The sequence below is a fragment of the Tiliqua scincoides genome, chromosome 2 (genome assembly GCF_035046505.1).
Source record: "Tiliqua scincoides isolate rTilSci1 chromosome 2, rTilSci1.hap2, whole genome shotgun sequence".
Classification (NCBI taxonomy): domain Eukaryota; kingdom Metazoa; phylum Chordata; class Lepidosauria; order Squamata; family Scincidae; genus Tiliqua; species Tiliqua scincoides.
In genome coordinates, this window is record NC_089822.1 from 97681673 (window position 1) to 97738811 (window position 57139).

General features: G+C 44.3%; 3 protein-coding genes across 3 annotated transcripts; 1 reads left to right on the plus strand and 2 right to left on the minus strand.

Moving 5' to 3' along the window:
* Window positions 1-5178: 5178 nt before the first annotated feature.
* On the minus strand, window positions 5179-30544 carry DCAF10 (DDB1 and CUL4 associated factor 10). Its single transcript, XM_066616806.1, has 7 exons — window positions 30049-30544; window positions 20254-20367; window positions 18555-18752; window positions 16998-17200; window positions 10198-10305; window positions 9261-9406; window positions 5179-8460 (listed from the first exon to the last, which is right to left on the minus strand). Exons 1-7 carry the CDS (start codon window positions 30375-30377, stop codon window positions 8092-8094), a joined length of 1467 nt encoding a protein of 488 aa, XP_066472903.1. The 5' UTR covers window positions 30378-30544; the 3' UTR covers window positions 5179-8091.
* Window positions 30545-36340: 5796 nt separating this feature from the next.
* Window positions 36341-43319, minus strand: LOC136641675 (uncharacterized). Its single transcript, XM_066617661.1, has 5 exons — window positions 43176-43319; window positions 39492-39668; window positions 38425-38524; window positions 37679-37809; window positions 36341-36936 (listed from the first exon to the last, which is right to left on the minus strand). The coding sequence occupies exons 1-5, from the start codon at window positions 43299-43301 to the stop codon at window positions 36655-36657; spliced, it is 816 nt and encodes a 271-aa protein (XP_066473758.1). The 5' UTR covers window positions 43302-43319; the 3' UTR covers window positions 36341-36654.
* A 2225-nt stretch (window positions 43320-45544) lies between these two features.
* On the plus strand, window positions 45545-55833 carry TRMT10B (tRNA methyltransferase 10B). The gene is made up of 9 exons (XM_066616925.1): window positions 45545-45633; window positions 46665-46888; window positions 47061-47169; window positions 48554-48678; window positions 50344-50496; window positions 51475-51553; window positions 53185-53252; window positions 54125-54248; window positions 55393-55833. Exons 2-9 carry the CDS (start codon window positions 46697-46699, stop codon window positions 55497-55499), a joined length of 957 nt encoding a protein of 318 aa, XP_066473022.1. The 5' UTR covers window positions 45545-45633; window positions 46665-46696; the 3' UTR covers window positions 55500-55833.
* Window positions 55834-57139: the final 1306 nt, after the last annotated feature.

A 57139-nucleotide genomic window follows, 5' to 3' on the forward strand; every position in this document is an offset into this window, starting at 1 on the left:
GTGTGGAAAACTTATTTAACACTATGGCAGGGGTCTGTAAGCTATGCCCTAGGGGCCACATCCACCCCATCACAAGATTTTATCCAAGCCTCATCAACTTGTTTTTTTCATCAGCATTTGCTAATGTTTGACATTTTTATGCATATCATTTCTGAATTTAAGCATGGCATTGTTTCTTTGTAATTGTCACATTTTTCTTTCGTTCTGACTCATATCATGTGAATTACAAAGATCCAAGTAAAACTTATTTAGTTAAATTTCATTCATTTGTTTATAAAACTGATTTTTTTGGCCCATGAAAGTAAAAAATATATGATGTGCTCCTTATACCAAAAAGTTTTGGGGACCCCTGCACTATGACATTCCTTCTACAGGTTACAAATGCACAGCAATTTTAGATGAATTAAGACTAGAGGCTGTATATGCAAGGTGATTTTTATGCAACTACTCTTAGTATGGGGAAGAGAAGCCACATTTTGGAGTTTGTATTTACCCACTCAAAATTCAGTATTTCAAGGTCTGCATACCATCTAGGGCTATAAAACAAAGCAATGACCCCCATTCAAAGAAACTTAATTAGTCACTAGCACTGAAACAAATTTGCTCCTTAAAATTTACAAAGGAGAATTTTGATATTGAATACTCAAGTGTTCAGAGACAGTAACAATAGGCAATATGCAGTTTTGTCACAGTGATTTTCTACACTGGATTGTCTGCTTTGGAACTTCTCTGTATTTGCTGCAGAACCCTTGTGTAACATACTCATTACACACAGGATGTTCACTGTTGAACTTCACTGTTGCAAGCAGAAAGAACACTCTAGGAACACCAACATTCCAAGCAGTTGAGTATTGCAATCATGGGCTAAGTATGCTTTTAGGGAAACTTGTCCACTGTTGCTGACTTCTTCACCAAGAGAAACATTTCACAAATCTCCAATATATGCAAATTTTCATTTTAGTTCTACTCATTCTTAAGCTCCCTTGAAGTCAATGCAGCAAATTAGTCAAAACTAATTTAAATCCCACTAATATTAAGAGAACTAGAACTCAACTCTCTCAGTTCAGGTCAGAATGTGTTATATGTAGAACTTTTCATTTTACTCTTGTAAATTCTTTTTCCCTAATTAAGGCTTCTGCTAACAGACATGACATCCCATGGGCTGTTTGAGAAGCATGCCATCAGTTCTACAATGTGCTTACTAAACAAACAACAGCTACTGCAGTGGTTTCAGTCAAATCTTCTAAAATGGTTGCTTTTTACAAAAATATCATATATCAGTTTCTGCTGCTCAGCCATGCTTCTTGAAAAACTTGTGCTATACTAGAGAAGTAAATCTTAGAAAACATGCATATAAAGCATATATGTGCGTCCTTCACAGACCAAACTAAAGAGTGCAGCTGAAGCTTTAGCTGTGTGGTCTAATAGGAGCTATAGGAAGAATGTCCATACAAGCCTGGAAAAGAGTTTATAATAATTAGCTTAGATTACAGCCTCGCACTGAACATATTTACTTGGAAAAGCTAGCACTGATTTCAAGTAATTGTGCTACAGATTAGGCTATGAATCTCAGGGCTGTGTCTTATAACCAGGCAAATAAGTCAAGATATTTGGATATACATGTTTCTTCATCAAGGAATGGAAAGTTTGCGCTGAAGATTTTACACAACATCAATGTGTTGAAAGAATAAGTTAATTTTAAATGTTCATATTGAACATTTGTTCAATGAATATCTGTACAGGATAACTAGTGACATGACTCCAAAGTAATACTTAACAAAAAGAATGTCATGAGGTAGAATTTAAAAAAAATCAGTATATACTAAACAGGCAATATTCCATTTAAGATGATATAATTTCCAACAACTTCTGCTAGCAAAGACAAGCTTACCATGTGCATTTTTATTGAAGACTTGAAGCTTCTGAAAAGAATTACCTCTACATAATTCTGACAGGCTCCTCCTCTGGACTGTATGCTGCTATTCTGTAGGAATAGGAAAAGTGCCAAATGCAGTCACGGATGCACAGTTTTTCTTAAGGATGACCACATTTCTAGTGCCAAACTAGATATATACACAAGTGTGCTTCCAAAATGAAATACCCCTTCTAAAAATAGCTGCAAAGAGGGCAACCTTATTCAAAATAGGGTATGTGCATGATGGGAAATCTTGAAGCAATCATTTCCTTAAATCACTTTAGGAACACAACAGTTGCTTCAGAGGGGAGATTTTGTGAATGAACATGGGATGCAGAAGGACAACTTTCCCCTCTACATGTGTCCCAGTTCTAAAAACAGCCACTTCTGCTTGGAAGCATATCTGTTCTACATGTATTCGTACACATGCCTAATTTGGCCCAGGTCCTACAATTGTGGAGGTGTGTCTGAAAGTGAGTGGACAGTGGTTGTTGAATATTGGAACCCAGAGAGAAAAATGGTCAGGATTTCAGCTGTGGGAATGGAGGCTCCGTAATTATATGAACATCTGAAACGGCCTTATATCAAGTTTGACTATTTGTCCATCTTGCACAGTATTGACTAGCAGTAGTTCTCCATGGGCTCAGGCAAGGTTCTTTTCCAGCTGCCATGCAGTCTTTTTACTGGAGATGCCGGACACTAAATCTGAACCTTCTGCAAGCAAGGCCTATGATCTATCCCCCCCCCATCCCTATCCCCCATCCACTCAGAATTATATAAATTATGAAACAATTCTTACAGATTACTCTTTTCTCAGTGCAGAATTAGAATTGCCTGCGTAAGGAATTTTATCTATTTTCAGTTCAGAGTGCATATAGCTCTGTCTATACCTACAAATCAACTATTTAAAAATATTTCAGAGTAAAGATACCTATTTCAGAGGAGTGATACCAGGAAAATCATTTTTCCCATTCAAGAAGCTTCCTTCGTATCAAAATTGACAAAACAAGAACTTTGAGTAGCTGGAGGCTTGCAACATTATCTGTTGATGCATAGCCTGAACAAGATGTTGAGAATCTCATTTTTTTTCCAAAGCACACTTAGCATTACAACTATGTATTAAATTCCACCTGCCATTCTTTGGTGAGAAAGCACTACGTATTCATGATTGTAAGCTGCATTTAGAGCCCTATAGGAAACACATTCTTCAATGCCAGAACTCAAGTGTAAAAAAAGGGACCACATTTTGAGAGACACGGAGTCTCAGTTGGGTAGCTTGGTTTTCAAGTTTGGCATCCAGCAGCATGTTTTGCTCTGCGTCCAAAGAAAAGCCAGTATGCTAAGATTGCCATCAGCAGGAAGGCACACCATGTATGAAAAGCATCGCTCTCTTGTTCAATATAACTTTAGAGAAGCTCAATTTATGATGCATATAACTAAAGTGATAAATGTTGGCAGAGAAAGGAATATGCAGAAATTTCTGATATATACTTAAAACTGCAAAAAAGGTATTTCAGATATATTGTTTCTCTGATACAGTATTTGTGTTCAATTATTCTCCCTTCCCTTTGAACAGAATCCAGAGGGTTAGTAGATCGCTGAATATTCAGTTCTCTTCCCTGAGAATAAATATTTTAGGGCAGTGGTTCCCAAACTTTTCAGCACCAGGACCCACTTTTTAAAATTACAGTACACTCTATTGGGACCCACGTACCTCTACTAGTCTTTTAAAAAGTTCCATTTTTACCAGCTTCTCAAGCCTCTGTTTTCATCCTTTATACTGGGGGGAGGGGGGGAGAATCACCTTCTGGAGCTTTAGTTGAGCTCCACATTCATCAGAATGGGATCAGTCTAGTGGCCTTGAATTCCTCTTCACCTGGCCTTCAATAAGAGCCAAAGCACATTTTCCTACTTGCAAGTAAACATGTATGTGTGGCTCAATTTCGCTATCTATAGGGCTCAACGCATTTTCCTTGTCGGTTTTAACAACCCACCAAAAATTGGGTCCTGACTAACAGATGGGTCCTGACCCACAGTTTGGAAACCACTGTCTTAGGATGTTCTCCACTTTATTTACAAAGGTGTATTTCTCATAGCACAGACTTACAAATTCATGTGTAGGAAAAGCTCTAGGTTACACCTTACTAGTAACTTAAGCATGGTACCATTGTCTTTTCACAGAAGTGCCATTTAGAATAAATCTAACTTAAACCAAAGACCTGCACTGCTGTTCAGTACCTTTTCTTACTATCAGATTTCATTACTATTCAACACCAATGCTGAACAGAAACAGCTTTTACACAGGAAGCGCTGTCACTCAAGCTATACAACGCAAGATTAAGTTTCATCTTGGAATACATGTATGTCTGGCAGTGCTATGAAACTGTTTCACTGGGGAAATATATATCTGATAAAGGAACAACTAGAAGAATTTCAGGTGGAAATGTGATACGAACAGAGAAAACTTCAAGCCCAACATTATGGAACATTTGCTTAACATGACAAGAAAAACGTGTATACAGAAGCTAAGTCATATTTGTACCATTTCAAGGGACATCATTCTCCAGCCTGCAGTTTAGAAACCTTTATACAGCTGCAGGAAGCCAGTCAAACCTCAGGTTTTTAGAATTATAGCAACCTGACTCAGGTTCCATTTCTATTTGGACCTTGAAGCAGAAATATATGATAGCATGTATAGAAACTGATTTGCAGCCTTGACGGATGGGAAGGGTCTCACAATGGGCTGCTGTAGAAGGAACAGATGATGTAGCAATAGTAACTAAAAGCACAGTCCTGTGCTAAGGAGACTCCAAAAGAAGCCACTTAGCTTAAAGATGACAGTACATACATACATGTAAGTGACCAGTTGTTATATATGTTGCCACTGAGAAGTGCTAAGAGTGCCACAGGCAGGTGAAAAGATGTGCCTTCTCCTCTCCTCTGGACACTCGGAACACCCCCACTTTCCCAAAATTGACTTGGTGTAGGTATCTCAAAGAGCCCACATCAGCACTGATCTGCTTATGGAGGGGGAGAGAAAAGGGACCATTTAGTGCAAGACCTGTCATCCTCCCATTTTACCTGAGAGCAGATAAGGCAAGGGTATGGACTTCCTCTCTGAAATATGTTGAGAGTTGCAAGCATAGCAGTCAGAGCTAAAAGCATAGCAAGCACCTACTACTCGTATATTCATGGTTTTCTGGACTGTGGTCACTTCATATGATTAAAATGCCTTTGGAGAAACAGATAGTCCCAGACACAGATGCAAACATCCTACATATTTTAATGAAATTAAAAATACAAAACCAATCCTCTAAAACTAAGAGGAAGGATCAGGCTAGAATGGATCACTGATGGTAAAAATGAGCACATTTTCTCAGATGTAAACTGTGGGTTTGATTTCACTTTAATTGGGAAGACAAGGAAACCAGAGTTTGTGGGCATGCAAGGCTAGTTATATATCCACCAACAGGAATACAGGGGAGAGACTTAAAAAATAAACCAAACTGCATCGTACCTCTACAATACATGTGCTTTGCTTTCCAGCACACAAAAATGCACTCTCATAAGTAAATCTATCCTTGGGGGCCTATTTTTAAGCCAACAAACGTTTGTAACTATGTGACTCAAAAACTTTCCAATCAAATGGATGTCAGGATTCTAGCCTCTAAGCTGACAATAATTCTGCTGGTTGTTGTTTTGAGCTGCTTTCCAGAAACACAGTGCTTGGGACCAGTTCATATTTATACCACTTCCCATACAAGCACCTCAAGAGCATGCAAGGACTGCCAGTCAGGTACCAATCACCTGGAAGTTTCCAAGGATAAGCACCTCCATATGGGTGCTACACAGCCATTGCTTTGAGGGTCAGTCAAATTATTTTGCCAAAACTATATTTGCAAACATGTTTTATTAATCAAATTCTGTACACATTAATATTTCTCAATATAGTCTCTATACAAAGCTACATCTTTTCTCCATTGCTGTTCAAAATGTTTTCCTTGCAAAAATGATGTTTTGACTTTCCAACCAAGTTCTGCACTTCTGTTTTCAGGATTTCATCATCAGAAAAAACATTTGCCACACAGGTGACCTTTCCACAAGTAAAAATTGGTTGACTATAGTGCACATGGCAAAATCTTCAATGTCAGATTACTGTTTGAGTTGCCAGTGCATGTATGTTACTGATGCACTCTGAGCAGACCTCTTAATTTTCCTTTAATAATTCCTTATAACTTTTTCCAAAAACTTACTGCAATAGTTCCTATAATTGTAGCTTTCCAGTCCTCCCCCCAAATCAACAAACAGAACAATCTGACTATCTCACAATAGTACAAAGCCTCACCCTTCAAGCTGATTTTAGGATGCAGAACTTCTTTGGTAGGAATCAATATACACACTATACTGGCCCTTTTTGCTACTGGATCATAGTGATGGTTCCAGCATTCATAGTCATGATTTTTTTGAACAAATTACCTGGATCTTTTGCAGTCTGTTCTAAAGGTTCAGCACAGGTGCCTTGAACATGTTTTTGCATTCATTTGAACATCTGGGGAATTCAGTTACCTTATTCAAGTGCAGTTGATCATGTAAAGTTGAAACAACTGATCCATTACTAATGTCCAATCTGTGCACTACATGTCCAATGGAGATCATTGATTCTCCATCATAATGGACTCCACTTTTGCCATTATTATTTTGGCCAGTTGCAGGCCTTCCGCTTCTTGGATCATCTTCAAGGCTCTCCCTGCCAACGTTTGATGATGTGGAATGATGAAGCAGACTCACAATAAGGCATAAATAGTGGACTGTCTCCTGCATTTATACCTTCTTTTGTCAAAAATTTTACAACTGCTTGGTTTATTTCATATAAGGGTCTGCAATGGAAGAACAGTTAAAGTTACTTGAATAAAAATTTGCAGCCATGTTTCTCAAGGACAGCCAGTATGCCACTAAAACATGGTTACTGCCATTAGAGAGAAGACAATCATTTTGACAATACCTTTTGACTGATCCTTGTACATGGCAGCTGGTGGGTTGTGTCTAGGTTGGCGGATCACAAGGTGGGTACACCTGTCAGATGCAGTAGCATAATGTTGTGGCTGGCAAGGCACATCATGAAAGGCCAAGAAGCCTTAGTAATGTTGCAAGGGGAAGTAGTACCGAGTAACATTCATCTGACATTGAAAAAAGTTTTATTCAAAGCCTTCCACAATGACAAGCTCCATTAGAGAGCTCAGGGCACAATCAAGCAGGAAGACTTTCTACAGAAACCTTATTTAGATGAATAGGAATTATAATATAGCCTACTGAGCACTTGTACAGCACCCATTTATTTAAATAAGGCTTGTACAAGGGAGGCCTTCCTGCTGGATTGTAAACTTAGTGATCAACAAACATTCCATTCTACATCCAATAATATTGAGAAGGTGCTCCTTTACAAGACTTGTGAGGGCAAGCTACAAACTATTCACCGAGGTTTTAATAAACATTTTTTCCTAGTAAACCAAGAAGAACAGCTATGCTTCCAGTCATTAAGAGGGGGGGGGGGAGAGAAGCTGGTAATAAACAGCATACCTTTTTTTAGAAAACCAGCCAAAAGATTGAACAACAGTAGAACAATACTGAAAAGTAGCTTGTTCATAAAGAAAGAGTTTGCTGGCTATGGTTAATCTAGCGTGCAAGAGAAGTGCTTACTTAGAAGACAAAGAAAGGGGGAAAAAGCAACATCCAAAAATCGAGGAGACCAAGAGGCGCAAGTCCAATTCTTTTCAGGCAAAGATGCATGAGGATTTTTGACTGGGTGATTCCCTCCCTCTCAATCCCATCTGACATCCTGCACTAACAGTCATGTGGAAAGATAAGACTTACAAGTACCACTGTGCTATATCCAAAGCAACATGAGGAATTAGCAGGAGATGGGAAGAAAAAATGTGTAGAAATAGTCTGATGTGCAAATACAGAGTCACAACACACACACACACACACACACACACACACACACACACACAGCTGGACTGAACCAGCATCACTGTTCAGTCCAGAGATCCGAGTACCTCTGTACTTTTCCAAATTTACAACAGAGCTTTTCTTGTTTGTTTAAAAAAGAACACTCCAACTAAACTGAAGTAATTTAAAAAACAAATGTCGGATGTTCCTTCCAAGGCAAGAGGTGCCTAGAACTTTGGCTGATACAAAGAAACACGACCACTAAGGCACCCGGAGGCAATCTGACAGTGTGTTGGAGAGAACTTGGTGGTCAGGACCACGTCGCTGTGCGAGTAGAGTGAGCGGATCTCTTGCAAGGGGGCTGCTTCTTTGGGCATGCAGTCAATCAGTTCGCTGCACTGGGTGTCAAATCCCAACAAGCGGATCCCATAACCATGTGGGGAAGAGATCATTCGACCGTCGGGGCTGAAACAGAGTTCTTTTATATAACCTCGGCCAACGTTGGCTTCCTCGATGCAATGAGTCAATCGGAGGGAACAGCGAGGGGAAACTGGCCGCTCTGGTGCTCCTTCTTGGAATTCGTAGACACAAGTCCACTACAGCAAGGGGAAGAAAAATTAAAATTAAAACAATTCACTTGTCTAGGTGTCATTTCATCCCCTGTGCACATGCTCAAGAATCTGGCCAGCTATAAAAAGGTAAGAATTGTTTTTCTGGATGGAAGCAAAGGCCTATCTAGACCAGTACTATTTCCAAAATTGGCCTATCAGATGCCTGTGAAAAACCTGGAAAGAGGGTGTAAAAGGTAACACTTTTCCCCTGCACCTGGGATTTAGAATGAGGCTGCACGAAAATTTACATTTAGTTGTCAAGAGCACAGTCCACTGAAAGGTCAGTCTCCAAGAATTTATCAAATTGTTTTTCAAAGTCATCTAGGCACCTACCATCACACCTTGAGGTAGTGAATTCCAATTGTGCCTGCTCTGTGGAATAGTGTCTCCATTCAGTTGCTCTGAATCTTCTACTAATCAAAGCAGGCAGCACAGGAACTACTCCACCCAGCAGACATGAAGGCAGCTCAGAAAAGAAGACTGGTGAAGAAAACCGTAAGTGAGCCAGATGCTCAACTTGGCCATGGACATTTAAAATTAGCAGCACACAGGATGTGCCCATTACAGTTCTAATTGACAAATGTGCAGTTCTAGTCCTGAGCTATAAGACACAACTGCCAAGCTGTGGTGAACAAGAAAACCACATCAAGTTCCATATTAGTAATAACTTGCTATCATTGAAATGATACAGCTGCCAACTTTTAACACCACAAGAAAACTCAAGCTTCTTGCCTTGAAAAGAACCATTCCACATGTATACACAAAGGGACCCCCTTCCAACCTACCTCCTGGTCATCTGTGTTACTTGAGCATCGAAGTAGTGTAGCCCATCCTTTGGGATGAAGCTGCAGTGATGTAATGCAGTTGCCCCGATCTCTCTCACCAGGAACTTCTGGGGTCAAAACCTCAAGACTATTGCGGGGAGATCCACCTGCAGTAACAGTAAATATTAACAGCCACTGCTTCCTATGATTACCTTGCCTGCACATCAGCCAACAAGAAGCAGGGCTTGACTGGCTTTGTTTTGGTTAAAGGCTGGTGAAAGTCAACATTCATCCCTCTATAAAGTACTAAATATAACAGAACATTTAAAAAGCAAGCTCCTAGGGACAAGGATGTGCTTGTTATATTACTCTAACATACCATGTTCACTGAAAAGTGCTATCTACATATTAAAAGAAATGATGAAGTTTTCAAACAGATGTCCTTATGATATGGAAGGTGTGAATATGGGGTGTAGTGAGGATTTGAGGCTGCATTTTAAAATCAAGACTCTAGTAAAAGGCATCTCAAAATATACAGAGACTTTCTCTGCTGAATACCTAGAAAGATCTGGGAAGGCCTTCAAGCAGCACATCTCTCATACATTTCCCCAAGCCTGTCACAGTGCTCATACTGATAAGGGGATGGAGTGAGTGGTATGTATGGCATGGTAAGACCAATTAGTTACGCACATTAAACTTGCAGCAGAATTAAGAACAGAGATCAAAGGAACAAGAAGTTGGGGGACCAATACGTGGCACTGTGCATGTGGCTCATTTGTACATGCAACTTAATCCTGTAGTCATCAATGAGAACACATATAAACCAGCCCTTAACCAGCCTCAGTAAAGAAGCAAGACTAGATTAACCATTTTTAGCCAAACCACAAAAGAGTGTGGTTTAAGTTTCCAAGATGCCCTTGCTCATTAAAACAAATAAATTCAGCTATTGTTAACACACCTTCTCGTTGGGTGGCACGTAGCGTGTGTTTCTCAGAGAGGTTTGAATCGTTCTGATGAGACTGTGACCCAGCGCTCCTGGGACTAGATGAAGTGACAGATGCCAGATCTGGAAAATTGAAAAGCACTACTATGTAAAACCAACCAACTAGAAACCATACTGTTCAACCATTCAAACTCCATGGTACCTCAACGTCCCTCTACAGGCCTGCTAAGAGGCAGGGTAAAACTAGAACACCAATGCAATGAAACAAATGGATGACAACATATCAACCACACAAACCAATTTCATTTATCACAAGGTAGAAAAAACTAAAGGGCCTACACTGCAGGATTATTTTGAAATATTTGCTGGGCAACTGTCCACATAAACACAGTAGCTCGAGACTTGGCAGGAAATCTCATAAACATAAGAGATAATTTGAACACTGATCTCCCCTGAGACTGGGTGCTCTGATTCAGATCAGGAGGGTGGACAAACGATTCATTTGGTACAGCACTGCTCACCAACCCCCTAGACCTGGGGTCGGCAACCTGTGTTTTCAGAGCCGCATGCGGCTCTTTCAGTCCTCTGATACAGCTCCCCAGTGGGGGCTGAAAGCGGGGCGCCTTCCCCTTGGCCTCCGCCCAGCCAGCCCAGCCCCGAGGGCGCCTCACTCCGGCGCGATGTGCTGCGGGCGCTGGCTGCTGGTGAATGCGGGGCTGGGGCGCCGCTCCTCCCTGCAAAGCTGCAGCTCCTTCCCTGCAGCTCCTTCCCTGCAAAGCACACCCCCCCCCGCACGCGCACAGCAGCTCCTTCCTCGGCAGGCAGGCAGGGGCAGCGGCGTTCTCCTGGACCTGGTCTCCGCGCCCCACTGCAAGCAGACGCGGGGGAGGGCGGCCAGGCACCTCTTCCCTGCGCTCTTCCTTCCTTCGCCCTGCAGCGGGCAGGGGGCTGAACGGAAGAGGCGAGGCTGGTCGGAGAAGCACGAGAGACGCAGCGCTGCTGAGGCAATAGGCAGGAAGGAGCAAGGTGAGCTGCATTCCTGTCCACACTTCCCTGGGAGGAAGCCCCGTTCACTCTACTGGGGCTGACTTCTGAGGAGACAGGGAGAGGAGCCTGTCCACACTTCCCTGGGAGGAAGCCCCGTTCACTCTACTGGGGCTGACTTCTGAGGAGACAGGGAGAGGAACCTGTCCACACTTCCCTGGGAGGAAGCCCTGTGCACTCTACTGGGACTGACTTCTGAGGAGACAGGCAGAGGATGTCCCCTGGTTCTGGTGTTATGTGAGAGTGTAAAGAGCATCTCTCTATCCACTCTGTCCATCCCCTGCATAATTTTGTATGTCTCAATCATGTCCCCCCTCAGGCGCCTCTTTTCTAGGCTGAAGAGGCCCAAACGCCATAGCCTTTCCTCATAAGGAAGGTGCCCCAGCACCTACAAGGGAGGTACAAGAAGGGGCTGCATTATAAAAATGGGACCTGTAAGAGGGGAGCGCATTATAAAAGTTGCAAATACAAGAGGGGAGTGCATTATAAATTGGGACATACAAGGGGGAGTAATAACTATAAATCTCTTTATTGTATTGAAAAATACTAGTCGTTAGATTTTGTATTTCATTGTACCTCTTTTACATTACTGTGGAAAAGACACAAAGATGACTATTTACTGTTGGTCAGGATTTTCTGCTAGGGAGGGCACCAGCCCAAGTCTTGCCTATAGCACCAAATTGGCTAGGGCCGGCCCTGGGAAAATAAATTAGTATTTAATTTAAATGTATTTTATTTTAGCTCTTTCGTTTTTTATATGTAATTCTAAATTTAAGATTATGGTGATCTTGTAACATTAAAATATGTTACATATTGTTTTCTCTGTAGCAGTTCATTCATTTCAAAAGTGCAACACACTATAGTTTTTTTATACATAGCATAAAGGTAAAAAAACTATATATGCAGTGTTATCTTCATTTTAGATGTCAAAAGGGTTTTGTGGCTCCCGAGGTTTTCTTTTCTCCAGAAAACGGGTCCAAATGGCTCTTTGAATGTTTAAGGTTGCCGACTCCAGCCCTAGACTATATCTGGATAGGTATTAGTATTGGCAACCTTCAGTCTCGAAAGACTATGGTATCGCGCTCTGAAAGGTGGTTCTGGCACAGCGTCTAGTGTGGCTGAAAAGGCCAATCCGGGAGTGACAATCCCTTCCACACCGGGAGCAAGTGCAGTCTGTCCCTGGTCTGTCTCCCTGGCTATGGGCCTTCCTTCTTTGCCTCTTAGCCTCAGACTGTTGGCAAAGTGTCTCTTCAAACTGGGAAAGGCCATGCTGCACAGCCTGCCTCCAAGCGGGCCGCTCAGAGGCCAGGGTTTCCCACTTGTTGAGGTCCATCCCTAAGGCCTTCAGATCCCTCTTGCAGATGTCCTTGTATCGCAGCTGTGGTCTACCTGTAGGGCGCTTTCCTTGCACGAGTTCTCCATAGAGGAGATCCTTTGGGATCCGGCCATCATCCATTCTCACGACATGACCAAGCCAACGCAGGCGTCTCTGTTTCAGCAGTGAATACATGCTAGGGATTCCAGCACGTTCCAGGACTGTGTTGTTTGGAACTTTGTCCTGCCAGGTGATGCCGAGGATGCGTCGGAGGCAGCGCATGTGGAACGCGCTCAGTTTCCTCTCCTGTTGTGAGCGAAGAGTCCATGACTCGCTGCAGTACAGAAGTGTACTCAGGACGCAAGCTCTGTAGACCTGGATCTTGGTATGTTCCGTCAGCTTCTTGTTGGACCAGACTCTCTTTGTGAGTCTGGAAAACGTGGTAGCTGCTTTACCGATGCGCTTGTTTAGCTCGGTATCGAGAGAATGAGTGTCGGAGATCGTTGAGCCAAGGTACACAAAGTCATGGACAACCTCCAGTTCATGCTCAGAGATTGTAATGCAGGGAGGTGAGTCCACATCCTGAACCATGACCTGTGTTTTCTTCAGGCTGATTGCCAGTCCAAAATCTTGGCAGGCCTTGCTAAAACGATCCATGAGCTGCTGGAGATCTTTGGCAGAGTGGGTAGTGACAGCTGCATCGTCGGCAAAGAGGAAGTCACGCAGACATTTCAGCTGGACTTTGGATTTTGCTCTCAGTCTGGAGAGGTTGAAGAGCTTTCCGTTTGATCTGATCCGGAGATAGATGCCTTCTGTTGCAGTTCCAAAGGCCTGCTTCAGCAGGACAGCGAAGAAAATCCCAAACAAGGTTGGTGCAAGAACACAGCCCTGCTTCACTCCGCTTTGGATGTCAAAAGGGTCTGATGTGGAGCCATCGAAGACAACAGTGCCCTTCATGTCCTTGTGGAAAGATCTGATGATGCTGAGGAGCCTGGGTGGACATCCAATCTTGGGGAGAATCTTGAAGAGGCCGTCTCTGCTGACCAGGTCGAAAGCCTTTGTGAGATCTATGAAGGCTATAAAGAGTGGCTGTCGTTGTTCCCTGCATTTCTCCTGCAGTTGTCTAAGGGAGAATACCATATCAGTGGTGGACCTGTTGGCTCGGAATCCACACTGCGATTCTGGATAGACGCTCTCTGCAAGTACCTGGAGCCTCTTTAGTACAACTCGGGCAAACAGCTTTCCTACAACGCTAAGGAGAGAGATGCCGCGGTAGTTGTTGCAGTCACCCCTGTCACCTTTGTTCTTGTACAGCGTGATGATGTTTGCATCCCTCATGTCTTGAGGTACTCCACCTTCTCTCCAGCAGAGACAGAGGATTTCATGCAGCTCAGTGACGATGGTCTCTATGCAGCATTTTAGGACTTCAGCAGGGATGCTGTCTTTTCCAGGTGCCTTGCCAGAGGCAAGGGAGTCCAGGGCCACGTGAAGTTCTTCTAGGGTTGGTTCACTGTCAAGCTCTTCCAGCACAGGCAGGCACTCAATGTTGTTCAGTGCTTCTTCGGTGACTACATTTTCTCTGGAATATAGCTCAGAGTAGTGCTGCACCCAGCGTTCCATCTGCTGCGCCCGATCCTGGATGACCTCGCCTGTGGCAGACTTCAGAGGGGCAATTTTCTTCTGTGTTGGACCTAGGGCCTGCTTGATACCATCATACATCCCCTTGATGTTGCCCGTGTCAGCTGCTATCTGTATCTCGGAACAGAGCTGGAGCCAGTAGTCGTTAGCACATCTCCTGGCAGTCTGTTGGACTTTGCTGCGAGCAGTTCGGAGGACCTGCAGGTTGCGCTCACTGGGACAGGCCTTGTATGCTGCTTGAGCTCTCCTCTTTTCCTCAATGACTGGTGTCAACTCCTCAGAGTGGGCTTCAAACCAGTCTGCCGCCTTGTTGGTCTTCTTGCCGAATATGGACAAGGCGGTGTTGTAAACGGTATTCTTGAAATGTTCCCATCTGTTGGATGCGTTTGCGTCGGCCAGGCCTGGAAGAGATTCCTCAAGCGCTTGTGCAAATTCCTCCACTTTTCTCTGATCCCGGGTCTTGCTGGTATCAATGCGAGGTCTTCCTTCCTTTTTCGTGTGATACAGTCGCTTTGTTTGCAGTTTCACTCTGCTGCACACCAGGGAGTGGTCTGTGTCGCAGGCAGCACCATGATAACTGCGTGTGATCTTGATGCTGGGAAGGCTGGAGCGTCTGGTGAGGATCAGGTCGAGCTGGTGCCAGTGCTTTGATCTTGGATGTCTCCAAGAGACTCTATGTTGGGACTTTGTGTTGAAGAATGTGTTGCTGACACAGAGACCGTGATGACAGCAAAACTCTAGCAGGCGTTGGCCATTTTCGTTCATCCTCCCAGTGCCAAACTGACCTAAGCAAGTGGGCCATGAACTGTTATCAGCACCAACTCTAGCATTGAAATCGCCGAGGATGAACAATGGCTCTTTTACAGGGATTTTCTTGACAGTGGTGGCCAGGTCATCATAGAATTTGTCTTTGGCTTCTGCTGGAGACGACAGAGTCGGTGCATAAGCACTGATGAGAGTGATAGGTCCTGCTGATGACTGGAGCTGCAGGGACAAAATTCTTTCACTTCCCACAGTAGGTGGGATGATGGATTTCAGCAGGGTATTTCTGACCGCAAAGCCAACGCCATGTTCCCTGGTTTCGTTTGGTGGTTTTCCCTGCCAGAAAAATGAGAAATTTCTCTCCTTGACAGATCCGGAATCTGGCAGTCTAGTCTCTTGAAGGGCGACGATGTCCATCTGCAGTCTGCTCAGCTCCATGTCGATGACAGCTGTTTTGCGTGCGTCGTCTATTTCTTGCAGGTCATCAGAGAAGCCAGGTGTCATTGTCCTAACGTTCCAGGTGCCCAGCTTTAGGGCAGTAGTTTTCTGTTTTCTGTTGCATGGTGCAGAGTTGTTGATCCGCTTGTCGGTTTTCACCCTAAACCCCACGCACCCCATGAGGTTAACGGACCGTGGCGAGGCAACACCTTACTGGCTGGGGACTGCCCAGCTTAAGGCGGGCGGTAGCTGCCCAATGAGATGCAATGATCTCTCCCACCGTCGGAAGCAGCCCCTGGCGTCATGCTCTACGCCAATCGAGCAAAGACTTATAACCGGTAAACTGCTGCTTCCCGTGTTGTGCCGACGCCGTATGGCGAAGTTGGAGTGTCCTCTCCAGTGCGCGAAGCCTGGGTAAAGAAGGTATGGAGGATAGGCTGTTACCCATACATCAAATCCCCCCTCTCCACGTCGCTGGAATGGTCCAATGGAAAGGCAGAAGCCAATACGGTTGGTTCCAGCGGCGTCGCAGGAGTTGCCAGAACGTGACTGTGTTCAGCCATGAACTGCCTAAGGGACTCCGGCTCCTGATTTTGCCTCGAGGTTGACTCCTGAAGCCTTTTCCAGAACTGGATGTAGCCACAAGGCAGTGGAGGTTTGAGGTCAGAGTTTCCTTCTCTTAGATGAGCTGCCTTCCTAGGCTGACGAGTCCCATCTACCCGGTGGCTGTTTAGTCGCCTCTTACGACAAGTACAGCCAAACTGAGGGCCTATTCTTAGCCCCCAGCCCCCAGGGTACTGGATAGGTACAGGATACCTGGATAGGTACAGGTACCTGGATAGGTACAGGAACAGAAAGCACAGATATTTTACATGCCTCGGTGACATCGAGATTAGATTACTGTAACGCACTCTATGTGGGGCTGCCCTTGAAGACGGTTCGGAAACTGCAACTAGTGCAGAATGTGGCAGCCCGTGTGGTTACTGGAGGTAGGCGGTTCGACCCTGTCAGTCCGCTTCTCCAGCGGCTGCACTGGCTGCCCATTCGTTTCCGGGCCCAATTCAAGGTGCTGGTATTGACCTTTAAAGCCCTATACTGCTCTGGACCAGGGTATCTTAGAGATCGCCTGCTCCCGTACAATCCGGCTCGCCCTCTCAGGTCATCAGAGAAGGCCTTTTTACAAGTGCCACCGCCTAGGGAGGTACGTGGGGCGGCTGCAAGAAATAGGGCCTTCTCAGTAGTGGCACCAACGCTATGGAACTCCCATCCCCTTGACTTAAGAATGGCTCCCTCTCTTGAGACCTTTCGGCAAGGCCTGAAGACCCTTCTGTTTAAACAGGCCTTCTGAGTTCTTGGCCTTTTAACATCTTTTTAACATCTTTTAATATTTTTTTACAGGTCTGGTTCTTTTATGACTTGCTGCTGCTCTATGCTCTTTTTACCTATTTTTACTCTGACTGCTGTTTTTAGTATGTGTTAATATGTTTTTATTTGTTTTTTAAATTGTTTTTAATATGTTGTAAGCTGCCTTGAGTCCCTTCGGGGAGAAAGGCGGGGTAGAAATAAAGTTATTATTATTATTATTATTATTATATTTTACACAAACACTAGAACTCACCTGAATTGGAAGTAGTTCTCCTGGCTCTTAAAAAAGGATAGCTGCCAACCTCTAAAGATTTTGTTAAGTCAAGGTCGTGCAAAATCAAGAGATATCCAGAAGAGGTTGAGATCAACATTTTGGAACAGTCTGGTGTCAACCTCATGCGCATGAGAAAACGGGTGTGAAAGAACTTCTTGTGAGGGCAGCCATCTTCTGTGCACCTAGGGAAACACAACTATCAAAACCTCACTCCTATTTTAGTTTTAAAAATTGCAGTTCTCAGATTTATATTTTAGGTGGCGTGCATCAAAAATGCACATCTTACCGCTTTCGTTTCCTCTTCTTCTGATGTTAGCAAGGGATGGTGGCACATATTGCTCACATGTTGGTAATGGTAGCATAGCACCTTGGGCAGGTGACATGGATATAGAAGCATCTGCCAGGAAGCAGCTCTGTCATTCCCAAACAAAGGTACCTGCTCCACAATTTCTAGGCAGCACCAAGATTTTGCTACTTTGTATGATCTGCAGGGACAGTGTCTCCACTTGGACTTGCATGGGGAGAGAATAGAGTCACCATTTTCAACCACTGTGCCATGGCACACTGGTGTGCCGCAAATGATCCCCAGGTATGCCACGGGAATTTGGGAGAGGGTCATTTATCAATAGGACTATTGGGGGGATGTGAACCCCCCACTGACTGCACAGTGTGCCTTGTCAATTGCCAAAAAAATGATGGTGTGCCTTGACCATTTTAGTACCTTGCCAGTGTGCCATGAGACAAAAAAGGTTGAAATATCTATCACTGGAATAGAGAGACTCCCCAATGGCCAAAGCAAGCCTGCATTATTAGCCTGGAGTTTAGTCACATCCAAGATCCAACCAAGTGGCTGCAAGAACTGGAGACTTAGAAGTGACTCTCCCTCCAAAGTGAAGCTACTCCAGGTAGCTACTATGGAAGAAATATCCCACCCCAGCTACAAAGGATGCTCTAGTTAGAAAAAGGAAGCTTATGGTAACGAACCACAGAGGTTCCAAACTGCCTGTTTACTTCCCCTCCCTAGCATGTGTGCATGTGTGTGTGCATGCGCGCGCGCGTTGGAGGGGTGAACGTTCACTCACACGGCTCTGATTATTCCACAACAATCAAAACAAGGTATTATTGACGCACTATTGCCCCAAGAGCTGCTGTGGATTAAACATGCAGGGTTCCAATACCCACTGAACTCAGCTCCCTCTTGTATTTTGACACTTTCCAGGTTTGCTTCAAGTCAGTATGCTGAGAAGTCGCTGATTTCTACTGAAATCAGTGATGACAGTCACTTGCTTTTTAAAGGAACGTTTTTGCTTACTGTAGACAAATTCGACCCCCACGTTTCTTCTCCTACATACACATACTGAGCAGCCCATTTCATTTAAGCCATGCACTAAGCCATATCACCATGCCTGCCAATAGTTGGTCAGTTCAGATATAGCTGAAAGAAAACACTGCAGTTCAGAGCAATAGCTATATCCACTCTTCCAGATCTCCCTATCAAGAAATGGAATTAGATGCAACAGTGCCAAATTTATTTACCTGTTGGTATCCCAAATGATAACATTTCCATCAAAGCCTGATGTTACTAGCAATCTAGTGTTAGTGTCATATTCAATGTTCTTCACCCAGCTGGTGTGACCGTGTAAAGTGCACACTTTTGTATCTAGCTTTCTCAGATCCCAAAGCGCTATTGTAGTGTCATCGGAGCAAGTTGCAAACAGTCTGTTATCAAGAAATCTACAAATAAAATGGAAAGGGAGTGAGAGAGTTTAATATCTTGAAATTCACTAAGACCTTTCCTAAATCAATAACCAAAGAACAGCCTTGGGCATGACATCAACAAATACCTCTGCAAAAGAAAGCTAGCAACACAATTAAGCATTTTAATTGTGAAACAGAGATATTGTTAGATTGGAAGTGTGCATTTGAGATCTAGCTGTTCAGGGAATATCAGAGCAAAGATTTTCTGCCAATGCTGCCAAAACACATTCCTACGTTTGGGATGGATTCAGAAATCCTTCAATGCGTGTTGGCTATCAAGCATTGAAAAATACAAGATCTCAGGAACACACTGCATGTTCTCCAGTACAATGAACAGCACAAAACACACAACCTCCTGTGTGCTGAAACTTGAACACACACATATTTGCTATTCTCAAATAACTTCTTTTGTGTGAAAAAGTAACAATAGCAATTTGGGGATGGGCAGAAAAGTGTATGGAGGAGAGAAGAGAGAAGGTGCTAAAGTAGCAGCTGAGGCCACAGCCAAGTGGCAGCAGCTGCAACTCTACTGAAGACATCGTGTAGGGGCAACTACGGACAGGGTTTGGGAGACGTGCTAGCTACTTCAGACGTCAGACTTCAGCCATGATATATTTAGTTTCATTTGCTTGGTATTTCTGTATACTTTTGCTATGAGAGAACTAAGTGTTGAGACAAATATATTTTATCTAGTTTGATGGTGATTCAGGGAAATCTTATGAGTAGTTTTCATAACTAGGATAACATCAGCCACTACTTCCTTCACAATTGTACTAGTCCAGAGACCTGGTTCTAATCCTGAGCCCAGAACCATAATACTTAAGTAGCTTAAGCCAGGGCCTCTGAGAGAAATTTTATCAGGGGGGTACACATTTTCTTTGGGCCCCTTTGCAAAGAGGGAGGGGTGAAACAGCAGGGGAGGGTGGTGACAGGGAAGCAGATTAGGGGCAGGGAGGGATGAAACAGGGTAAGGGGACAGTAGAGACAACTGGAAAAGTCTTTGGAGCCCAGGTCTACCAACCTATGTGGCATCAGTAGTGTCCCCAGCATCCTGTGCAGGCAACAAGTTTGAGTAGATAGGAAAACATAAGATCCCAGGAAATTTATGAGCCCCCTCCTTTGGCTCCAGGGCCCCCCTTTGGACCCTGGGCCTGGGTACAAATTACCCCCTTTACCCCCCTCTCCTAGGCCCTGGCTTAAACAACTCTCCTGTCTTAATCTGCAAAAATGTATGGGGAAGGAGATATTTGATACAAGAGAATTCATTAGTGGAGATGTGAGTCTGGGTCTCAGAAAAGAAAGAAAGCTAGTCACATTACCTATTGATAGAAACTTAAACTGGCCCGCTTTAAAAAAAAAAGGAGGATTGATTTAGTTGTCACTATGGTTTCAGACTTACACATCAAAGCTTAAAGAGTTAAACATGTTCTGGAATTTTAGACATCTGTAAATGGTTCTTATTTCCAAGCAGACTAACCTGATATTATTTACGCAGTCCTCATGAGCATCGGAGAGAGTTTTGATGTGCTTTGAAGATATGGGATCAAAAAGCAGGACTTCTGTTTGTTCACAAGCAACAGTCAGCACTGACCTGGATAGAAAAAGGAAGAGAAACAGGGCATTATGCACCAAGAAACTCAACACCATCTCATTTACACGCCTCAAGTACGTAAAAGGTTTTTCCTTATTTAAAGGTGCATGCACATACACAGAACTTAGGCAACAATAAATTGGTTTCAAGGGCAGAGCAGCATGATATGTTCGCAGAATGACAACGCAATCAATTTTCCAACTCAAACCACATTCATTCTCCGTTTATTTTGCTTCAGTATGATGGGACAAGAGCCAGTTCATTATATTTTTAACGTTTACTGATGAACTCATTCCATATTTGTTACCATTACACAAAAACTCAGCGGAAAGGTATTACCCCCCCACCCCACGTCATGCAGAGAGCAACAGCATTTTAGTAACAGGAAGTGGGAGGAGTCCTGTTCCCTTGGTCAAAAAAAGTTTCAGAGATGTACAGAACCTGGTACAGAATGCAAACCGTGGGACTGTAGAGACCATTATGAAGAACTGAGATACTAGACCAGGGGTGCCCAAACCCCGGCCCTGGGGCCACTTGCGGCCCTCGAGGTCTCTCAATGCGGCCCTCGAGGTCTCTCAATGTGGCCCTCAGGGAGCCCCCAATCTCCACTGAGCCTCTGTCCCTCTGGAGATTTGTTGGAACCCGCACTGGCCCGACGCAACTGCTCTCAGCGTGAGGGCGACTGTTGGACCTCTCACAGCTCTCACATGAGCTGTGGGATGAGGGCTCCCTCCACTGCTTGCTGTTTTACGTCTGTGATGCAGTAGCAGCAGCAAAGAAAAGGCTGGCCTTGCTTTGTGCAAGGCCTTTTATAGGTCTTGATCTATTGCAAGACCTTCATTCATTCATATAAGTTCCATCTCTAATATATTCATTTATTTAAATTTATTCAAATTTGAAATGTAAATTAATTCTTTTTCCCCCTGACCCCCGACACAGTGTCAGAGAGATGATGTGGCCCTCCTGCCAAAAAGTTTGGACACCCCTGTACTAGACATAAAAGAAATCTAAAATATTTCACTAAACACCTCCTGACACTCATTTGGCTCACAGTTTATGTTCCATCAATATTTCAATTTTGCTTGTTTAAAGAAACTGGTAGGTATACGTTTTCAAACAGACTACCGAGTTATGTTGCTGTGGAATCCCAGTCTATGCACGCATACACCAAACACTGTAATTTTAACACTGCACATTATTATTGCACATCATCAGTTTACAACTCTGATCAATTAGCCAAATATTACTGGAGCATTGGTGATGTTCCAAACAGCAGATAAATGAATTTGTGGATATGGGGGACCTCCCCTGTATTAGCATGCATTCAAAGTGATTATAATACTTTGCTTCATCAATGGTTTCTAATTTTTGGTTTTCAAGGAACCTTTCTGTGTTTGTCTGCCAAATAACCTGTATATATTGCAGAGGATTCTGGGAAGAGGGCTTTATAGCACACAGTTAGGGCCTCACTATTGGTCCATATGAACCGAGTACACTCTGGAGCACTCTGAATACTCCTCTGTATGATACAGGTGGAGATTGGTACTGTTGGGTAGGTTATCTTTCAGGGAAATGTGTCATTTTTCCATTGCTAATTTTCTAATTGAACAAATAGGTTTCTTACCTGGTAAATCTATTTTGGATAACTGTCTCTAAGTATGCCAAATCTAAAAATTCCCATCTTTATGCTCCCTTCCTGGATTTAAAAGGTGCATTTGATACAGTTGACAGGGAGCTACTTTGGTTAAAACTGGACAATTTAGGTCTGGTCAAGCGACTCCTTCTCTTAATTAGGAAGCTCTACTCAGAGACTAACTGTTGTGTTAAATTAACACCATGTGGGAAACTTTCGGCCCCAATTCCTACTAATTTAGGAGTCAAACAAGGATGTGTCTTAGCCCCCATGCTGTTTAACAAATTCATTAATGATCTGGCTCCTCATTTGTCCTTAGTTGACGCCCATCCCCCTAAATTAGGTAATTTACCGTTCCCCCTTCTGTTATATGCAGACGATATGCTGCTATTGTCCCGTATGAAAATTGGCTTGAAGTGTTTAATCAACTTGCGTATTAAATACCTAACTTCCAAAAAATTACAATTAAACTTTGAGAAGTCTAAAATAGTGGTTTTCGGTTCCCAATGGAAACCTACCTCTTGGTTCTACCTCTATTGGTAGAACAATTTCCAGTTAAGGTAGAGATAGAGTGTCTTACAGAACAGGAAACAAGAATACATAAAAGGGACCAAAATCATTTGACCTACATACCAAATTCGCCTCTCTTACTTTCACAATACTTAGTAAAAACAGTAACCATTTAAACTAAAGCTCTAACCTTAATTCTTTTCATAACCATCTACACATAAAACCAGAATGCCTATCATCAAAGTTAAATAATCATTGCTGAAACCGAGATAGAGAGTTTTTTAAACAGCATTGCTGTTGGTTGTTTTAAAATGAAAACTACAAAGCAACACTATCATAGTACAATGTGTATCACTCCGAATATATCTCGTTCTGTAGGTCCATGTGCACTGCAGTAATGTTTAAGTGCATCTTTAATTTGCAACACTAGAGAGAAAATGCCACATGTTCACATGATACCACAATAGATTCCCTATGTGCCTGAATACTTTCTAGCAAAAAGTTACATAGTGGGCACAGCACTAACACAGCAGTATCCATGTTGTTACCTTAGCACAAGTAGACTCCATTTTGTTTCTATCAGACATAAGCTAGATGCAACGTGTACATCTTCACTTAGCTAAGAATTTGGAACACACTGGAATAAAGAGTTCATGCCAAGAGAAGGCAACTTGACTACTCTCCAAAAATACAAGGCAATTATCAACCTACGCTACAAGCAGCCTCAGAGTCCTATACATAACAGGACACCATTTCAAATCCTGGATGACAGCCATCAGCCTTGCAAGTTAGCTTTGTGTGTAGAGTAGCATGCTCAGGCTTCCAATGAATTGGAGGATCTCTGAAAGACGAACACTGAAGACTGTGGAACAACTAATGGCTGTGAGAGAACTGACGGCCTAGATTAGGAACAACAGCCAGTAAAAAAATCTATTCTAGATCTATGATCATGGTATGCATTTCACTATAAACTGTAGCTCACCAATACTAGGACAGATCAATGTACTTGGGAGTTGGGTTATTTAGCTACTTTGTATTGGGAAATTAATCTATACACTTTTAAATCAACACACTACTAATGATCTAAACACACACATAGTCTCTGTGAGTACAAGGTTCTTCTGTTCCATTAACAGACGGAGCACTGAACTTGCATAAGGACCCCTTCCATTCATGGATGGGTCTCTTCAAGCACACTGCTTTTTCTGTAGACAGAAGGAGCCTCCACAAGCACAGGAGTAAGTTTGGATCCCAACCTTTAACCAGAAATCAGACTGATTTGAGACCTCATCTCAAAGACAGTTTTATATGAAATCTTAAATAAGGGAATCAACATTGACCTTCTTTATTGACAACACATGTACCATTAATATAATAAAAGAGGTGAACCATGACATATTGACAATAATATAGTGTTTGAAACTTGGTAAAATAAAAGAAAGCTAAGAAGTGGAAAGGAAATCCTTCTCCTGGACCTCTGAGTCTCTCCTGTACCCTTGCCTGAATCCATAAACATTACTGTATTTGGAAAGTTTGGGGAAAGTGGAGAAACAAAGTCAGCTCTTCCCAGTTAGAACTCTACAAGGCAGCTCTTGAGTTGCCTGGAGTGGTTGTGTTCCTGGAAATCTGTGCATACATTCAAAATATGCAAATTACAAAATATGCAAATTCCATGGGAACCAATATAACTGCTACAGGCTAGCAGGGGTCTCCAAACTTTTTGGCCAGAGGGCCGCATCAAATATCTGGTACAGTGTTGAGGGCCGGAAAAAAAAAATTTAAATATAAAAATTATTTAAATAAATTAGAGATGGAACTTAGATGAATAAATGAATGAATGGGCTCATTCATTCAACCTCTCTGGTCCTTGAACACCCTCCATATGCAACCAGAGCATAGTTCCAGTCATGTTTGGCCAAGTGGACCAGAAGCATTCAGGGGACAAGAGGCTGGCAGCGGGCTGGATAGATGTTTGCCGCGGGCCGCATCTCGCCCCCGGGCCGGGGTTTGGAGACCCCTGGGCTTGGGGAAAGTCATCAAACACACACACACTGATGACAGGTAACTTCTGCTTGTCTAAGATGGTGTAGTGGGAGGGATGAGGTTACTGCAAGTGGCTACTGATGTTGATGGCTAAGGAAGCAATGATGAAAACAAAGGTCAACAGGCATGTGGATGCAGGAGAACCTGTAGATATTATATGTCTGGAAATTCAGAAGGTGTTTGATATGGTTCCACACCAAAGGTTACTGAGGGAGCGCCATAGTCAGGGAATTAGAGGGCACTTCATCTCCTGGATTAGGAACTGGCTGAGGACCAGGAAGCAGAGAGTGGGTGTCAATGAGCAACTTTCAAAATGGAGAGAGGTGAAAAGCAGTGTTCCCAAGGATCTGTCCTGGGACCAGCACTTTTCAACTGTTCATACATGACCTGGAGACAGGATTAAGCAGTGAAGTGGCAAAGTTTGCGGATGACCCCAAACTTTCCCGGGTGGTGAAGACCAGAAGAAATTGTGAAGAGCTCCAGAAGGCTCTCTCCAAACAGGAAGAATCAGCAAAAAAAAATGGTAGATGCGTTTCAATGTAAGTAAATGTAAAGTTATGCACACTAGGGCAAAGAATCAAAACTTTGCATATAGGCTAATGGGTTCTGAGCTGCCTGTAACAGATCAGGAGAGAGATCTTGGGGTACTGGTGGACAGCCCAATGAAAGTATCGAACCAATGTGTGGTGGCAGTGAAGATGACGAATTCCATGCTGGAGATAATTAGAAAAAGTATTGAGAATAAGATGGCTAATATTAAAATGCCATTGTACAAATTGATACGGCCGCACCTGGAGTATTGCATCCAGTTCTGGTCGCTACATTTCAAAAAGGATACAGTGGAAATGGAAAAGATGCAGAAGAGAGCAACTAAAATGATTACTGGGCTGGGGCCAGTAATCCTTATGAGGAAAGGCTACAGTGTTTGGGGCTCTTCAGTTTAGAAAAGAAGTACCTGAGGGGGGACATGACTGAGACATACAAATTATGCAGAAGATGGATAGAGAGATGTTCCTTTCCCTCTCATGCAACACCAGGGGACATCCACTAAAATTGAGTGGTTAGGAGAGTTAGGACAGACAAAAGAAAATATTTCTTTACCTAGTGTGTAATTAGTCTGTGGAACTCCTTGCCACAGGAAGTGGTGATGGCATCTTGCCTAGATGCCTTTAAGAGGGGACTGGACAAATTTCAGGAGGAAAAGTCCATCACAGGTTACAAGTCATGATAGGTATGTGCAACTGCCTGATTTAGAAGAGGGGCGCCTTAGCATGCCAGATGCAGAGGAGGGCACCAGGACGCAGGTTGTATCTGTTGTCTTGTGTGCTCCCTGAAGCACTTGGTGGGCCACTGTGAGATACAGGATGCTGGACTACATGGGCCTTTGGCCTGATCTAGGGTTCTTCTTACCATGCTGGTAAGGAAACCAAGAAAGCAGTAAGTCATAGTTCTGTGAATGCATTTTCTTTTTATCTTCTGGCTTTGGAGGAGACCCTCCTCCCTGCCATTGGAAGTTTCCAGCATCTAATATTATTGCTAATTAGCAACTAATTGGTAGCTAACTGTTTTATTTTGAAAATTGCCAGCATAAATTAGACTTCTAGTATTAATTTGCAAATGTGCTATTTCAAAAACAGGCAAATTAAGACCACATTAATTGACAGCTGTCGATTTGGAAATCTATCACAACATCTCCTATTAGTTTCTGACATTTAGTTTCCCACATCAGCAAGCTCCCACCACTAACAGACATCACAGATAAATAGCCAATCTGTTTAGTTAGCGTTTTTCAAGTTCTCTGTATTGAGGGAACCCTTTTAACATGAAATTACCCGCAAGCACCTGGCACATATACCACATGAACTGGGTCTCTTAGAAAAACATTCCAGAATCCTTTGTAAAACTCAGGGATTTCACTGCAGATGTGGAACAGCCCCTCAGCTCGTGCCAATATAGAAAGTGCTCCCTGAAGGCAAAGAGTTTTAGAACCACTGCAATGGAAGTAGTGTTCAAACTGCAGCTTACTACTTACACTGGCCTATAATGATCCCTATCTAAAGCACGATCAGACACATGCCCAAGAGTTGAGAAATATACATACATCATCAAGAAGAGGGCTGCACCAACACACAAACGAAAGACTGTGGAAACCCACAGAAGTCTTCAAAAGTGTATACCAGTGGTTCTCACACATTTAGCACTGGGACCCACTTTTTAAAATGAAAATTTCTCAGGACCCACCAGAAGTGATGTCATGACCAGAAGAGACATCATCAAGCAGGAAAATTGTTAACAATCCAAGGCTGCAATCCTACCCACACTGACCCAGGAGGAAGTCCCACTGACTATCATTGTTAAAAGAATATACATAGTAGCTTGTTAAAAGTACAGGTCTGTGACATTTCTGCAAATGCAGTCACATACCATGGTAGCATCCAGTCCAATATATTAAAAATAAAATGTTGAAATGAATGGGGACCCACCTGAAATTGGATCGTGACCCACCTAGTGGGTCCCGACCCACAGTTTGAGAAACACTGGTGTATACCATGCCTCATTTGGCAATAAAATAACAGTATACCAAGACATTCTGAGCATTAAACAGCTCTTCAACAAGGATATAATCTAGTGTGAAAGTGCCAAGCACTTACTGACTTGTTAAGATCCTTTTTGTAGGTTCTTAGCAGCTGTTGGTTCTCAAAACATGTTTTATTACACTGTCATACAAAATGGACACACTTGCACATTTTGTTGGTTTTTACTAAAACTTATTATCATTTATTTACACCCCTTACAGAAAATATCACATTTGTGAGCAAGTGCTGTTAAAACATGTTTCATCTGCCACATTGACAGTACTCAAATGTCGATGGCAAGGATGTCAAACGCGTTTCATACAGAGAGCTGAAGACAGCATTCATGGTGCCTGCTGAGGGCCGGAAGTGACATCATTAAGCAGCTGATGGCCAGAAATAAGCACTTTGTTCTCACACAGAAACTCATTAGCTGCAAATGACAGAAGAGAAAAGGTGCAAATTCGTTCATATTTTCAAGATATGACAGAGCCCAATTATCAAACTGGCAGAGCCCAATTATAATGGAGGTTGGATAAATTGCTTCCAGGGGCCACATTCGGCACACAGGCCTTATGTTTGACACCCTTGGTCTATGGTGTACACTTTAAACAATAGCTGGACCTCTTGCTTGCAGGTGGTCCTTATTTTGTGCTAAAATACATCTAGTTCTACAAAACCAGAAAACCTACATTCTTGAGGGAAGGGCTGTAGTTAGTGAAAGACATCTGTTTTACATATAGAATGTTCAAGTTTCAATCAGCAGCATCTCCAGGTAAGGCAGAGAAAAATTCCTATCTAAAAGTTTGGAGAGCTGCTGCTAATTAGTGAGAACAATAATGAGCTAGAAGCTGGTACAAGGCAGATTTCCATGTTCTTTTAATGCAAGTAGAATTCTTGTACAAATTTCTTTGTGTCAGGTTACAGAAGTGGGGGGAGAAGGAAAAAAGCACATATTCTACAAGACTTTTTTCTAGTCTCTCTATTTGGGAAGAAGAGAGTTGGGGCTTCTGAAGAGGCACGAAAAGGGACTGCATTGATGATGCTGGGCAATGTGCAAAGTGCCAGCCTTCCCCAACTATTGGAAACTTAACCGTAACCTTGGCTGACCAAACCTTGTGGCACAGCACAGTTAAAATACAATAGTTCAGCAAAAAAGACTGCATTATCACCTAAATCATCATTGCATTACTCTCAATAAGCTCATGTAACAATCACTATATCTCTCACATTCCATGGCTATTTGGGTCCTTTGTCCTGGACCTAATCTTGTAGGCTCTAATAAACTGTTGTTCCTGCCTCAGTATTTTACTGTGCAATCCTATGAATATCTACCCAGAAGTTGTCTCACTGATTTCAATTAGAACTACTCCCAGGAAAGCATTATTGGATTGCAGTCTTAGGGTCAATCCTATCCAACTTTCCAGCACTGGGGTAACCACAATGCAGCCCTGAGGTAAGGGAACAAATGTTCCCATACCTTGAAGAGGCCTCCAAGACTGCCTCCCCTACGCAGGAAACAGTGCATACCCCATAGATACAGCAGCACTGGCACTGGAAAATTGGGTAGGATTGAGCCCTCAGTAAATTAATGCAGCATATCTAGTGAAAATAATTCATCTACTAATACTATTGTTTTGAATGGTCACTGACTGCAGCTCTTCCATCCAACAGCCCTCTGACCTCACCTTTTACAACTGTTCTCTTTTTTTCTCTACCCCCGGTGTGTGTATATATGCACTACCTGCCAAAAGAGGATGTTTCATAAAACTGATGAAGAGGACAACTGATTGCTGAAGTTTATTCTGAAATAAGTTTGATAGTTTATAATGGTACAAGACTCTCTTTTGTTTTTTCTTGCAACAGAATAATATAAGTAACACAACAGAGTAACACAGCCCCCTGGAAACTGAAATAAAGAAACAGGTTCCACACCTTCCTAGTGGAAATAAGATTGCAAACCCATCTTTATGACAAACAACTGATCAAAACAGCTGATACAAACTCACTGAAAACTACATTTCTGTCTGCCACTCATATGAGTCAATAGGAAAGAGAGGCTCATACATGTCAATTACAACATTTTAGAAGAGTTGCACTTTTCACTATCCTGTTTGCATATTATAAGCCTTGCGTGGCTGCATTCCCTGACAGCTTCACATACAACAATTTGATGCCTCCGTATGAAATATTTCCACAAAAATATGGAAGTGGAAGTTGGCATCGTTCTATGCACCAAGTTCTGAGAGCAGCAAGACCCCTGCACCCAAATTTTCGAAGGGGTGGTGGTTATTAACTGGCAAAATATACCATAATGTGTAGCAATAGTGAGGTCAGGAACACAGTGAATTACAAGTAACACACACAACAGCTTTTGGAAAGTGTGAAGGATCCCCAAAGCCAGGGATTGGGTGGGGAGGCAGTGAGGTGAGGAGGCAAGTGAGGCAGAGCCTCCTCCCCAGAGGCCTTCAAAAAGTGCTGCTGTGTGAGGCGCCCAAGCACCCACAACCCACATGCTTTGCAGTGGGTGGGGAGGCAGGTGAGGCAGAGCCTCCTCACCTCCTTTGAAAAGCACTGCTACTGTGTGAGGCACCCAAGCACCCAACCCACATGCTTTGAGTTGGGTGGGGAGGTGGAGGCAGAGGCAGAGCTTCCCCCCCCCAGTCTCCAAAAGTGCTGCCACTCTGTGAGGCAGCCAAGCACCTACAACCCACGTGCTTTGTGGTGGGTGGGGAGGCAGAGGCTCCCCACCGGGGGTCCTTGTAAAAGCATCGCGGCCGTGTGAGGTTGTGGGTGCTTGGGCGCCTCACACGACGGAGGTGCTTTTAGAAGGACTCCAGCGGGGAGGCTCTGCCTCACCTGCCCCCACAGCTGCCACCCTTCCCAGCCCCCGCCCCGGCCCCGCCCCCCGCAGCCCCTCACCCTCCGGGCGAGTACTCCAGGTTGAAGACGGCGCCGTGCGTGCGGGTGATGGGCGACACCGAGTCGGCGGGCTGGATGGCGCCGTAGAGCCCCGTCATGGCCCGGAAGGTCTCCCGCGCCGGCTCCACGCAGCGGCCCCCGCGGCCCACGCGCCGCCCGCGCACCCACCAGAACAGGCCCCCGCCAGGCACCGAGACCGGCACGGAGGCGGCGGCGGCGGCAGGCGGCGTCTTCGGAGGCTCCTCCCGGGGCGGCGACGGGGGCTGGTCCCCCTCGCCCGGAGGCGGCCGCCCGGGGGCAGGCGCGACCCAGCGCGACTTCCAGCTCATCCCGAGCGCGGCCGCACCGCCACCGGCGGCAGCATCCCCCTCGCGCACCCTCTGGCCGCAGTCGCCTCCCCACTTCCGGCGCGGCGGGCGCCCACCAAAAGGCGCCGGCCGGGAACTCGAGCGCGACTCGCGGGGGCCGTGCGGAGTCCCTGTCGGCAGGTGAGCTCGGCCGCTACCTCGCAGGCTCGCCTCGGAAGCCACGCCCCGCGGACGCCCCGAAGACCACGCCCCCCGGTGCGGCCTGGCCAATCCCGCGCGCCCTCCGCCCTTAGGTTTCTCCTGAGCCCTGACGCCGGCTGATGGGGGGGCTTTGCAAGCCGGAGAGCTGGAAGTGCGGCGCCTCTGCCTGACAGCCCGGCCCTTGGACGCTACGCCCGTGCCGGAGTGGGGGCGGCCTTGCAGCCTGCCGGGGTTACAGTCCTAGCCACACTTTCTTCGGAGTAAGCCCCATTGACTAGGATGGGGCTTACTTCTGAGTAGACAGGCATGGGATGGGCTCTGAGGCTGCAGTCGTATCCACTTTCCTGGGAGTCCCCATTGACTATAATGAGTCCCCATTGACTATAATGGGACTTACTTTTGAATAGACATGCATAGGATTGGGCTGTAAAGGCTGCAATCCTACCCACACTTTCCTGGGAGTAAGCATCACTGACTAGAATGGGACTGACATCTGAGTAGACCCACATAGGCTTGGGCTCTGGGACTGCGACCCTAGCCACACTTGCCTGGGAGCAAGCCCCATTGACTGTGGGACTGACTTCTGAGTAGACCCACATAGGATTGGGTTCTAAATGTCATACTTGCACACCGGGTTGCCACAGAAACCAAACCCCACAGAACACCACAGGCTCAGGCACAGAAGATCATTGCCCAGCAAGGCCACTTTCCACAACAAAAGGATATCATGTGAAGGGGAAAGCATCATGTTCAGTGTTGTCCTTATTTCACTTCTTTTAGATAGGTGGGCTTAAAAAAACAAACATTGTGAGCGCACTCAACACATGGTCAGAGGCACTGCTTGATGAGATAGTGCAGAGGTTCTCAACCAGTGGTACTTGAGGTGGTGCCTGGTGGTACTTGAAGGACCCCCTGGACATCTGCTGCCCATCAGTGAGACGAGCAACCTGATGTGACAAACATCAGTAGGAGGCTTGGTGGGCAGAGCTCCAAAGCATGCTTTTCACCCACTCTAAAAAGCCCTCCAGTCCAGCCTGAGCCTCTTACTGGTGCTTGTCACGTCACATGTTCGTTACCTCTCAACCCAGAAGTAACTGGCAATATCACTACCAGTTACTTCTGGTGGTACTTCCAATAGGTGGATCATGTGAAGTGGAACAGCAGGAGATAAACATTGAAAAACACTGAGACAGTGTAAAAACTGGGCCTTTAACCCATTTCTGCCCTGCCCACAGATGTACACATTTGATCCCTGTTGCATATGTGCAACGTTAGGCAGAAATGGCTTAATGAATGAAACAGATGCAAAAAAAACCAGTGTGCTTTATTATAGATCAGTGTTTCCCAAACATTTTAGCACTGGAACCCACTGTTTAAAATGGACCTGTGCAGCTGTACCAATAGGGCAAGCAACACTTTAAAAGGTGTCTCTTTGCCCACTTAGCAGAAGCATCAAAGGGGACTGCACAGCTGCCTAGCTAGGCATGAGTGCAATGACCAAGATCTTGGATAACTGTGTATACTTAGGATAGGAAAAAAATCACTTTTGTCTTTTATTGTAAGTGTGCATTTTTACTTCTGTCCCATTCTTTGCCGCCGCCACCAACCCAATTTGGATTACCCATGCAGTAATGGCTATATTTCTTTTTTTTTTTAATTCTTGTTATTTCCATTCCATTATTTAAAAGCCATGCTTTAGCATAATGGTTGCCTGGTTTTATTATTATCTTCAACCTCTCCAGACTGAGAGCAAAATCCAAAGTCCAGCTGAAATGTCTGCGTGACTTCCTCTTTGCCGACGATGCAGCTGTCACTACCCACTCTGCCAAAGATCTCCAGCAGCTCATGGATCGTTTTAGCAAGGCCTGCCAAGATTTTGGACTGACGATCAGCCTGAAGAAAACACAGGTCATGGTTCAGGATGTGGACTCACCTCCCTGCATTACAATCTCTGCTCATGAACTGGAGGTTGTCCATGACTTTGTGTACCTTGGCTCAACGATCTCCAACACTCTTTCTCTCGATACCGAGCTAAACAAGCGCATTGGTAAAGCAGCTACCACGTTTTCCAGACTCACAAAGAGAGTCTGGTCCAACAAGAAGCTGACGGAACATACAAAGATCCAGGTCTACAGAGCTTGCGTCCTGAGTACACTTCTGTATTGCAGCGAGTCATGGACTCTTCGCTCACAACAGGAGAGGAAACTGAGCGCTTTCCACATGCGCTGCCTCCGACGCATCCTCGGCATCACCTGGCAGGACAAAGTTCCAAACAACACAGTCCTGGAACGTGCTGGAATCCCTAGCATGTATTCACTGCTGAAACAGAGACGCCTGCGTTGGCTTGGTCATGTCGTGAGAATGGATGATGGCCGGATCCCAAAGGATCTCCTCTATGGAGAACTCGTGCAAGGAAAGCGCCCTACAGGTAGACCACAGCTGCGATACAAGGACATCTGCAAGAGGGATCTGAAGGCCTTAGGGATGGACCTCAACAAGTGGGAAACCCTGGCCTCTGAGCGGCCCGCTTGGAGGCAGGCTGTGCAGCATGGCCTTTCCCAGTTTGAAGAGACACTTTGCCAACAGTCTGAGGCTAAGAGGCAAAGAAGGAAGGCCCATAGCCAGGAAGACAGACCAGGGACAGACTGCACTTGCTCCCGGTGTGGAAGGGTTTGTCACTCCCGGATTGGCCTTTTCAGCCACATTAGACGCTGTGCCAGAACCACCTTTCAGAGCGCGATACCATAGTCTTTCGAGACTGAAGGTTGCCAATACATGTTCACATTGTTTTTCATGCTGGAATTTTAATATATTTGTGAACAAATTGTTATAACTTACTTAGTTGAACAAACAAAAATACATATACATAAAAATGGTTGATTGTTCACTCTGTCAGAAGAAGCTCTAGTCTGAGGCACACCAGCTATTTGATCCTTGGCAGATTTATAGGGGAGGCATTTTGGAGAAGCAAACTCTGAAGCACACATAGATCAAAAGAAAATTCTTTGTGGGGAAAACTAATTCAGACATTTAGAATTCTTTCTGTCCCATTTCTCACCAAGCATCAGAAAAGACATATCTCAAATTGGACAAATCACTTCCACTTGCAAATATTTTGCTATGAAAAGGTCCAGCAATGCAGTCCTAAGTGTGTCTGTTCAGAAATAGGCTTCATTCAATTCAATGGAACTTATTCCCAGATAAGTACATACAGGACTGCAGCCTAATTCTAATAATAATGTTAGAATCACAGGAGCCTATTGCATGGTGCTTGATAACACCATCCAAGTTTTTTTTTTGGGGGGGGGGGGGATCTTCGGCCTTATGCTAGTACTGTGGAAGGAGAGGGCTGCGTTATCTGAGGAATTATGTTCAGATTTGCTGGAAAATATGAGGAGGAAATGAGTCTCTCACATATATCTAGAGCAAAAACATAACAAACAAGACTTGCATCAGATGCCACCACAACTATTATATTCTTGGTGTACATTTCAATACCTTGCATTGAGGAAACAAGGCTGGAGGAGAGAAAGTCACCTATATTTGTATCCCTTGCACAAGAGCACTGTGAGAAATCCACATTTCTCCATGGAATTTTCTATGACCCTCGGATAAGTTGGGGGTTAAACTTAGGGGGGGTGTCTGACTCAGTGGCATGCAAAGGTCATTTGGCACCCTGGGCCCATAAATTTTTGGCACATCCCCTACAATGAAATAAAAATTAAATAATATATTCTACAAATATATTATTAAGCAGCATTAATACACTATCAATCTCTTGCTATGAAATTCAGCATGCTCTGACCTCACAATTTAGTCCAGTTATCTCCACTTTTGACTATTGAAAGAGGGTGAAGTGAAGGAAGACCACTGGAAATTAGGCAAGAATTAGCAACCATCAAAGGAATTATTCTCTCTCCTGACCCTTTCAAAATTTAATGTATTATTAGTAAGGATCAAGAAAATACTCAGAGATAATTTCTGAAGCATAAGATTATTCCCCCCCCCCCCGGGTGGTTAATGTAGCATCAAAAGCCTCTAGGAACACATATACAAGAATTTAATTTAAAATATCCGTATTATAGTAAACAGGACAACTAGCAAGGCTGCAAAAACACAACTCGTAAAAAGCCAGAGTGTGAAGTACAATAAAGCCAGCCAATAAGATTATTCACACACAACCCCAAGTGGGGGGTGGGGAACTCCGGGATAGCAATTAATCCCTTACTTTTCCCCCAGGAGGGTTTCAGTGGCTCCTGCATGGGCACAGAGGCAGCTAAACTTTGCTGCATAAATGCCTGATTGCCTGGGGATACTGCAGAAGCAAGCATGCTCTCCTAAAAGCTTACCACATAAGCAGCAGTTGCAAATGCTTCAGAGCTCCTGCCAGCATACAGCAAAGGTCTCTGGCTAAAATACCTGTTGCTGCAGAATAATTCTACTTTAAATTCTACTCTCTTTTCCTGTGTTTTGCATCTTTGCAAGGTCTCCAGGACTCTTCCAGTGAAAAGGACACACACACACACACACACACAGGGGGATTGCTTCTCTCTCTCTCACTCACAGATGCTCCTCCCCCCCATACACAAATGCAGGCACTTTTCCCCTCCAGTCCAACTTCATTGGTGAGGATAGGGGGAAATGAGGTTAGCAAGCTTTGCAAAAAGCTTTGTAAGGGAATGATTGAAGTGTGACTGTATATAGTAAGGGGGGGGAGGTGGAGAGGAAAACAAGAAGAGGGAATAGACTGGGAGCCCAATCCTAGGCATGCCTACTCAGAAGCAAGTCCCTTAATAGTCAATGGGGCTTACTCCCATGAAAGTGAGGATAGGATAGTAGCCTTAACTGTTTTAAGTGCTCTCCCTCTCTCAGACACACACAAACTTTTCCTTTTATAAAAGTTAACTCTTCTCCCCCCCCAGTACAACTTCATCTGTGGTGAATGATTATGGAGAGAGGGATTAGCAAGCCTCAGCTTTGCAACAGAGAGTTTAAAGTTTGGATTCTATAAGGGGGGAGGGGGCAGAAACAAGAAAGAAAGAGGAGATGGACTTCACCCTTTCAATGGCTTGAGAAACAAAGGTACAGCCTTCTGCAGGCTGCCTCTCTCTTCTATTTTTTAAAAAAGATCACTCTTCCCCCTTTCCCCCCCCCCGTCCAGCTTCATCTGTGGGGCGATGGGAAGGGGGTTAGCAAGTTGGGCTTTCCAACTGAGTGCTTGAAGTTTATATACAGTAGGAAGGGGGGAAGAAGAAGGAAAGATGGACTCGGCTGTTTCAAATGACTGCTTCTCTCTCCCACACAGGCTCACACAGTTCATTGCCTCCTGTGCATCCTGCTCTGTCTTGGGTGCCGCTCCAGCGATGCCTCTGTGGGTGCTGGTGCTGAGCAAGGGAGGGCTGCTGAAGGCTACGGTGGCAGATGCTCCTGCCCTGCACAGCCCAGCCCATCAAGCTCCTGTAGCTGGGCAACAGCAGGCAGCTGGAGCGCTCAGCAGCAGCCCCAGCCTGCACAACAGCCTCCTCTCCACAGATCACTTTCTTTCTAGTTCCAGCTCACTCCCTAGCTCCCTCCCTCCCTCCCACCATAGTGATTGGCTGGCTCGCTCACCTCCCCCCACCCTGCTTGCCTGCCCCAGAGATAAGGCAGGGCAATGATTCAGGCTGCCTTTCTGGGAAGAAATTTTTCGACCTATAGGCGAGTATCTACAGTAAGTGTAATATTTGTAGAGTGTATGCAAAACCTTAACTTGGCCCTGTAAAGTTGAACAAAAGATACGGTGAAAGAGTTAACCCTGCAGTTTGTTGAGTAATCATCACAGTACATCAGTTTGTTGAGTAATCACAGATCAACAATTACAATCAAAAGAAGTTGAGCAGCAAATGCCTGACCTCACCATGTCTTTCAGGTCTTTCCTTTCACTGTTGAGATCCCCACTGAAAAAACCTTCAGAGTACTTTATAATAAAAGAGCCATAAGTGTCCCTTATCTTGCAATCAGTCCTTGCCATTTTAACTTTGTGCATTCCCATTCTTTGATTAACAAAGCTCGGTCTCCATATCAAGAGCCCTTGCAAAGATTTTGGTACCAGTAAGCTTTACTCAGAGGATTTTGTCTTCTCTTTATCTTTAGGTATTCTTCCCATGATATAGAATTCTGGATTTGGCCTTATATCTGTTAAGTGAGCTATACGGTTAGACATGGCGAAAAAGGCCGAAATGGCACCAATGTCCCAGGCATCTTCACGATCAAACCCATGTGCTTCCAACTTCTGAAAGTGCTCTTCAGTTATGTTATCTGAACGGCAGATAGCAAGTGCAAACTCCAACATAGCCAGCTCCCGATCACTTAGGTCTGCCAGTTTCCAGTTCACTGTGACCTGCAGAAAAGCAAAGCCATAGGAAATTATAAACCATCAAGGCTTAAAAAGCACAACATTTGATTCAGGTGAAGGCAAGCATGGGACATAGTAGACAAAGTGCTCATAACATCAGGCCAATTACAACTAATTATTTTAAGTGAGAATTAGGGAGGTTCACCTTCTCGGACTTAATGCACAACAAACTTCATCTCCCAGAATGGCGTCTTCAATACAACTCAGACTAACGGAACTTTGGGTATGAACTTTTCCTTGAGCTGCTGCAAAAAGCTTTCAAATGTTCTCATCTAGTTGCAAAGTATCTTGCATCAACCAATCAGAGTTAAATTGTTAACTGACATGCAAGTTTCACCAGGGTAACCTGCATATTGGTTTTCAAATTAAGGACAAATTTCTCTTTATGCAAGACCCAGGCCCAATCCTATCCAGCTTTCCAGCACCTGTGCAGCCGCAATGCAGCCCCAAGGTATGGGAACAAATGTTCCCTTACCTTGAGGAGGCCTCTGTGATTGCCTCCCCATCAAAGGACGCAGTGCACGCCCCACTGGCACAGCTGCACCAGCACTGGAAAATTGAATAGGATTGGGCACCCAGGTCATTATTTTGTGGGCCACTTCACACAGATAGTTCCCAAGCATCAGTCGTGATCCCCACCATGGTTATTTGTGCACATTAGACACATCTCTCACAGCAGCACAAAGTCAAATATGGAAAGAGATTAACAACATAAATAGGCACTGACCTGATCCGCCAATGTTGGTTTCTTAGAGTATATTCGATGTAAAGCACCATGCGCAACCACACAGTAGGGACACTTGTTAATGATGCTTGTGGCCACAATAATGAGCTCTTTGTCAGCCTTGCTTAGGTTTCCTATGGAGGACAGAAATGCAAAACATGGTTTGTATTTCTTGATCAGTCTCAGAGAGATTCAAAAGTCCCCAGGCTTGTGCTATTTTAATTAAAATTAAAAGTGCTTTGCTTTTTCAGTGCATGCGGAAAGGGTCAAGAAAGCCTCCAGCTACATACTTAGCTTTCTCCTCTTATTTTCATTATGGTCTTTAAAAAGTGCTCCAGCAATGGTTAGTGTGCTCCAGGCCACAATTTCTGTATCACGGGAATCCTGCTTTCAGGAACTCAATCTTATATGCAACTTCAACTGTCCACAAAGTCACATCACTATAAGAAGTCCAGGGATTCTGGAAGGCCTTTTGTCTGTTCTGTTTCAGAGGGAAATTTTGACAGATTCCTGTAGCATTTTATAGCCAATGCAAGTGATTGTTGTCTGATCATTATTTCTGCTGAGGGAACTGAGGCTGCAATCCTATCCACACCTGCCTGGGAGTAAGCCCTGTTGACTATAATAGGACTTACTTCTGAGCAGACATGGATTGGGCTGTAAGGAAGGTTACAATGTAAATGTTCATCCAACTGTTGGTTTATGACAGCCTTATCAGGTTAGAAGTTTCCATCAGCTGCTTCCCTTACCTGTCTCCTTGTTCATGATAGCATTGTAATAAGCAAAGAATGCTCTAAATTCTGCTGGCCGATGAGACATCATCTTGAACACATTGGGCAAAAACCCAGTCTGTGAAAAAAAAAATTGAGAAAAAGTAGCCAGGAACTTAGTATTTTTACTAATGGAAAATTCCAAGTAATGCTGCACACATTTTCAAACTCAGATGCACCCCTGTGACAATTAGCTCTGGGTCAAACTCCAGGTCACTACACAATGACAACATCCAAATCAGTTCTGCAATAAAGTTTAGCAAGCTGTTCTGATTCCAAAGTATTTAAGGATTTCTACGCTGCCTTTTGGCCCAACGAGGTAGCACAGAACAGACCTGTGACCCACCAAGTCAAAGGCAGTCTGCCAGATATACATCACTGGCTGCCTGGTGCTCAACAGTTCCTTGTTTGGCAGTCTGAACTAGGCAGACAAACACAGGAGATTTATATTGAATCCCTGATGGGCCACTGTATGTGACTGGATGTACTGCATTGGGCTTGACAGGTCACAGGGTGTGCAGAACCACAATATATATCTTTGTGTTTCCCTAAGGGTGCAGTCCTAACCAATTTTCCAGCACCAAGGTAAGGGCAATGCAACTCCAAGGTAAGGGAACAAACATTGCCTTACCTTGAGGAGGCCTTCATGACTGCCCCCTAACTGCAGGATGCAACATGTGCCCCACTGGCACAGCTATTCCAGTGCTGAAAATTTGGTTGGGATTGTGCCCCCAGTGAGATAGATGACAGTGTAAGCTATAAGGAGCACAAATAAAAGCTTGTAAATAACTATTGGATTTTACCACACACCTAGGGCAAATAGTGGCTGCCTTGGGACAGCAGCAGAGTGACAAAGCACTAATATTTTTATGTCCAGTCAGAGCATCACATAGCCCAGTAACTTTTGCTGTGAAACTCCTATCACATAGTGTACCAAATCTAACATACAGGTAATATGTTTTTAATCAGAAATTTTTCTCTGTGTCTGGCTCAAAAAAAAGAAAAGAAAAAGAGCTGGTTTTGTTTCTTCAGTACAGAACTCTTACCTTTACTTCTACTTCCTCCATGAGCTCCACAATATCATATGGCAAGTCTGTCTTATTGGGTATTGGATAGCGCCCAATTGGCTTAGTTGCACTCCCTCCCACTGTGGTGTATTCCTGGTTCCAGGTTGCAGTTTGGGGTCTTCTCCCAAAGCTCCCCAACCCAGTGAAGGGCAGAAACTAGAAAAGAGAAAAACCTTCTGTTTGTCTTAGTATGGTATATGTCAGACTTCATTAGCATACAAGCATTTATTTTTAATAAGGTTCAGTGCACCATTTACTGTATGCTACTTTAAAGAAGCTCAGCGGATTATTATTTTAACTTTCAACAACAAAGTTTTCCCTACCCCCAGTGCCTTCTCACAGACAGCTTTTCAAACTTCCCTGTGTTTCAAAGCCAGACTTCAAAGGCACCCAACTCCTCAGGTGACTGACAGCACAATCCTATGGATGTTTACTCAGAAGTAAAACTCACTGTGTTCAATACGGCTTACTCACAGGAAAGTGTGCACAGGATTGTAGTGCAAAGTATCCCTAGCTTTCCAATGAGAGGATTATTCCTGGCTTTCCTGTGCATAGGATTGTAGTACTCGTATCCCTGGCTTTCCAGTGATAGGATTATCCCTGGCTTTCCTGTGCATAGGATTGTAGTACTCGTATCCCTGGCTTTCCAGTGATAGGATTATCCCTGGCTTTCCTGTGTATAGGATTGTAGTGCTAGTATCCCTGGCTTTCCAGTGATAGGATTATCCCTGGCTTTCCTGTGCATAGGATTGTAGTACTCGTATCCCTGGCTTTCCAGTGATAGGATTATCCCTGGCTTTCCTGTGCATAGGATTGTAGTGCTAGTATCCCTGGCTTTCCAGTGACAGGAGTATCCTTGGCTTTCCTGTGCATAGGATTGTAGTACTCGTATCCCTGGCTTTCCAGTGATAGGATTATCCCTGGCTTTCCTGTGCATAGGATTGTAGTGCTAGTATCCCTGGCTTTCCAGTGACAGGAGTATCCCTGGCTTTCCTGTGCATAGGATTGTAGTACTCGTATCCCTGGCTTTCCAGTGATAGGATTATCCCTGGCTTTCCTGGGTATAGGATTGTAGTACTCGTATCCCTGGCTTTCCAGTGACAGGATTATCCCTGGCTTTCCTGTGTATAGGATTGTAGTGCTAGTATCCCTGGCTTTCCTCAGTGCTGCCCTTCTCTTCTATTTAGTGGGAGAGGAGAATCCTGCCAAACAGCATGTGGGAGAGAAAGGCAGGCAGCTGGACCAGTGAAGCAAAAGTTGCTGAATATTTCCCTGCCTTGGAGGCATTTAAAAAGTGTTTGTGGGGGAGGGAAACAGGGAGAGCCAACCCTATGAACCAGCTTGCACAGACAGCAACATCCCTTTTGTTTTACAAGCAACATGAAAGACTTCTATTCCTGTAGGCTTTTAGCTGCTCTTTTTCTCTGGCTAGAAAATGTTTCTTGATACTATGTAAGTGCTTGCCACATTTACAGCCCAATCCTAAAGGTGGTGCCACCACTGGGTGCAATGGTGCCAAAGTGGCTACCACTGCATCCTGCGGCCCTGCAGCAGCCATCTGAGGTCTCCTGGGGGGGAGGGGACTTTCATCTCCTTCCCCCAGGGAAAGCCCCAGGCCCTGAATGGGGCTTCTCAGGTCTGCACCTGCTATCCTTCTGGCCTGACATGGAGTTCAGGATCTGGCAGAGCAGAGCTCCGTAGGTCCCATCCCCTCCAACCCCAGTTCCTCCTCTGCCCCACCCTCTCCCTGTTCTGCACACTTCCTGCCCCGATACTACTTACCACCAGCCAGCACTGCTGGAGCGCCGGCCAGCCGCCTGAGCGGGCGCTGATGCTCAGTGCCGACTGGTGCTGGCCCAGCGCCAGCAGCCCCTCCTCTCCGGGTGCTGCAGACATGCCTTATGGCATGTTTGTGACACCCAGCGCTGGCGGTACGCTCATACCACCCACACTAATGAGCTCCGGACTGGGCTCTTAGAGAGGCAGTAACATTATTAGGAAATGGATTAAATGTTGGTCCTCTTGCTTGCAAAATAAGGACAGCTTGAAACTGAAGCATCAAATCAAAATACAGAACTCCAGTAAGAATACACAGGGTTGGGGGGAGGTGCTGAAAAGTTAATCAAATGCCTTGCCACAGACTAAATGGGCAGATCTACTGAGAAAAGGCAGTGAAGAAAGCTGATGAAATGGGCTCCTGCTGGTGTTGAAGGCCCAACTACGTTCTTGCAACAAAACAGATCGTTGTGCAACTAGAGTTTAACAAATTAAACATTAGCAAGTCACTGGGCCCAGATGGCATCTACTCAAGAGTTCTTAAGGAACTCCAGTGTGAAATTGCTGCTCTAACAACAATATGTAACTTGTTCTTTGATCAGCTTCCATGCCAGAAGACTGAAAGGTAGCCAATGTAAAACCAATATTTAAAAAGGGATCCAGGAAGTTAATGCCATCCATCCATCAGCTTAATGCCTGTTTGGGATAAACTGTGGGAAAACACAATTAAAAATAATTAAGTGTATAGATTCTATACTATATACTAGAACATGCCTTGCTGAAGAAGAATCAGCATGGTTCCTACCTCACTAACGAATGCATTTAGCAAGTGTAACTTTTCTAACTATGAAAATACATGAAAAAGCCACCTGTTCACATGATTCTGTCCCACATAACTGTGGACAGCTACTTGTACCTGAGCAGGTCAGTTAAAACCACTGACAACCTTATCCAATTCAGATTTATTACATGCAGCAAACCTTTTTAAACTCAGCCCCCTTTAAAAAGTGACTCCATGTTCCAGGCTCTCCCCCATCTCTTCCAGGCAAGAACGAAGGATCCTCATACATACCATGCGGCCTGCATGTAAGGATCTGAGAACTGGGGAATCTAATCCTGCACTGGTGTTATAAGGGCATCTCAGATTCCCTTCTACAACCACTCATTCAGGGAAGGAGGTGGAATCACTGCTTCAAACAGCAATCCTGCACACTTTCCTGGGAGTAAGCCCCACTGAACACGAGTCTTGCTTCCTTACCTAGGACTGCGCTGTTAAGACATCTGATTGCACCTCAAAGGCGTGAGGGCCATTCATCTCTAAGGGTGTCACTGAGACTGTTAGGCTATGTTTCCTGAAAACACTTCTTAGGGGCACATTTTGGGGTGGCATCGAGACAGGAAAGGCACTGCTGGAGGCTCTGAGTTGTGCCACAATTAAACACCCCATTCCCTATCACATCACATTGCCACCCTTGTTCAGCACAGGGGTAGATCCAGGGGGGGGTATGGGTGCATGGTCCCCCCAAACAGTGGCACCAGGAGGGAAGGGTGCCCATCGGGACGGGGAGTAGCTGGGCGCTGGGAGGTCAGGTCTAGCTGCCTGGAAGAGGCGGAATGGGAGCCCATGTCTCCCCAGCAGGTAGATCTGGGCTCCAAGCCTGGGCAGAACCCTGGTCTACCTGCCCAGCAAACCTTGGCTACGGAGACCAGTGCAACAGGGTGTACCCACTTGGTTGACCTGGGCTCTGGAGTTAAGATAGTGCTCATGCGCCACCCCCAACACTGGAACCATCCCCGGTTCAGCATAAGCCCCGCGGGCACTACATCAGCAGCCAAAGAAAGCGATCCAAGAATCACAAGCGTGGCTGCCTTTGCTTAAGGACTCACGGAAATGGCGCTCCGGCGACGGAGCTGCAAGACACTGCCCAGAAGCCTCCTCATCATCATGGTGCTTCCTTTGCACGGCTGGAAAAGCAGAAGAAACAAGAAGGCGTGGCTGGCAGCTTTCAGCATCAAAGGTGAAAGACCAACAGCGCATGCCCCGCAAGACCTCTGCTCGCCCGCCCCATCTCCACGCAAGGATCGTCTTTCCAAGGAGAAAAACCAATGGGGCTGCGATCGGAAGGGGTGGGTCGCAGTCCAGGCTGTTGAGCGTGCAGAGGATCCACGTGTGCATAGCCTTTCCGCAAAGAGAAAGACACAGTCAAATGGACATCTTCGTGCATAGAACTGCACGGGCCATGTGCAGGTTTGCAGCCTCAGCCTGCACTCCCATGCTCACTCACCTGCAAGGAAGCACCACTGACTTGAACCCACTAAGGGATGTTCTTTTGAGTAAACGTGCGACAGCCCAGTCCTGTGCATGTCTACTCAGAAGTAAGCCCCGTTAGAGTGAATGGGGCTTACTCCCTGGAAAGTGTGGATAGGATTGGGCTGTCAGAGAGCGAATGGCGATCGCGATCCTGTAATCTGGCTGGAAACCAAGGGTGCAAAACTCATAAGAACATAAGAACAGCCCCACTGGATCAGGCCATAGGCCCATCTAGTCCAGCTTCCTGTATCTCACAGCAGTCCACCAAATGCCCCAGGGAGCACACCAGATAACGAGACCTCATCCTGATGCCCTCCCTTGCATCTGGCATTCTGACATAGCCCATTTCAAAAATCAGGAGGTTGCCGGACTCCCGAGGAGGAGTCCAAGGAGATCCTTATTGCAAGCTGTGCATCTTTGACTTGGAGAGCTGTCCAGAGGACATTGCCAACAGGCACTTCTGTTCCTAAATCGCATAACAGACCCTGCCTCTCTGCGTTCAGTCAGTTCAGTGCAAACAGACTTTATTCATGGGATGATACAATTTTATTTTTACCAAACTATAAGGAAGGGCCTGATCCTCGGGGTATTGATTTACCAGAAAAGATCACTTACATTAGGGGTTATCTGCAGGAACGGGGCTCCTATGATATGTTTAATTGCTGGCATTGACAACCACGCAGAGAAAGTGGTTTAGGGCGCAACCCTAACCGACTTTCCAGCACTGCATAGCTGTGCCAGTGGGATATGTACTGCATCCTGCAGTTGGGGTGCAGTCATGGAGGCCTCTTCAAGGCAAGGCTATGTTTGTTCCTTTACCTCAGAGTTGCATTGCCCTTACCTAGGTGCTAGAAAATTGGTTAGGATTGTGCCTTTACGGATTTATGAGCAATTAGGTCAAGATGAGCTATTCTTCTCCAGGTTTCTCTCTTTGTTCCAAAAGCAAAGGTCAGTTCTCTGGAGGGCATGAAAGACCAAGAGTCAATCATGACAGAGTTTAAGAATTGTGGATCTCAGTTTTAACTAATATGTTTGCAAGGAAAAATGAGAAAGCACTGTACTCTCAAACAGCCCAGCCCTATGCATGTCTGTTCAGGTAAGTGTGGCTAAGATTGCAGCTGAAAGCAAAGAGGAAGAGAGAAAAATATTTTTAAAAAAATCATTTTTAACTTTGGGGACTTTTAGGGGCTTGGTGTGCAGTTTTTGTATTAGGGTTGGGATGCCAATTAGAAAAATACTAGTAAAATGTTATTGACTAAGGGCCCAATCCTATCCAACTTTCCAGGACCGGTGTAGCTGCAATGAAGCCCTGACATAAGTGAACAAATGTTCCCATACCTTGAGGAGGCCTCTGTGACTGCCTTCCCACCACAGTAGCAATGCACACTCCATTGGGGGCCCAATCCAACTTTTGAGCTCCGGTGTAGCCACATTGCAGGCCCGTGGTAAGGGAACACATGTTGCTATGCTTCGAGGAAGCCCCAGTGACTGCCCCTCCACCACAGGATGTAGTGCATACCATACTGGCACAACTGCACCAGCACTGGAAAATTGGATAGGATTGGGCCCTGGCATGGCTACACCAGCACTGGAAAATTGGATAGGATTGGGCCCTTACTAAAATGTTATTAGTTTTATCACTATTATCAACACTAGTAAAATGTTATCAATTAAGCACTTATTTTGACTTTCATCAAGAAGTTTCATTGGGGTGGTGTCACCTAATTCTTGAGTTCACATTCTAGAAATTGAAAAAAAGCTTGTCTCCAAACTAAACAATATAGGACTATTAAAAAGCCACTGGTGATTTGCTCCACCTCCTGCAACAAGAGAGGCTGGGAGCATATAAACTACAACTCCCAGAATGCAATAGAAACCACCTTGTGTGTGACGTTAGAAAGGAAGTTTCTCAAGGCGAGTCTCCTAAGAAGCAGTGTGTGTGTGTTCTGCTTTTGAAGTCAGAGTGACTCTGAAAAAGTCTGGTTGGAAGGTCCCATTGTTGGATCGTATTTGGTCATTCATTTTTCTGAGGAGGTAAGTCACAAGCATTCAGACCTTATACAGTACTGAGAGTGTATCGTTAAGTCCCAGGAGCTGTTTTACCAATTTGGGTGCATGTTGAGAGGTGGCTGCAGCCTAGACTCAGGCAGGTTTGACTTTATTTTTAAGTCTATCACTTGATCAATTGCTGATCACATTTGTCCTGATCCTCCTCAAAACTTTATAACTGACTGGGTCCTATTATGTATAAACAAAATGAGCTACTCTGTATAATCCAGAACCTTGTTATGTTGTATGGGGGGGTATTTGTTGTATTTGGGGGGAGCTGCCTGTATTTCAGATCCTATGAGGAACATGTGAAGATCCCTCTCTAACAGCACAATTGTAATCATGTCTACTCAAAAGTAAGCCCTACTAATTCAATGGACTTATTCCCAGGTAAGTGTATTGGATTGTAGCGTAAGCCATTTCTGCCCAATGTTGCATATACATTATAGGTTCCAAATGTGTACACCTGTGGGCTGGGCAAAAATAGGTTAAATGAACATGAATGAAGCAGGAGACTCATGGGGAATCTTCACATGTTCCTTAAGGTCTGAAAAAGACCCATTACAGTATATAACAAAGGTTTTGGATCATACAAAGAAACCCTACTGTCATTCAGATATGGTGCTCCTTTCAGACCTTCTGCTGAGCGGCTGATGGATGTAAGCCCACTCTCCCCCCACTTGATGCTGCAAGTGTCAAGTGGTGAACATGCATGTGTGAACCAGCTCTGTCTGCTGTTTTCAAAGAAATGGCATCACCCTCTAGCTTAGAACCAGCTGGATGTATCTGGATGTACCAATCTTGCAAAGCATAGGGAAGGTTCTTACATGCTATTGGCAGCTGCCTTGTTAAGCCATTTCTGCTCAATGTTGCATATACGCAACAGGGACCAAAAGTGTACACCTGTGGGCTGGGCAAAAATGGGTTAAACAGACCAATTCTGTCCTAGCAGCTGAAAATGTGTGGACTTGAGTCAAGTTTGTGAGCTTCAATCTTTAAATTATGTCAAATTGCAGAGCGTCAAATCTGCCTGCAGGAGTTTTAAAAAATGATGACCTATTCTGAGAGTGAAAGTGAGAATACGTGTGGAGGCCAGCATGATCGACAGCAGGACCTTGGACTTACCTGTCAGGAAGATGAAAATGGGGAAAATCTCTGGGACATCTTTGGGCTTCTGCAGATTGACCTGGACTGTGCGAGCACCAGGGACCAGTTTGCTAGAAATGAGAACTGGTGTTCGGTATGTACGGGACATTGTGAAGTGAGAAAGTATTACTGTGTGACCGCAATAATCTATGCAGATGTTGCTGATGGAAATCCAACCACATGGGTTGAGTCTCTGCGTGACTGATTAGCAATTGTTGATAGGGTCATAGTTTGATTTGACGACCACTTCTTTTCTTTGCATGAAGAGAAATGTTTTGAGAAAACAGAGACACTGGGAGAAGATTGTGTTGGCAAAAAAGAGTAAAAGAAAACATGAGCGAGAACTCCGTAAAGCTAAGCGTGCTGAAGGAAAAGGTATGAGCAAAGTGCAGTCTTGTATTTTCCTGTTCTAAGATGGTGGGTTGTCAAACTGCATTGGGGAGGGGGGAATTTGATCATGTGTCAACAGTTTCATTTGGCTGCATGCTGGGGTGAGTGCTGAGACTCTCGGCCAAGAAGGACTCCCAGCAGCCTCTCTTCATTAAAACTTGGAAAAGTGAAAAGGAGCAAGAATTCCTTCCCCTATTACATCACAACTAAGAGGAAGTTCTTCTCCTCTAACAAGCATGGGAGGGGGAAGTCATCTCTCAGTTGTGTAGATGTTCGTGAGGAAAGAAACACTGGGGAGACTCTCCTGCAGTCCCCCCCTTTCTGAAGCCCCTGCCTCTCTTTTGAGCTGTATGACAAGGGTGGGGGAGGGGAGTGAGGATTTTTCTTGCTTGTTCATGTTGGTGGGCTTGAGAAGAAGGCAGAGTTTCTGCTCACTTCTGTGGAAGTTCGGAGGAAGCTAGATGTGGGACAAACAAGGGAAATTCTTGCCTCTCCTTCAAGTCCTTCAGGCCGGAGTAGGAAATGGTAGTAGCAAGGACCAACAGAAGCTCCATTAATAGGCCAGCATGAGATTTATGGGCTTGGTGGAGCCTCATCCGGGATTCTTCCATGAAAATAGTAGTCAAGCATCCCTGAAATACAGGTAGTCATCTCTATTTACCATTCTGGCAATATAGGGCTGCAAAGGAGAGTCCTAGGGCACACCCTAAGGTGAAAAAGTGTGATCACCACCATACTAGGATTTTGTTGCTTGGTTTACAGGTTTTCTTCAAACTACTCTCTTTTGCCCTTTTATTAGCAATTTGTCTTTAGGCTGTTTGTATATAGGCAGTTTTAGTCATGGTATCCAAGGATGAAGCTCAGTAAAAACAAGAGGACATGGTAGCTCAAGTTCTCAAAATGCCCTGTATGAAGCCAAAGCATTAAAATAATCAGATAATTAAATAAACAGGTGTGGTATTTTGTGCATGCAGCTATGAACCATAGTATTAATTCTTGCCAAGTGCCACCATTGAATTTTATAAATAATTTGGTACCACAGTGTCAATCTATACAGGACATAAGTTGTAACCCTGTACCCAGTTTCTGGGAATAAGCCCCACTGAACATAATGGAACTTACTTCTGAGTAAACATGTATAAAATTGGTCCAAAGCGTCACTGACTCTACTAGACAGACTCCTTCTGAAGGGAGATGTTGACGTGTGACCACTTTCCAAAGTCCTCCATATCTTCTTGATTGGCGGTGGCCTGCTCATGGACTATACCATATATTCTCCTCTGCTGTACATTTAATTTGACTTAGATCACTGTTTGCATGGCTTGGAAGTTTGGGTTGTTTCTACCTTCTACATATCTGTCTGTTTCAGGTGCTTCTCCCCAACTCAGCAAGTGGGATTTAAAAATAATTGCAAAAGAGCGGCTCCTGGAGGCCAAGCAAACAGGCCCACAGCTGTGCATCGACTTGGGCATGACCAGTCACATGACTAAGAAGGTAGAGATGGACATGAACAATGGATTTCCATTCTCTCTTCCTTTAAAAAAAAATGACTGACTTTTTAGGATTGTGATCTTCTTCAGCGTGACTAGGCAGCATCTACTGAATGCATAATAAGGTTGTTCTAATCCTGTATACAGATGTGCCCTAGTATCCCCTGGGGTTCTGTTCCAGATATCTGAAACCGTGGATACTGGGAACATCTTTAAAAAGAAAGGGGAAAGTTTAAAATCTTGGTAAAACAAGGTTTTTTAAAATGTTCTGCTATCTTTTTAAGAGGTGTCCCTAGTATCCATGGTATCTGTGGATAACTGAAACAGTGGATACCGAATCCATGGATACCGGAGCGTGCCGGTATACACTTTCCCAGGAGGAAGTCCCACTGAACTCAGTGGGGCTTATTTTGAACGGATATGTATTGGATTTTGCTATAAGAGGCAGATTCAGCTTTCTCAGTGATTTATCTGTTACTAGGTTGTACTGCTTTGGGAATTATATTTGAATTCTCTGTCATGTTGAAAAAATACCCCCCTCCACTGCCCACACTAGTACACACTCTAAACATTACACACTACATTAAGTCTGAAATACTAGTTTTGTGTATGGTGAAAGATTTTTATTTATGATTTTGCATCATTTATTTACTCTATTTTCATGCAGGCTTTTTCCCAAAAAGCTCACAGTGACTTAGGGCCCAATCCTAAATAGCCCTAGTGCTGGCGCTGAACTCCTGTGCAAGCACTGGGTGCTGCAAACGTGCATGTCCATGGCACCCATGGAGGAGGGGCCACCGGTGCTGGGACAGTGCCAGTTGTAGTTAGAACTCCACGCCACATGGACAGACGATTGGCAGTAAGACTTCTTAGGGTGGGGGTGGGAAGAGGGCAGAGGGAGGGGAGGATTTGGTCCTGGAGGAGGGCAGAGATGGTAGCAGCCTCTGCTGCCGAATTCTAACCTCCCTCTTGGCCTGGGCAGCCCAACACTGGCCTCCTCAAAAGCAGGTGCAGATCCGAGGAGACCCATTGGAGCAGCAGCTGTACTACTAAAGGTGAGGGAGCAAACACTCCCTTACTCCAAAGGGACTGCCAGCACTAACCTGGTACCCATAGGATCCAGCAGTAGCCATTTTGACACTGCTGGAGCCCTGGGTGCTTCCGGGCTTAGGACTGGACTACTTTTTTCTTCCTCCCATTTTATCCTTATAGCAGCCCCATGAGGTGTGGAGGAGGGGGAAAGAGAGGGACTAGTCAAAGGTCCTTGGCATGGCTGAACAGAGATTTGAATCCCGGTCTCCCTAGTCCTAGACTGACTGTGCTACACAGATTAATGATTTTAATGCTTGGGAGCATTCAAGCATGCCTTCTGTTCATTAGTCTGAAGTGATTGTTTTGGTATGTTACTTGTCTCATGGCACTGCTGTAAAGATTTCTGGCCTTGTCCTCATGATCCCTTTCTGGGGCAGGCTTTCCTTATGGTCTACTTAGAAGGCAACAGTTGAGAACATTTTGTTCACCTTACCAGCATCTACAGTTAATGTGGAAGAATTGTGCCAGCCATGAGTGTAAATAGAACTTAAAAATTTTGAAGATGTCTGGATGGGCAAGGGCTGGGGCCCAAAGATCAGTGTTCTTAAAGAGCTTTTTATTTTTTTTTTCTTGAAAGGAAATAAGTCGACTTGCTGCTCAGATACGGAGGCTCTACGGGTCAAACAGAAAAGCCCAGAAGCCCTTTTGGCTCTGTCTCACTGGTTTTGTAAGGAACAGCCCCATTGAGGAAGCATGCCTAAGAATGAATGATGGATTTTCCAATTATCTGGCAAGTATATCTTCCTAAAAAGGTGACACACCTGAAATGAGAATAAAACCATCCCCAAGAGTCCAGGGGGCTGGGCCTGGAATGTGGTGGGATCTGCTTATGTACTCAGCTATGTGGTGTAATGATAGTGTCTTGTACTTGGAGTTGACATGTGACTTGCTTTCAAAAATAAGTTGACCATCACTGTTGTAAGAAACAAAAAATAAAATAAAATCAGTATGCCAGCTAATCTGTGTATTGTAGATATATAAAATTACTATAAGAATTCCCTCACTATATCAGCCCAAAAGTCTGCTAGTTCAGCATCCTGTTTACTGCAGCACCAGGGTGTCTATGAACTCTCACAAGCCACACAAAACGATAGCATTCAACTTTCTGTATCCAGTTCTTCAAAACAAAATCATTACCGCACATCTCCTTTACCCTAGCCACTGTTGTCATTTCGGTGACCTTCAATGTAGTTTTAATCCCACCAGTTATGTTCATCAATAATCACAGTGTATTGTGATTTTTAAATAGCCTTTGTGGGGCTGCACAAGCTTGTAATGCATGCCTCTCTAAGGCATGGAGTTGGAGGAAGGAGAAGGTGAAAGATCTTTGTTGAAGATTACAAAATCTTGAAGATCAAGAAATAGGGAAGGAAAAATAATTGAATTTTGAGATAACTAATCCTGAAACATTTTAGAGCTACTTAAGTCTGAACTGGTAAGTGATAATTTCTGTCTCTGAGGATGGATTTGCCAGTTTTATTAGGAGCATGTTTATTTAGTGGGCTTGGGAAAATAAATATTCTTGGGCTTAAATTGGACAGGAAGTTTTGGTTTTGTGTTTGTGTCTGCCAACTCCTGAGCAAATAGCAACAGAGTTGTATTAGTTCTAATGTGCTTTCTCTCCAAGATGTGTACTCAGTCCTGCCTGGCTGCTTCTCTTCAAAGGCCTTTAAAAAAAATCTCATGAATGTGTGTTGTTTGCTTTTAGATGGATGTAACTCCAGAAAGTTACCTTGACCTGTTTCCCTTAGAAACTATTGTTTACCTTACTCCGGATTCTGAGAATGGTATGTTCCCCTTTTGATCTTAAAGATTTTCACTGGAAAATTTTGATTATTTTAAATGAGTAGTAAAAAATTGGGTTTTAGAGCCTTTTCCCCCTGTCCAGGTGTTAAATATCTCATGGATAGTGTATCCAGGTATAGCATCTTCAGGTGCATGCTGGAAAACTCTGCCACTATTGAAGAAACATGTGCTGTTTTGCAAACTAGGAGGCAAAGAAGCAAGTGGGAACTGCTGCACAAAAACAGCAAGTTCCAGCTCTACGCAAGACACTGTCTCTGATATACATGCATGTTGTATCCTTTGTATCCCAGCTTGTAACTAGATCCATACTGCAAAAAGTGAGCACTGTTGCAGCCCTCATGACAAACACAAATGACAAATGACTCTTCAGATGTTCTTCAAATGACACAACAAAAGTTCTTCAAATGACTCTAAAATGACAGTTTTAAAAGTGACTATCATTCGCATGTACTACTAAAAGAAAGACCACCGTGAGTTCGAGTTGTCAATGCACTTTTTTGCAGTCAAGATGTTTTAACATATTTGTACCAATAATAAGGGATTACTAAGGGTTTTCTTTGCTTCCAAGAAGCACGTTGATTAACACTGATGATACTAGCAGTTGTTTCAGATGCCAAACTGTTAGGGCATATCCTGCAAGCTTAGTGCATTGCTCAAAAAATTAAAGTGGAGGCTCAAAAAATTAAAGTGGAGCTGCATGCGGCACTTGACATGAGGATATCATGGAAAACAACATCCTTATGTCAGATTCTGACTTTTGTTCTTCTATAAAGTGTAATCCGCCTTGCCTTGCATCCTTCCATTGTTCTGGTATATTTCCCCACCCATTTTCCACATTATTGGTGGCTACTGGTGACAGGGAAATAACACAACATGATTATATCAGAATTCAAGGTAAATTACCCTACAGCAATGGTTCCCAACTTTTAAAAGCCCGCAGACCACTGAAGCAAAAATTGGAATCATCATGGACCATGTGCAATGCACCCACCATGTGAGTGGTCTATTCTCTGTTCATCTCCCAAGTGAGCATTCCCCCATGGACCACCAGAGAGTGGCAAATGGACTGCACACAGCTGCAGCCTTCAGTTTCTCCATCCTTTCTAGTGGTCTGTGGGGAAGCATGTTACAAAGGAGCACTCCCCTACAGGCTATCAAAGAGGGTGAAGAATGGACCATCTGCAGCCGGCACTTTGGACAGTCCATTCCGGTGCTCCGTGAGGGAGTGCTTGCTCAGCAAGATGTTGGAAGTGATCAAAGACAATGTCTTTCCTGAGACCTCATGGACCACTTCTCAGGGTCTTACAGACAATCAGTGAGAATCGGTGCCCTACAGGATAATCGCCTACAGTGAAATGAAGAGAATTTGATACGATATCATTTTCAGCAGCTGCTCCATGTTTCTTATAATTCCACTCTCGAACCACTCCCAACAAAAACAGTGGCAAACTTCTGTTGGGTATATGGGTATTTCCTGCAGCAAATTACATGTATGTATACCCCAAGCGTTTGTAGCACAATCACTAACTCACAATGAATGGGTTCCTGTGCACAAAACAAATCATTTTTGTCTCCTCATATATATTATACTTTCACACCTTCTGTGTTATAGCTCTGAATGAAGTAGATCCGCAAAAAGTGTATATCCTTGGTGGACTGGTGGATGAAAGCATTCAAAAGGTGAGTATTTTGTGTATGTTTTGGCTAGGTTACTACATAAATTGCTAGTTATTCACTCTAACAGTGCAATTCTATACATGTCTAATTGGAAATGTCCATTGTGTTCAATGGAGCTTACTCTCAGACAAGTGTGAGTAGGAATACAATCTAAAATTAGTAAAGGTGGTGTTTATATTGATATCCTGTTTGTTGCTATGTATAGTGTTGGACACTTCAGAAAGAATGTACAAGAAATACCATAGTTAGGTTGCAAAGAAAGAATAATTGCTATGCAGTAGAGGAAGTTCTAGTAGGTACAGTTTTTCTTGACCTGTACACCCCTAAATTTAAGTTCTTGCTTCTGCAGGAATACAGGGTGTGTTAAATTTTTTGGATGTGTGTGCATGACCAGTTTCAAACCTATCCCTTTTAAATAGTTGTGTAGAAGAGCAAAGTTCAGCCATATAGCTCTTCTAATTTCCATACTGCAAGCTCTTCCAAAAGTTCCTTTGTTACACAGTTGTTAAGGTACAGGAATCCTGTCCATCAGGGGCAGAATTTCCCTGTCATTAGCTGTTAGCTATGATCGCTTAATAGAGCCTCCATGGTTGAAAGCAGTATACCTCTGAACACCGTATGCTAGGTACAAACAATTGCCTTCCTGCCCTTTTTATGTATTTTCTGAAGGCATCAGACTGCTCCCTGTTGGAAACGGGATGCTGGACTAAAAAGACCTTTTGGTATGGTTCTATAGTTCTTTGTCCTCCTTTGGCATCTAATCACCCTAGCATAAATTATATTTCATGGCGGCTCTTTCATGTTCCCTTGTGAGACCTGGTTCCAAATAAATATTTGTGTGATTTTTTTTTTAAATATATATTTTGCACTTCTAGAGACTCACCTTCCAAAGGGCCCAGGAACAACATTTGCAAACGGCACGACTGCCAATTCAAGAGTACATGGTAAAGAACATCAATGCAAAAAACTATCACTCAACAACATTAGCAATCAACCAAGGTAAGTCTCTCGGGCAGTTTGACGGTGACTCTGGAGTGTATTTTGTATGCCTTTGTGCTTCCGTCGGGGTCTTCCAGTGCAACCTGGGAGTGAAAGAGTGACTTGTGAAAATTGTCCCCTTCCTGTACCACAATAATGAAGATATCCAATCCATATTCCAACAATGGTCTTTAAGAGTGCTTTAATGCAATCCTGTTTTATGCAGAATAGGGGAACTGGAAGATACTATGTACTCCTTGGTTGAAAATTAAACCCTCCCATTGCACTTACAGCAGAAATATTATTCCACAATCCTTCTCTAAACTAGCCCATATTTTTGTAGGCAGAATCATCTGTAGCTATGGTTGACAGGCTGCACAATCTTGAAAAGTTAAGTAACACAAACTTCACTGCGACAAAGTTAAGCATGAGTTTATGCTACTGTTAAAATGAGTCTCCTTAATCTGCTTAGATTAAGCATGACTAGCTCTTTCCCAAGACTGTCTTTCCTCCAGCACTGTTGTTACTGCTTGTGACTTTTGAAAAATTAAGCAGTTATGAGAATTCTTGCTCACCAATGTTGAATTCAGAGCACTGACCCAGAGGACAGGAGTCTCACTGCAAGAATCCTCCTTAATAGAAACCCATGGTGTTGTGTGCAAGGGTGGGTAGAGAACAGAACTATCTGATTTGGCACCTCTGATTTGTTTATGAGATTGCTCTTCTTAGGCTGCAATCATAGGCACACTTACTTAGGAGTAAGTCCTGTTGGACACAGTGGGGCTTATTACTGAGTAACCATGCATAGGATTGTGCTGTTGGTCTTTAAACCACAAGCAGCCTGTAGTGGACACACATGTCCACTGCAGACTACTGTAGTGGACACATATGAAATAGGCACAGGGTGTTAACCTTTGGGAGTCTTTCCCATGGATAGGGGGAATGCCTAGAATATAAAAAGGGTTTGAAAAAGAATTTTTATATTTCTTGGAACATTTGTTAAAAATAAAAGATGTTGGGTGACTTCTCTGCCAGTGTTTGAAATCTGTGCTAGAACTTGGGATGGATTCCATAATCATAGCATGTAGTATTTTTTACATTTTTACTTCACCCTTCTTCCAGCATGCACTGATTTCTAGTTAATAATCCATTGTGCTTCTCTTAGTGTTTGATGCCTTATCAACTTTCTATGAGACCAAGAGTTGGGAAGAAGCCCTTAAAGTTGCAGTTTCTGCTGGAAAAGGATATGTCCTTCAGGATACTAGGTGGTGACATAAGAAGTCTGCATTCAGATGAAGGTGACAGTAGTGGTGGATGGGAGATGCTTTATGTTCAGGAACCTGAAACTAATGAACTGATCTAGTTATTGTACTTCCTTGGAAAATGACTGGGACCAATCTGCTTGGTGAGCCTATAGTGGAAGAAGGGGTTAAAATATTTCTTGACTTTCATAGCATTGTAATTGTAAGTTTTCTATGTAAAGGTCTTTTTCTGTGTAAACAAAACTTTTGCTTTGAAAACTGTAACTGTACAAAAAAATTTAATTGGTACAGAAACTTGTCTTCTCTCATGAGTGGGGAAGGGATCTGACTAATTGACTTTGATAATAAATCCATGTCTTTCAAGGGCATGGATATAACTATGATGTGATAGCATCTTTTTGTCGAGATGAAAAGCTGCAGGTGCCAGTTGCACCATGTCACACACAAAAGAATGCACATGGGAGAAGAATCATACAAATGATTTAGCTATAGGAAAAGCTTCAAACACACCACTTTCTTGGACATCATCAGTCAGCAATATCCGGCTATGTGTTCATTGAACCATCCCATAACAGGGAGTTGCTGCATCACTCCTCAGGCTGTGGAGAAATGCTTCAAAGCTTGATCAGCCCTTGTTGGGCATGCTCCAACCCATATAGGAGGGGAAAACTGTATAAATGTCTAGATGGTGGAAAAACACTGAGGTTAAACTCAGGTTTCTCCAGGCATCTAGCAAACAAATCATGAGCATACACAACCTGTGGGGAAGGCTTTCATTTCAAATGATTACACATGAGCAAAACCACTTGGGAAGCCTTACACTTGTACCATACCAGGGTGTTGGCAACCTTCAGTCTCGAAAGACTATGGTATCGCGCTCTGGATGGTGGTTCTGGCATAGCGTCTAGTGTGGCTGAAAAGGCCGATTCGGGAGTGACAATCCCTTCCACACCGGGAGCAAGTGCAGTCTGTCCCTGGTCTGTCTCCCTGGCTATGGGCCTTCCTTCTTTGCCTCAGACTGTTGGCCAAGTGTCTCTTCAAACTGGGAAAGGCCATGCTGCACAGCCTGCCTCCAAGCGGGCCGCTCAGAGGCCAGGGTTTCCCACCTGTTGAGGTCCACTCCTAAGGCCTTCAGATCCCTCTTGCAGATGTCCTTGTAGCGCAGCTGTGGTCTACCTGTAGGGCGCTTTCCTTGCACGAGTTCTCCACAGAGGAGATCCTTTGGGATCCGGCCATCATCCATTCTCACAACATGACCAAGCCAATGCAGGTGTCTGTTTCAGCAGTGCATACATGCTAGGGATTCCAGCACGTTCCAGGACTGTGTTGTTTGGAACTTTGTCCTGCCAGGTGATGCCGAGGATGCGTCGGAGGCAGCGCATGTGGAATGTGTTCAGTTTCAGTGAGTAAAGAGTCCATGACTCGCTGCAGTACAGAAGTGTACTCAGGACGCAAGCTCTGTAGACCTGGATCTTGGTATGTTCCGTCAGCTTCTTGTTGGACCAGACTCTCTGTGAGTCTGGAAAACGTGGTAGCTGCTTTACCAATGTGTTTGTTTAGCTCGGTATCGAGAGAAAGAGTGTTGGAGATCGTTGAGCCAAGGTACACAAAGTCATGGACAACCTCCAGTTCATGAGCAGAGATTGTAAT

Excerpts from the sequence above, each read along its gene's own strand:
- DCAF10 (XM_066616806.1), bottom strand. The coding sequence starts at position 30,377 with ATGAGCTGGAAGTCGCGCTGGGTCGCGCCTGCCCCCGGGCGGCCGCCT. Across the intron at positions 20,368-30,048 it reads CTGGAGTACTCGCCCGGAGG|GTCAGTGCTGACTGTTGCTT; the intron begins GTGAGGGGCTGC and ends TTTTCTATCCAG. Across the intron at positions 17,201-18,554 it reads ATCATTTGGGATACCAACAG|GTGCACAGAAGATGGCTGCC; the intron begins GTAAATAAATTT and ends GTGTTTCCCTAG.
- LOC136641675 (XM_066617661.1), bottom strand. The coding sequence starts at position 43,301 with ATGCTGAAAGCTGCCAGCCACGCCTTCTTGTTTCTTCTGCTTTTCCAG. Across the intron at positions 38,525-39,491 it reads TGGAGGAAGTAGAAGTAAAG|ACTGGGTTTTTGCCCAATGT; the intron begins GTAAGAGTTCTG and ends TTTTTTTCACAG. Across the intron at positions 36,937-37,678 it reads AACCAACATTGGCGGATCAG|GTCACAGTGAACTGGAAACT; the intron begins GTCAGTGCCTAT and ends GCTTTTCTGCAG.
- TRMT10B (XM_066616925.1), top strand. The coding sequence starts at position 46,697 with ATGATGACCTATTCTGAGAGTGAAAGTGAGAATACGTGTGGAGGCCAG. Across the intron at positions 46,889-47,060 it reads GAAATGAGAACTGGTGTTCG|AGAAATGTTTTGAGAAAACA; the intron begins GTATGTACGGGA and ends CTTTGCATGAAG. Across the intron at positions 48,679-50,343 it reads CCAGTCACATGACTAAGAAG|GAAATAAGTCGACTTGCTGC; the intron begins GTAGAGATGGAC and ends TTTTCTTGAAAG.